General features: G+C 36.6%; 2 protein-coding genes and 4 pseudogenes across 2 annotated transcripts; all 6 read right to left on the reverse strand.

Annotated features, from left to right (window-relative positions):
• Window positions 1-939: 939 nt before the first annotated feature.
• LOC133047049 (olfactory receptor-like protein OLF2) lies at window positions 940-1,878 on the reverse strand. The gene has a single exon (XM_061130082.1). It carries the CDS (start codon window positions 1,876-1,878, stop codon window positions 940-942), a length of 939 nt encoding a protein of 312 aa, XP_060986065.1.
• A 19,844-nt stretch (window positions 1,879-21,722) lies between these two features.
• LOC133047050 (olfactory receptor-like protein OLF2) lies at window positions 21,723-22,697 on the reverse strand (annotated as a pseudogene).
• Window positions 22,698-31,914: 9,217 nt separating this feature from the next.
• Window positions 31,915-32,805, reverse strand: LOC133047051 (olfactory receptor 5W2-like; annotated as a pseudogene).
• Window positions 32,806-37,707: 4,902 nt separating this feature from the next.
• Window positions 37,708-38,624, reverse strand: LOC133047291 (olfactory receptor 5W2-like; annotated as a pseudogene).
• Window positions 38,625-49,620: 10,996 nt separating this feature from the next.
• On the reverse strand, window positions 49,621-50,544 carry LOC133047274 (olfactory receptor 5W2-like). The gene has a single exon (XM_061130443.1). It carries the CDS (start codon window positions 50,542-50,544, stop codon window positions 49,621-49,623), a length of 924 nt encoding a protein of 307 aa, XP_060986426.1.
• A 12,800-nt stretch (window positions 50,545-63,344) lies between these two features.
• Window positions 63,345-64,260, reverse strand: LOC133047052 (olfactory receptor 5W2-like; annotated as a pseudogene).
• Window positions 64,261-72,089: the final 7,829 nt, after the last annotated feature.

Consider the following 72,089-nt stretch of genomic DNA (forward strand, 5'->3'; position numbering starts at 1 on the left):
AGCTGTGTTATGACAGCTTTATGACTGCAACCTCCTTTGTTTACTGATGTGGCAGGAAGTAGTTTTCATTAACAAATTCCTCTCCAGTGACTTCTAGAAAATCAGGGTATGTTTGATGATAATAACTGAAGCAGAATGAAGAGAAACTGAGCAGATTTCTACATCAAATAATTCCTATCCCAGATTCTCATTTTTGATTAAGGCAAAAGAAAACAAATGCAGATGGATTTCACCTAAAGTGAACACACTAGAATGGAATTAAGGAAATGATGATTTTTTTTTAAATAAATTTATAAAGGTTCAATTTTCTATTAGTTTTTCAGGCTAATTCATTCATCTATTCAATAAATATTTGTGAATTGCATCCCGAGGCTAAGCATTGTAACTGAGTAGACAACAGTGAATTAGACAGGAAGGACCAAATTTTTATGGAGAGATTTCTCATTCCATCTCTCATTCCATCTTACTTACAAATTATTTGCTTCTAAGTGTTATGATGGAGCTTTGTTAGGGTGATACAAATACATGAAAAGGATAAAAATAAACCTAATTTGACCCACTAACACTCCTATCCAGCTCAGCAAGATTATTAAGTCTATTGTTAAAAATAAATAAATAAATAGGAGCCTTTAGGAAGGTAAGTCAAATTAACATGGGTGAGGGGTTGCTCTGTGCATGACACCTCAATGAGACTTCTCCAAGAAAAGAAAAAAGAGGTGTAAAAAAATCTTCTCTGCAAAACAGAAAAGTGATCCTATTACTACTCTTCCTTAGTTTGGAGAGTTTAGTGTAATGACTGTTCCCTAAACTGATTTAGGTGACAATGTAAGTAGTGGAAAATATTCAGAAGCTGTACTAGAAAGACTATGAGAATCTATGTCAAAGTTCCTATGCTTCTTCTCTTAGAATCTTTAAATATTTTCAGATGAAAGTACTGTATCACCCAGAACATAATTTAGTGTTGATTGCTTTTTTTAGGGCACCTTTTACATCCTTATTCCTTAAGCTGTAGATGAGTGGGTTTAACATGGGGATGACAACTGTGTAAAAGACAGAGGCCGTTTTGTCTGTGTCCATGGAGTAACTGGAGCTGGGTCTGAAATACATGAACAGGAGTGTGCTGTGAAATATAGCCACAGCAGTTAAGTGGGAGGCACATGTAGAGAAGGCTTTGTGTCTCCCCTCTGTTGAGTTCATCCTAAGGATGGTTGTTATGATGTAACTGTAGGAGAGGAGGACAGTGATAATGCTGGTCCCCACAACACAGCCAATAAAAGTGAACATCACAATCTCATTGATGGATGTATCTGAGGAGGAGAGGGCTAGTAATGGTGGGATGTCACAGAAAAAGTGATTGATGATATTGGATTTGCAGAATGACAACCGAAATGTACAAAAGGTGTGGACTGCCGAATCAACCAAGCCTACGATGTAGGCAATAACCACAAGCTGGGTACAGATTCCCCTGGACATGGCAGTTGTATAAAGAAGTGGATTGCAAATGGCTATGTAACGGTCATAAGCCATGACAGCCAACATGAGACATTCCACATCTGCAAAGGCTCCAAAAAAGTACATCTGGATGGCACATACATCATATGGAATCCTTTTTTGCTCAGATAAGAAATCAGCCAGCATCTTGGGAGAGATAGTAGAAGAATAGCAGATGTCACAGAAGGACAGATTGCTCAGGAAATAATACATGGGTGTGTGCAGTCTGGGGTCCACCTTGATCAGCAGGATCATCCCAACATTGGCAACCACAGTCACACCATAAACCAGCAGGAAGAGCAGGAAGAGCCCCTGCTGCACATCTTGCCTACTGGAAAGTCCTAAGAATATGAAGTCAGTAAACACAGTGCAGTTCTCAGCAGTCATCCCTCACACATGAAAATTCCTGGTTATGAAAAAGGAAATGGAAGTGGAGGGTTAATATCATCTTACTGTCTTAATTGCTAAATTGCTATTTGTTTATACATTTCAGTAATTAGAAGAAGAGATAAATAATGCTAAGATGCCTTGAAGTTAAATTGACCCTTGGGGAAATATTTCCAATTTGATATAACTGATAAAATGATAATAATAATGATACAGTTGTAGTGTTTGCAGCACAAATTCATCTAAGCTAAATCAGGCTATTTCCACATCAATTTGTATAGCATTTATGACCATTTTTGCTACTTCAATCTAATATTAAGAACTTTATGTCCTCAGATTGAAGGCAAGATTCTCACAATTAGTTGGTCCAGGTAACCCAAGTCTTCTGACAAGATCTCTGCTTTGCTTTGTTTCAATGGTGTATGGATGTTGTCATATCCTGTAACAGAGAAATATAGTTGATGAGTGATGTAGATAATGAATATATTGCTTTGCAATTTCTTCATCTGCCATGAGTGTGGAGCAGGAAGAGCTGTGCAAGTTTCTGAACATAACAAGAACTAATTACTAATTTCCCCATTAAACTCTCAGGTCTGTTCAACTTTAGTATATGAGAGATAGATAGTTTGTGAAGACCCACTGGAGCAGAAAGGTGATAGCTTTTGGATAAGAGGGTGGAAGGGTGCCTATGTATTAAATGTTAGAGTGGAGAGGCAGGACTGATATTCTCACCTCTGAGAGCTGCTGTTACATAGGGGGGATGATGAAGAACGTCTGGGACCCACTTGTAGAGATGCTGATAGCACAGATGACAGAAAGGCAGTGTGGTTTGCTGTGTGGATCCTTCTGCCCTAGTCTATTCTACTTAACATGATGTATTCAACACAAGATCAGTTACGTAAGACACATGATACATATACTCATATGTTCACAGTCCCAGAATCCCAGAGACAACCATGCATGAACTGTGTCCCCATCCCAGTCTCTAAAAAATTTTGATAGTTTCATTCTTTTAATTGATCCATGTTTCTCTTGTATATCTCTGAGGCCAGTCATCCTTGATTTAGGAGTCACTTGTCTTGGGGGGGGGGGATTGAATTTTATATCCTCTTGTAATACTTTACCCAAACCAACTGTGTGATCCACCATGTCATACCCAACCTCTTACATTCTGTGAGAATGTACGAAAAGTGGAGTTGGACGTAGGGCTTCCCAGGTGGCTCAGTGACACAGAATCTGCCTGCCAGTGCAGGAGATGCAGAAGACATGAGTGTGACCCCTGGGTCAGGCAGATCCCCTGGAGGAGGAAATGGCAACTCACTCCAGTATTCTTGCCTGGGAAATCCGATGGACAGAGGAACCTGGCAGGCTAGAGTCCATGGGATCGCAAAAGAGTTGGACTATGTATACGTATCTGTGTATATCCGAGAAAATTGATACTTTCAAATTGTGGTGCTGGAGAAGACTCTTGAGAGTCCCTTGGACTGCAATCAGATCAAGCCAGTTAATCCTAAAGGAAATCAACCCTCAATATTTTCTGGAAGGGCTGAAGCTGAAGCTACAATACTTTGGCCACTTGGTGCACAGAACCAACTCATTGGGAAAAAACCCGACACATTGGAAAAGACCCTGATGCTGGGAAAAAAAAGTTAGGAAAAATGAGAAAGGTCCAGCAGAGGATGAAGTGGTTAGCATCACCAACACAAGTTGGTGCAAATAAATTTGAGCGAACTCAAGGAGAGAATGAAGGGCTGGGAAGCCTGGTGTGGTACAATCCATGGGTTTGCAGAGTCAGATATGACTTATCAAACTAAACAGCAATAATAAATACATTGATTTGAAATAAACAGACTGGAAAAAGTAAGTAAAATAAAATTTTGTGTATATTTCATATTTCCCTTTGTTTATATAATATGCTTTCTTTCAAAAAAAAGGCTTAAAAACCTAAAGAAATCTCAAACACATATCAGAGAAATAAGAAAGATATCAGTACCTCTCCCAGAACTCCTGACTTGCTTGTTGCATGCAGTTCTATCTGCTGGAGGATTCAGGATTGTCTCCTGCCTGACCTAGATCATATAACCATCTCTATGTCTTGTCCCTGGGTGGTGAACCCTTGGTCTCTCAGGAATAATTAACAGACATCAAGATGTAGTTTATCATCTGGCAGTTCATACAAGTAAGTTGATTGTAAATGGAATACCAATTAAAGTTAAATGATAACAATTAACAAGCATTCCTTATTTCCAGTCCACAAATCCCGATTCAAGCACTTTATTTCCATTTGATAAATTACAAAACAAATGCACAACCATTCACTCTTACATAATTACACAAACACACAGGCATCCCATTAAATACATCCACAAAGTAAAGATTTTGTAAAAACAGCAAAAATCGGAACATATTTACACTACCTACAGATAATTGTTTTTGTTTTCTACACTACTTGGCTTTTAATTTTTAAGTAAAAATGATGTTACAATGAATTATATAATGAATTATACATATACATATATATAACACCACTTAGTGTATATTCAATCATTAATACCATAAAACCTGTGATGTGAGGCAATTAAATATATATAGTTTATCATCTTTCTGCATTTTCATATTGTGTGGATCACAGCAAACTGTGGAAAATCCTTAAAGAGACGGGAATACCAGACTGCATTACCTGCCTCAAAGGAAACTGTATGCATGTCAAGAAGCAACAGCTAGAACCAAACGTGGAGCAACAGACTACTTCAAAATTGGGAAAGGAGTTATGTCAAGGCTATATATTATCACTCTGCTTATTAAACTTATATACAGAGTACCTCATGTGAAATGCTGGGCTGGATGAAGCACAAGCTGGAATCAAGATTTCTGGTAGAAATATAAACAACCTTAGATATGCAGATGACCCCATCCTTATAGCAGAAAGTGAAGAGGAACTAAAGGGCCTTTTGATGAAGGTGAAAGATCAAAGGGAAAAAGCTGATTTTCAACTTAATATTCAAAACACTAAGATCATGGCATACAGTCCCATAATTTCATGGCAAATAGATGGGGAAACAAAGGAAAAAGTGACAGACTTTATTTTCTTGGGCTCCGAAATCACTGCAGGTGGTGACTGCAGCCATGAAACAAAAGATGCTTTCTCCTTGGGAGAAAAGATATGACCAACCTAGGCAAAATATTAAAAAGCAGAGACATCACTTGGCTGACAAATGTCAATATAGACAAAGCTATAGTTTTCCCAATAGTTACATATGGATGTGAGAGTTGGACCATAAGGAAAGCTGAGCATCAAAGAATTGATGCTTTTGAACTGTGATGTTGAAGACTCTTGAGAGTCCTTTGGACAGCAGGGAAATCAATCAGTCCATCCTAAAGGAAATCAGTCCTGAATATTCATTGAAAGGATTGATGTTGAGCCTGAAGCTCCAATATTTTGGCCACCTGATGGGAAGAGATGACTCATTAGAAATGACCCTGATGCTTAGAAAGATTGAAAGCAGGAGGAGAAGGGGATGACAGAGGATGAGATGATTGGATGGCATCACTGATTCTATGGACATGAGTTTGAGCAAACCCCAGGAGATGGTGAAGGACAGGGAAGCCTGGCATGCTGCAGCCCATGGGGTTGCAAAGAGTTGGACATGACTTAGCAACTGAACAACAATAACATAGTTTATCAAAGTCGGGTATTTTTAATTTTATTTTTTCATTTATTTATATTTATTTATTTTTCCCATTTATTTTTATTAGTTGGAGGCTAATTACTTTACAATATTGTAGTGGTTTTTGCAGTACATTGACATGAATCAGCCATGGGTGTACATGTGTTCCCCATACTGATCCCCCCTCCCACCTCCCTCCCCATCCCATCCCTCTGGGTCTTCCCAGTGCACCAGCCCCGAGCACTTGTCTCATGCATCCAACCTGGACTGGTGATCTGTTTCACACTTAATAATATACATGTTTCGATTCTGTTCTCTCAGATCATCCCACCCTCGCCTTCTCCCATAGAGTCCAAAAGTCTGTTCTATACATCTGTGTCTCTTTTTCTGTCTTGCATAGAAGATTATCGTTACCATCTTTCTAAATTCCGTATATGTGTGTTAGTATACTGTATTGGTGTTTATCTTTCTGGCTTACTTCACTCTGTATAATGGACTCCAGTTTTACTCATCTCATTAGAACTGATTCAAATGTATTCTTTTTAATGGTTGAGTAATATTCCATTGTGTATATGTACCACAGCTTTCTTATCCATTCGTCTGCTGATGGGCATCTAGGTTGCTTCCATGTCCTGGCTATTATAAATGATAACCCTATATTCTTATGATATTTTAAAGTACATGATGTTCAGCACTTCTTATGCCTAATGAGAGATATAGAATTAGAAAAGAAGTTAAATTGAAAACCTTGTATAACTCATTATCCCACCCTCCTGAAATCAGAGAAGAGTGACTCCATGTTCATTTTTGATGATGTAAAGTAAAATGAGTGGTCTTGACAGCCTGATATAATGTTATTTTTTTCATAAATGGATTAACTGATAATTTATTGCTGTGAGAACAACATAAGTACTTAATTTAGTGTTACAAAGTGAGGATTACTTAATATCCCTCTACTTGGCAATCACCACTATTTAAATTGTCAAGAATACAGTTCCTGTTTATTTCACAAATACACAGAGAAAGAATATAAGTACTTACAAATGGGATACTAATGCAAATACTACTTTCTCCCCACTGAACACAAATTTGTTAATAACCATTCCTTTACAACTGCAACTGTATTAACCAGGTTTTTATTCCCTAATTTTAAGAAGAATAATGCTATGAGCACATGAAAAGAGCTGGAGTCTTCTTTTCTAGTGAGTTTTAGAGAAGGTCCTGGTACATCGCCCCCAACTCCCATTCATGTAATTACTATAGAGTTGTTCCCACTGATGTAATCAGGGCAGAATTATGAAGAAGATAAGATTGAGAAATTCTCTTCATCTGATGATCCCTGCCTCTGATACATATTTAACCTATACCAAAAGATAGAAGCATAAGTGAATTTTGCCTAAAATAGATATTCTGGAATAAACTATTAAAAATAGATTTTTTTTTAAATGTCAAAAATTGACAAAGCTCATTTTTGCATCAGTTTTTCAAGGGATTCTTGTTTACTTATTCACTAAATGTTTCTGAATGGCATCATGAAACCAAGCATTTTAAGTAGCAAAGTAGAAGCTTTGTGAACAAGACAGGCTAGGGTCTTGTACTTATGAAATGTTGAGTTAAGGTAGGAAGTTTTTCTTTTATTTATTTATTTATTGTTATTACTTAACTACTACTAAGTGTCATGATGGAACATGTGTAGGGTGTTACTATTACACAGGAAAGGCAAAAACAAACCTTTTAACCCACTAACTCTCACTTTTGAGGGAGAAAATTTATTAATCCCATTGTTTAAAAAAAAAATTGGAATACTTGGACCATAAGATGAATTGGTGTGGGAAGGAGGATTGTTCTGCCCATGATATCTCTCTGAAGCATACACATGAACAGAGAAGAGATATATCTTTTCTAAAAAATAGCAAAGTGAACCCATTACTATTCTTCCTTAGTTTAGAGATACAATGGAGATAAATAATTTCTTACCCTTACATTCAATTTAGGCATAAAGATAAGCGATGGAAAATATCTAGAAGTTGTATTGGTGAAATTACCAGACTTAGTCAAAGTACCTGAACATAAGCTATCAGAATCTTTAAATAAATCATTTTGGGTAAAAATGTAATTTAGTGCCAATTGCTCTTTTCAGTGCAGTTTTCACATCCTGTTTCTTAAACTGTAGATCAGTGAATTTAACACTGGGATTAAAACTGTGTGGAAGACATGGGACATTTTGTCTGTGTCCATAAACTAATGAGCTGGATCTGAGATATACGAGCAGGAGTGTGCCAAACAATGTAGCCACAGTGGCTAGCTGGGAGGCACATGTAGAGAAGGCTTTGCATCTCCCCTTGGCTGAGTTCATTCTAAGGATGGTTGTTACAATGTGGCTGTAGGAGAGGAAGACAATGATGATACTGCAACCCGGAACACAGTTGCTATAAGGGAACATCACAATCTCATTGATGGTTGTATCTGAGGAAAAGAGGGCTAATATGGGTAGGAAGTTACAGAAAAAGTGATTGATGACGCTGGAATTGCAGAATGACAGCTGATTGTGCAATAGGTAAAAACTGCTGGATAGATCAAAGCTTCTAAGTACACAAAAACTACAAGCTGAGTACAGAATCTCCTGGACATGATAACTGTATAAAGAAGTGGATTACAAATGGGTACATAAAGCTCATAAGCCACGATAGTCAACATGAGACATTCCACATCTGCAAAGGTCCCAAAACAATACATCTGAATGGCACACAAATTAAATAAAATCTTCTTTAGCTCAGATGAGAAATCAGCCAGCATACTGGGAGAGACAGTGGAGGAGTAGTGAGCATCACAGAAGGACACATTTCTCAGGAACTAATACACGGGTGTGTGGGGTCTGGGGTCCACCTTGAGCAGCAGGACCATCCCTACACTGACAATCACAGTTACGCTGTGAACCAGCAGGAGAAGAATGAGGAGCGCCTGCTGCACATCCCATCTGCCAGGAAGTCCTGGCATTACGAACTCAGGAAGCAGTGCAGCTCTCAGCAGTCATCACTCACGTCTGGGGATCCCTGGTTATGAAAGAGGAGATGGAAGAGGAAGATAACATCATCTTACTACCTCAGTATTTTAGTTGCTGATCCTTTCTGTATTTCAGTGATTAAGAAAAGAGATAATGCTAGGACTCTGTGATGCAAACTGACTCCCTGTAAATTTATTTAATTTAGTATAACAACAATAATAGTAATGATATCACTTCCATTTGCATAGCACTGGGCTGTTTGTTTCATTGAGTTAAACAATGTTGTGGTCTGTGTGATCACACTGGCTAGTTTTCTGTGATTATGGTTTTAGTATGTCTGCCCTCTGATGCCCTCTTGCAACACCTACTGTCTTACTTCGGTTTCTCTTAACTTGGACGTGGGGTATCTCTTTACAGCTGCTCCAGCAAAGTGAAGCCACTGCTCCTTACCTTGGATGAGGGGTATCTCCTCACGGCCGCCCCTCCTGACCTTGAATGTCGGGAGAGGTGGCCTATCAGCCCTCCTGCACCCATGCAGCTGCCGCACTTGGACGTGGGGTTGCTCCTCTGGGCCGCAGCCCCTGACCTCAGGCATGGGGTAGCTCATCTCGGCATCTGCCCCTGACCTCAGGGGTTGGGTAGCTCCTCTCGGCCACCGCCACTGATCTCGGGTGTGCGGAAGCTCCTCTCGGCCGCTGCCCCGACCTCGGAGATGGGGTAGCTCCTCTCAGCCCAGATCACAGTCTTGTCTAACTCAATGAAACTAAGCCATGTCATGTGGGGCCACCATAGATGGACAGGTCATGGTGGAGCGGTCTGACAGAATGTGGTCCACTGGAGAAGGGAATGGCAAACCACTTCATTATTCTTGCCTTGAGAACCCCATGAACAGGATGTAAAGGCAAAATGATAGGATACTGAAAGAGGAACTCCCCAGGTCAGTAGGTGCCCATTATGCTACTAGAGATCAGTGGAGAAATAACTCCAGAAAGAATGAAGGGATAGAGCCAAAAAAAAAAAAAAAAACAATTCCCAGTTGTGAATGGGACTGGTGATAGAAGCAAGGTCCGATGCTGTAAAGAGCAATATTGCATAGGAACCTGGTATGTTAGGTCAATGAATCAAGGCAAATTGGAAGTGGTCAAACAGGAGATGGCAAGAGTGAATGTTGACATTCTAGGAATCAGCAAACTAAAATGGACTGAAATGGGTGAATTTGACTCAGATGACCATTATATCTACTACTGTGGGGAGGAATCCCTTAGAAGAAATGGAGTAGCCATAATGGCCAACAAAAGAGTCCAAAATGCAGTATTGGATGCAATCTCAAAAACAACAGAATGATCTCTGTTCGTTTTCAAGGCAAACCATTCAATGTCACGGTCATCCAAGCCTATGCCCCAACCAGTAATGCTGAAGAAGCTGAAGTTGAATGGTTCTATGAAGACCTACAAGAGCTTTTAGAACTAACACCCAAAAAAGATGTCCTTTTCATTATAGGGGACTGGAATGCAAAAGTAGGAAGTCAAGAAACACCTGGAGTAACAGGCAAATTTGGCCTTGGAGTTTGGAATGAAGCAGGACAAAGGCTAATAGAATTTTGCCAAGAGAACACACTGGTCATAGAAAACACCATCTTCCAACAACACAAGAGAAGACTCTGCACATGGCCATCACCAGATGGTCAACATGGAAATCAGATTGATTATATTCTTTGCAGCCAAAGATGGAGACACTCTATACAGTCAGCAAAAACAAGACTGGGAGCTGACAGTGGCTCAGATCATGAATTCCTTATTGCAAAATTCAGACTTAAATTGAAGAAAGTAGGGAAAACTACTAGTCCATTCAGGTATGACCTAAATCAAATCCCTTATGACTATACAGTGGAAGTGAGAAATATATTTAAGGGACTAGATCTGATAGACAGAGTGCTTGATGAACTATAGACAGAGGTTCGTGACATTGTACAGGAGACAGGGATCAAGACCATCCCTTGGTCTTGGAAAGAAATGCAAAAAGGCAGAATGGTTGTCTGAGGAGGCCTTACAAATAGCTGTGAAAAGAAGAGAAGTGAAAAGCAAAGGAGAAAGGGAAAGATATTCCCATTTGAATGCAGAGTTCCAAAGAATAGCAAGGAGAGATAAGAAAGCCTTCCTCAGTGATCAGTGCAAAGAAATAGAGGAAAACAACAGAATGGGAAAGACTAGAGATCTCTTCAAGAAAATTAGAGATACCAAGGGAACATTTCATGCAAAGATAGGTTCGATAAAGGACAGAAATGGTATGGACCTAACAGAAGCAGAAGATATTAAGAAGAGGTGGCAAGAATACACAGAAGAACAGTACAAAAAAGATCTTCATGACCCAGATAATCATGATGGTGTGATCACTCACCTAGAGCCAGACATCCTGGAATGTGAATTCAAGTGGGTCTTAGAAAGTATCACTATGAATAAAGCTAGTGGAGGTAATGGAATTCCAGTTGAGCTATTTCAAATCCTAAAAGATGATGCTGTGAAAGTGCCACACTCAGTATGCCAGCAAATTTGGAAAACTCAGCAGTGGCCACAGGACTGGAAAAGGTCCATTTTCATTCCAATCCCTAAGAAAGGCAATCCCAAAGAATGCTCAAACTACTGCACAATTGCACTCATCTCACACGCTAGTAAAGTAATGCTCAAAATTCTCCAAGCCAGGCTTCAGCAATACATGAACCCTGAACTTCCAGATGTTCAAGCTGGTTTTAGAAAAGGCAGAGGAACCAGAGATCAAATTGCCAGCATCCGCTGGATCATCAAAAAAGCAAAAGAGTTCCAGAAAAACATCGATTTCTGCTCTATTGACTACGCCAAATCCTTTGACTGTGTGGGTCACAATAAACTGTGGGAAATTCTGAAAGAGATGGGAATACCAGACCACCTGACCTGCCTCTTGAGAAACCTGTATGCAGGTCAGGAAGCAACAGTTAGAACTGGACATGGAACAACAGATTGGTTCCCAATAGGAAAAGGAGTATATCAAGGCTGTATATTGTCACCCTGCTTATTCATCTTCTATGCAGAGTACATCATGAGAAACACTGGGCTGGAAGAAGCACAAGTTGGACTCAAGATTGCTGGGAGAAATATCAATAACCTCAGATATGCAGATGACACCACCCTTATGGCAGAAAGTGAAGAGGAACTAAAAAGACTCTTGATGAAAATGAAAGAGGAGAGTGAAAAAGTTCACTTAAGGCTCACCATTCAGAAAACCAAGATCATGGCATCTTGTCCCATTACCTGATGGGGAATAAATGGGGAGACAGTGGAAACAGTGTCAGACTTTATTTTTCTGGGCTCCAAAATCACTGCAGATGGTGATTGCAGCCATGAAATTAAAAGACACTTACTCCTTGGAAGGAAAGTTGTGACCAATCTAGATAGAATATTAAAAATCAGAGACATTACTTTGCCAACAAAGATCCGTCTAGTCAAGGCTATGGTTTTTCCAGTGGTCATGTATGGATGTGAGAGTTGGACTGTGAAGCAAGCTGAGCACAGACAAATTGATGCTTTTGAACTGTGGTGTTGGTGAAGACTCTTGAGAGTCCCTTGGACTGCAAGGAGATCCAACCAGTCCATCCTAAAGAAGATCAGTCCTGGCTGTTCATTGCAAAGACTGATGTTGAATCTGAAACTCCAAAACTTTGGCCACCTGATGCGAAGAGTTGACTCATTGGAAAAAATCCTGATGCTGGGAGGGATTATGGGCAGGATGAGAAGGGGATGACAGAGGATGAGATAGCTGGATGGCATCACCGACTCGATGGACATGAGTTTGAGTAAACTCCGGGAGTTGATGGACAGGGAGGCCCGGCCTGCTGCAGATTATGGGGTTGCAAAGAGTCGGACATGACTGAGCCACTGAACTGAACTGTACTATTTGTGGCATTTTGTCATCTAAATTATTGACACATCAACCTTATTAGTATGTATGCCAATTTTTGCTACTTTTACTCATATTAAGAAACTGGTGTCCTCAGGTCTGAGACAGTAATTCTTAAATTAATTGGTCCAGATAACCTACATATTCTGACAAGATAGCGGCTCTTTTCAATATTGCAGAAATATTGTTTTATCCTGAAATAGAGATACATAGCTAATGAGTGGTATAAATAATGGATGTGTCCCTTTGCTATTTCCTCATCATGAACAATTATGGAATAGGCAGACCTATTCAATTTTCCTGGATATACCATGCTCCTGTATCCTGTAGGTCTTTTATTTTCTCCCCACCCAGTATACATTCTTACTGTTGTTGTTTAGTCACTAAGTTATTTCTGACTCTTTTGTGATCCCATGGACTGTAAGCCACCAGGATCCCTGTCCATGGGATTTTCCAGGGAAGAATACTGGAGTGGGCTGCCATTTCCTTCTCAGGGCATCTTCCCTATCCAGGCATTGAAACCCGGTCTCCTGCATTGGCAGGCAGATCCTTCACCACTGAACCACCAGAGAAGTCCAATATCCAGTAATAAGTATCAGTTAATTGGAGCAGGGAGGGAACTGAAGAGGGTGGAACTGTCTCCATAAGTTATATGCTGGAGAGCGCAGGTAGAAATATTCCAGGGCTGACCCCACTCCCCTAAAACTGAGCTGTTGCTCAGGGGACATTATGAAGAATGTTTGGGACTTAACATAGAGCTCCTGATAAGACAGGTGACACTGGGGCAAGAAAGGCAGTATGGTTTCCTGCATGTATCATTCTGCCATAATTAACTAGAATGTATATGATCTACTCACCAATAGATCAGATACGTAAGATGTTTGGTAAAATTACTCCTATGTCTTCAGTCCCACATATGCAAAAAGATTCACATATTAGTGATGCCTCCATCCCAATCCCCCAGACACTGTAATATTGGTTTATTGTTTTCTTTGATCCTTATTCTACCTCTCTCTGGTTTAAAGGAGTTGATGTTTCCTGAATTTCCTGCCCCAGTCTTACATTCTACACAATAAGTTATGTTATATACAATGTCACAAATATTCTCCTCTGTTCTTTTAGAATATTCAAAGAGTAGAGTTGCATGTGTATGCAATGTTGATATATAAAAACTGGGGTGTGGTCTGACTTTTATTCTTTCTAGACTTAAGTATTATGGTGAATTTCCCAGGTGGTGCAGAGGTAAAAAATCTTGGGTGGGCAAGATCCCTTGGAGAAGAAAATGGCAACCCACTCCAGAGTTTTTGCCAGGAAAAGTGCATGGACAGAGGAGTCTGGTGGGCTACAACCCATGGGGTAGCAAAGAGTTGGACATGACTTAGAGACTAAATAACAATAAAGAATTATGGCATGTGGGTATCATAAATATTGTGTTATGGACTTGGATATTTACATATTGGTAGTTGTAATAATGTTATCTCTACTATTATTTAAAAAAGACAAGAGCAAATTGACCTGTACAATGACATGTGCAATGACAATGTGCAACAGTGAAAAATGGCTTGCATATCAACCTTGATTAAAATAAAAAAGCTAAAATATTTAATGTTCTTCTACAAATTATAAATGAGCTTGTCAAATTCACACAGGTTTAACAAGTATCTTTGTTTAGCTATTGCATTTTAGTGTTTATATAACTGAGCAAGCAAGTATAAAATGACTCATTTGAAACTGTTCAGTACTTCTTCACTTTTCTGCAAAAGTCTCTCTGCCACCTTCCATATCCATTTAGAAACCTACCTGCAATGAACAAGTCTTCTGTCTTTTCACTCTGGTACATGTACCAGGGCAGATTGCTTTTTATTTCCGTCTGGCGACTATTGGGACTTAAGTCTCTAAAGCTTCAACTTTTATATTTTTATGTTATAAGAACATGGTCAATTAGATTTCTAGTTCTGTATTTTCCCCTATGGATGTACAACAGCTTTAGAAAGGGTTGAGCCTTTAATACTTCTTTCTTTTCACAAAATTGATTACTGTCAGAAATTTATCAGAATTTATTTTAATACTATGCTTTATGGATAACAAAATCTACATTCTCCTCCCATTAAAAGAGACGCCTAAAAAAAAAAAAAAAAAAGAGACGCCTAATGAAATTAAAATATATTTTTCCGCTAATGATTTTCATGTCTTTCTCATTGCTGATCCAGTTTCTTCCATTTCTAAAGATTGCCTTCATTTCTCATTTATAGATATGGCAATCTTACATGTTGCTTTATTCATTAGTCAGGATCTGAGACCTTTTCCTCAAGGACATGTCAGTCACCCTTATTTCAATTTTTTTTTTTTTTTTTTGATTGTGTGGCTTCAGAATAATTTCCTTTCTTCTAAGTTATGACTAGCATAATAGTTAAATGAACACAAGACAGAGTAATAGGAGAAAAACAAATTTACTTTTCTACATATGGATGTCCCATAAAAAATATTGAGAATCAAAGTGACCAAAGCAGAAAGCTTTTATTCATTTTAGGCAAGAAAGCAGTAATTTGTGAGGAATTGACAGGACAAAAGTGTTTAGGCTTAGGACAGTAATTAGTAAGCATCTGGTCCCACCATTTCATGACAAATAGATGGGAAAAAATGGAAACAGTAGCAGAATATATTTTCTTGGGCTCCAAAATCAGTGCAGACAGTGACTAAAGCATGAAATTAAAATATGCTTGCTTCTTGGAAGAAAAGCTATGACAAACCTAGAAAGTGAAAGAAAAGTGAAGTCGCTCAGTCATGTGTGACTCTGTGTGACCCCATGGACTGTAGCCAACCAAGCTCCTCTGTCCATGGGATTTTCCAGGCAAAAGTACTGGAGTGGGTTGCCATTTCCTTCTCTGGGGGATCTTCCCGACCCAGGGATCAAACGCAGGTCTCCCACATAATAGACAGGTATTCTAGACAGTGTGTTAAAAAGCAGAGACTTCATTTTGTCGACAAAGATCTGTACATTCAAAGCTGTAGTTTTTCCAGAAGCCATGTATGGATGTGACAGTTGGACTATAAAGGTTGAGTACCAAGTTGATGCTTTAGAAATGTGGTGCTCAAGAATATTCTTGAGAGACCCTTGGACAGCAAAGAGATTAAACCAGTCAATCCTAAAGGAAATCAACCTTGAATATTCACTGGAAGGACTTATGTCAAAGCTGAAGCTCCAATATTTTGGCCACCTGATGTGAAGAGCCAACTCACTATAAAAAAAAAAAAAATAAAAAAATAAAAAAAAAACCTGATGCTGGGAAAGATTGAGGGCAGGAGAAGGGGGTGACAGAGGATGAGATGGTTGGATGGCATCACCAACTCTATGGACATGAGTTTGAACAAACTCCGTGAGATGATGAAGGACAGGGATGCCTGGCGTGCTTCCCTCCATGGGGTCGCAAGAAATTAGACAGGACTGAGAGACTGAACAACAGCAACAAGCAGTCAATAAAAAAGTAACAAGGTTTGGTCATGCAGCCTTCTTGGCCCATAAACTCCCTGTTTCTTGTGACATAATTGCCTTCTACCCTCTGGTACAGGGAGGGGAACTTTTACATGAGAGATTTATTTCCTGCATTCAGGGCTACAAAGGAGAATCAGAGTGTCCTTTTTCCACTGCTCTTTCTTAAGTAACTTTAATTCAAAGTATTAATATACCAAGCAGCATATTTTGGGGTGATATAGTCTGCTCTCCTTCAATGGCATAATATCTATCACACATAGTTTACTGTTTATTGAATTTCCTATTCTATTTATATACAGATAGATCTCATTTTATCATTCTTCATTTTGTTGTTTTTTCAGTTAGTTGTATTTTTTTTTTTTTTTTTTTTGTATAAGCTGAAGGTTTGTGGTCAATCTGTATCAACTAAGTCTGTCAGCACAGGTTTTCCAACAGAATTCATTCACTTCATGTCTCCATGTCACACATTAATAATTCTCACAGTTTTTGAACTGTCTCATCATTAATCTATTTGTTCTGTTGATCTGTGATCAGTGATTTTTGACATCACTTTTACAGCTCATTGAAAACTCAGATGATGATTAGCATTTCTTCTTTTTTTTAGTGATCAAGTACTTTTAAATTATGGGATTTGCATTTTTTAAACATAATGCAACTGAACATTTAATAGACTGTGATATTATGTGAATGTAACTTTAACATACACTGGGAAACCAAGCATTTCTTTTGACTCTTTTTACTGTGATACTCACTTTATTGTGGTAGGCTGGAACTCAACCCACAGTATCTCTAAGGTCTGTTTGTAGGTGTACATTCTTACAATGGATAAGAAGATGTCCATAAGTAATTGTTCCATGAATGTGTGTTTTTAAATAGTTTCCTGTTGTTATGCTGGTGAATGTTCTTTATCTCTGGTGATATAAGGCTGGTAGATGTTCAACAACAATTAAAAATAAACAGCATTTGAAGGTTTTTTTCTATCAATACAGTTCATATGAACAAAGATAATATTTTATTAAAAACATGTGTTGGGATACTTCTGTCAAAAAAAAAAAAAAAAAACTAATGTCCATTTGTTTCTAAAATAGCCTTTGTGTGTTATTCGTAGGAACAGAGACAGAATGATGTTTACCAGGAGATGGGAGTGGGGGATTGAGAATATGCTGGTTAAATTGTACACAATTGCATTGTAGGAGAAATTAGTTCTTCATTTTATGTACAACATTGGGATTAAAGCCACAATACTGTATTATATATTGTAAAGTGTCTAGGATACTAGATCATAATTATCCCTCAACAAAAATGAACAATAATTATATGACTGATGCAGGTTTTAGCTAAAGGTATAATGGTAATCCTGTTCTAATACATAGATTACTAGATAAATACTGTACTACACAATTTCATGAAGCAAAGGAAATAACTAAAATATTGTCCCTGAAGTTGTGCAGCATAGCAGCCTTAGAGGATATGCTCTTTATTTTTCATGTTCAGCATGATAATATATGAATCATTTCAGGATGCTGACAAGCATATATTCTTATGTATTCATTAAATTCTTCTCCTGAATGTAACATAAAATAAAGTCTTCTTACTGTGAGTTTTGCTTATCACAATTAATTAATTTCTTTACCACAAAAAAGGCAAATGCAAAATTTTTGTGTATGGAAAGTAATTTATGAAGATAAAGATAAGCCAGTATATGTTTACAAATACTCCAGGGGATTGTCTCCTCTGAAACCTCACTGAGAACTAGATAGAGATCTAGGTTTATTTTAGGGTCCTATAAACCTAGAACCCACTGTAGACTAAAAATCATTAAAATAAAATTATTGATATGTGATAAAGAGTGCCTGAATAATATATTAATTGTTGCCTTATTGTAATTATTAGAGTGATGATGTCTATTTAAATATACTTAACTTACACTACAGGAGATATTGCTGAGGCCAAGCACAAGCAAAGTACTTATAATAATTTGCTACATATTAAACTGAAGGTGTTTGCGTCACTCAAGAGCTTTACTACCATTATCTAGTTACATATTTGAAGGTTGGAGTTTGTCCTTGCTTACTTCATTATGATTCCTTTGCAAAATCACTTTTCCCATCAGGCACTTCTCTATTTCCCAGGATATAAAATCTCTTAGGATTTCACTCTGTTGAGATAGGACTTAAATTTAGCTTCCTAAACATGGCCGTCTCTGCAGACCATTTAGTATAACTTCCTGCCATTATGAGGGAATGAGCTGTTGTGGCTACATTATTATTAAAAATTGGATAATTAGCTTAACAAATGGTTTTACATTTAATTGAAGTTGACTTTCTTACATTACAAAAGAAAATCACAGTTAAAATTTAATATATCAGAAGCAAGCAATTGAGAAAGAAATGAGTCCCCTGTGCCACTATACCTCTATTTGTAATACTCTATAGGAACAGTTTATTTATTAATACAAACACTTGCCTTTAGAAAATAATTGTGTGCCACTAAGTCATGGGCCAATGAGTGTAAGTTCAGTGTACCAAGGAGGGTACCAAGAGGGGTACCAAGGAGTACAAGATTCATTAAGTCTCTTTGTTTCTGGGAAAAGTATTAGAAGTACACATGGGTTTAAAAGGGGGTTAAATAAGACATTTTTGCATTACTAAATAATCTATGAAGATTGTAGTATTTATTTCACAAAAAATATACTGCACTGTTATGTATATCAAGAATTTCTAGGGATACAAATTTATAATAATAATTCTGAAGTTTCTGGTAATGGTAAACAGACTTTACTTTTGGAAAATGTTTTTGATGTGCAATGAATGAATCAGTTCAGTCAGTCGTGTCCGACTCTTTGCAACCCCATGGACTGCAGCATGCCAGGATTCCCTGTCCATCACCAATTCCAGGAGCTTGCTCAAACTCATGCTATATAGAGAACACTTAAATAATAACTATATAGATAAACATTTTTCCAAAAGGTTACCTGTTGACCTAGGTAAGTGTAGACCAAGAAGTAACAATTTCCACAATTAACAAAGCCTTTTATAAACTCCCTCCTAAATGGCTAATCTCTTACCTCCAAAGAGTAGATACTTTCTTGACTTTTACTGCGACAGATCAGTTTTGTATTTTTTTTTGAACCAGACATAACTGGATGTCTATAGCATGCACTATTTTGTTCAATTACATGCAATCCATCCATGCTGTTGCATGCAGTTTCAGTACATTCATTGTCATTGAAATATCTTAATTTTTTGTGCATATGCATCATTTATTTATGTTAATGTTGATGAACAATCATATTTGCCACCAATTGGTAGTGAGTATACTATGAAAGGCATATGAATTAAATATATAGAAAGTGAAGAAAATGGTTAGAATTGGAATTAAATCATGCAAGACAAAGTATTTTGATGCTAGCTTTCTCTTTCTATGGAAAATCAAACCAGAAATCTCTTACAAGTCCTTAGCTCAAGCCCCTATTTGAATCACAAATTCTGTGGGGTGTTCACATTAAGTGACTATTTATCCTCTACATTCTGTTTAGGGCCAGGGATCTCACACATTGTACAAGTCAATCAATTTAAGACACCCTTTATTGAGATTAAAATTCTTCATTTAATATGCAACATTTTATTTTCTTCAGTTCACTCATTAGCCTTAGATTTGCTCATAAGGGCTAAATGCAGATGAAATTTGATTTTAGACACATTAGCATTTTGTGTTTTTTTTCTTTTTTAAGAGAGTAATGTGCTAACTGTAAAATATTTATACTTCTGAGATTGACACCCATCTTTGTGTCAGGCTTCATTCTGAATCAATCTCACTTCTGCCATGCTGCTGTTCAATATAGTATCTAGAAGTTAGAGAAACATTTCAAGAGAAGGAAATGGCAACCCACTCCAGTACTCTTGCCTGGAAAATCCCATGGATGGAGGAGCATGGTAGGCTACAGTCCATGGGGTCACGAAGAGTCAGACACAACTGAATGACTTCACTTTCACTTTTCACTTTCATGCATTGAAGGAAATGGCAACCCACTCCTGAATTCTTGCCTGGAGAATCCCAGGGACAGAGGAGCCCGGTGGGCTGCCATCTATGGGGTCACACAGAGTCAGACATGACTGAAGAGACTTAGCAGCAGCAGCAGATAAATATTTCAAAAGGTAATAACATTAAAAAGGATTGAGAAAATATTATAAATACAAGAAACACCCCCTCATTTTTCTATACATCGGCACATCCCCCTACCTCTCTCAGAATCCTAGAAAAGCTTTTACCCTGGAGTCTACTACCTATTCTCCTACTTGGACTTTAATCTAAAATGTTTTCACTCAAAGGTATCTTACAAAGGCACTTGGATAGACTTAGGTACCAAATTATTTTTGGCTTGTTTTATTGTAGCAAACACTCAAGAATGCACTTGATTCTTATAGGGTCCTTCAAATGAATGCTTATGTCTCTGTCTACTAAATAGGCCACTTTCAGCAATTCAATCACCAGCAAACTAGAGTAGAGATATGTGAAGTTTTCAAATATCTTCTAGCCAGAGGAGAGTTCTTTGGTTTAATTATTTAAAAAAAAATAAAAATCATCTGTATGTCTTTAACTTCCCATTACTTTTAGTATTCACAACCAGTTTATGTACTTAGATATAAGATGTGTGTTATGTGTGTGTGAGTTTGTGCTCAGTCGTGTCTGACTCTTTGTGACCCCCTAGACTATAGCCTGCCAGTTCCTTTGTCCATGGAATTATCCAGGTAGGAATGCTAGAGTGAGCTCCCTTTCCCTTCTCGAGGGGATCTTCCTGACTCAGGGATCAAACCTGCACTTCCCGCATCTCCTGCATTGGCAGGATATTCTTCACCACCATACCATCTGGGAAGCAGATATAACATATAAAACGTGTTTAAGGCACATGCATTTAAAGCTATCAGTAATTGGTTTTTTTTTTTTTTTTTTTGCTTTATTATGAATAAATTTTCAATAAAATTAGCTTCTTTCTTTCTCCTTTTCTCTTTCTCATTTTTTCATTTACCCACTTGCTGTATATCTCCTGGATAATAGTCCTTAAAATCAGAATGTTCATAACCCCATATTGAAAGAAATAATTTAGAAAACAGATACAACAATGATCTAAAGCACAGGCTGGTGTGTGAATCAAGCTCAGAGCTTGCAGGAGAGACATAAAATTCCTGGAGGAGGTGACTGGGTTGTAAATTGCAGCCCTCCAACCTGGACACTCTGAGTTTCCTTAAATGACACGGTGTTGTCCACCTCACGGTCACTCTAACTGTCCAACCATCTTCACAAAACGCTTTCTCTGCTGACTTGCATCTCTCAGTTACTTCCTACTTATCTCTTAGATACCAAACTAGTTGTGTTCATTTTCAGGGAGCAATTTTTAACTTTCTTCACTATATTTGAACAATGTGCTTTGGGTTTATGTTGTCCACTGTTTACATTATTGTGCAAATATAGTTAATTATAAATACTGTGAATAATTATCTAATTAACACCTATCACTTCCATTAGAAAAGATTAATTCGTGTAAAAACTGCTAGATTTACCATTAAATTCAGAGGAAGCAAAAACTTGGCAAACTAACAGTTCAGAACTTTTCCACAAATAGGAAGCCTTAAATATAAGTTCAAGACATAAAATGGAAGTATGGAGTATATAGCAAACAACACATTTTGGAATGACTTGAATATACTTATTGATCAAACCAGAGGAATCAAAACAATTTTGACTTAAATCATAGTGTAAGAGTAGGAGAAAAACATATACCTACAGCTTTACAATGGAGACACTTTCCATTTTTAGGCTTCTTCAGAGCCTCTTTCACATGCTTGTTTCTTAAGTTATAAATCAGGGTGTTTAACATGGGAATCACAAGGGTATAAAACAAGGAGGTCATTTTGTCTTCGTCTAGAAAGTAGGATGAACTTGGCCGGAAATAGATGAAGAGCAGAGTTCCCTGGAAAAATGCCACAGCAGTTAGGTGGGAGGTGCAGGTGGAGAAAGCCTTGAACCTCCCTTCAGCAGAGTGTATCTTTATCGTTGCTAGGATGGTGTAACAGTAAGACACAAAAAGATCTGAAAGCATAATCAGTTCAATGAAGCCCAAAATGATAAATATCACTAACTCATTGTCCTGTGCATGTGAGCAAAATAGCGAAAGTAGAGGAGGGACATCACAGAATAAATGATTAATCTCTTTTGACTCACGGAAACACAGGCAGAATATTAATATTGCGTTAATTAAAGCATCCACAATGCTGGTCATGTAAATCTCAACCATGAGCAGGGAGCACACCCCGCTGGACATGCTGACCGCATAGAGCAAGGGGCTGCTGATGGCCTTGTGCCAGTCACAGGCCATCACTGCCAGCAGGAGACACTCACAATCTACAAAGGTTCAGAAGATCAGTGATTGCAGAGCACAGCCATAAAAGGGGATTGATTTGCTCTTGGCAAGGAGGTCTATCAACATCTTGGGTCCAGTTGCTGTGAATTAGCAGAGGTCACTGAAGGAGAGGTGACCTAGGAGAAAGTACATTGACATGTGAAGCTGGGAGTCCATTTTTATTAAAATGATCATCCCAAGATTTGCAGCAAGAATAATGAGATAAACAACCAGAAACATGGTAAACATCACTTTGATTCTAGGGTCGCTATTAATTCCTAAGAGAATGAATTCATTCAAGGAAGAGCAATTTCCTCCATCCATTCTTCTTTATTCTTCTAAAATGTTCCAGAAATCATAAGATAAAAAAAAAAGAGTGAGATCAAAGGTTTAACTCTTCTTGACATTTGGAAAAATATAATCTGTACATAAGAAAAGATTTATTACAGTGTGTTATATTTTTTATATCCTTTATCCTCATAACGTAGCTTAGAGATGTCTCATTTTATGTTGTTGACAAAAGTTGAAATGTCTAGGATAGGATTTTGACAGCTTGATCCTCAATTTGGATGTCATCTGTGAGGTATTGGAATTGTGTGAAACTTCACTGCTTTATCTCAGCAATCAGTTATGAGATTAGAGATCACTGCAGGTTAATATGATATGAAAGCAACACCCAAATTAAAGAGACAAAACTGGAATATACAACCTTGTATTTATAAAACAAATATCCAATTGAGCATAAAAGTGGTTCTACTTCTTGAGTTATTTAAGAATCATATGCCAGAAACCAACACAACATTGTAAAGCAATTATCTTCCAATGAAAAATAAAACTTAAAAAGGAATCATAATTTGCTTAAGATTGTGTATTAAACTCACACAATGAGCATATCTTGGAATTTAAAATGAACAATGTGACATTACTATTCTCTGTCTAAATTAGTGTTCATATTTTTGAGACATTAGGTATTTCATAAGTTTTTATCTAGACATATTCCACATTATTGTTACTTGCATGCAGGAGTGGTGAGGGGTCAAAAGATCTGTCTCTTGATCAGCCAAACAAATTCTAACAAGTGGGATCAACACAGCCTTTTAGATTTTAGCTTCATTTATTCCAGGTGGCTGCTAAGGTAGGAGGTGCCTGAGACAGGGGTTCCATACCTGGGTTGCAAAGATCCCCTATAGGAGGGAATGACCAGTGGAACTACTCCAGGGTTCTTGCTTGAGAATCCCATGGACAGAGGAGCCTAGCGGGCTACAATCCACAGGGTCACAAAGAGTTGGACACAACTTGAAGCAACTTAGCATGAACACACATCCATTAAAAATAGAGATGGAAAAAGGAGCAATAAACATATCTTTGATATATTGCCTTCTATTTATGTGTACATGTGTGTGTATGTACTTTTGCTTCCCTGTTAATATATGAAAACTGGAATATGAATGATAGTTTCATTTTGCTTTAAACAAGTAAATATATTATGTGGTTTATACCAGGCTGAATTTATACAAATTTGTATTTTTATTGGGATATATCAGTGGTGACTGGGGAAATATTGAAAAAAGTCTTAAGTATACATATACCATTTCACAGTGATTAAAAATATGAAGATTATCTTATTAATTTTGATTATTAACTAAATTAATATAACTTTTACTTATCTAATCAAAATGAATCATTTTTCCCTTGCTCTAAAAGAAACATCATTTTTTGCAAAGAGATTTCAGACTATGACTAAAGAAAATAGATATCTATCTACAAGTTTCTAAATAATTTATTCCTTATTTTTTCAAATATAAAGTATCTTATTTTTCACTCTTATATTTGGTTACTTAGAAACCTACCTGTGATCAGTAAGTCTTTTGGTGCTCGCTCCTGGTAACTGAACAACATACGCAAATCACATTTAATTTTTCATAGTGACATTTGGGAGTAAATCTCTAAAGCTTTTACCCTCATGCTTTTGTATTATGCAAACATATGATTAATTAAATGTCTAGTTCTGTATTTTCCTCTGTGATTGACGCAACCACTTCAGCAATGGCCAAACTTTAGTTCTTTGAACTTGCTTCAAATTGATCAATATTAGAAAGGTAAAATTATTTTAATATTATGATTCATTGTTACTCTAAGTCTACACCATCTTCCACTCAAATTAGACATCTAATGAAAGTGAAACAAACTTTCTACTTAATTATTTTATGTTATCACTCATCCTGTTAAATTCTTAAATTAATACATTAATTAAAATAATTATTTTACTTATTATTGTTTATTCTTAATCATTTTTGATTTTGTGTGTTTATTTCAGTGTCAAACCAAAAACTAATTTACAAGACTGATGTCAAGTTTACCTCCTGTATTTTGTTTAGAATTTTTATGGTTTCCATTCTTATGTTCAAGTCTTTAACTCATTTTAAGTGGACTTTTGTGTATGGAATAAGGAGTACAGGTGGCACTAGTGATAAAGAACCTGCTTTCCAATTTCAGAGACATAAGAGATCCCCGGTTGGATCCCCAGGTAGGGAAGTTCCCCTGGAGAAAGAAATGACAGCCCCCTCCAGTATTGTTGCCTGGAGAATGCCATGGATGGAGGAGCCTGTCAGGTTACAGCCCATGGTGTTGCATGACTGAGCAACGCAACACAATTTCATTATTTCGCCTGCAGCTATCTAGTCGTCCCAGCACCATTTATTAAAGAACACATTTGAATCAGTTCTAATGAGATGGATGAAACTGGAGCCCATTATACAGAGTGAAGTAAGCCAGAAAGATAAACACCAATACAGTATACTAACGCATATATATGGAATTTTAAATGATGGTAAGGATAACCTTATATGCAGGACAGAAAAAGAGACACAGATGTATAGAACAGACTTTTGGACTCTGTGGGAGGAGGCGAGGGTGGGATGATCTGAGAGAATAGCAATGAAACATGTATATTATCTAGGGTGAAACAGATTGCCAGCCCAGGTTGGATACATGAGACAAGTGCTCAGGGCTGGTGCACTGTGAAGACCAGAGGCATGGGATGGGGAGAGAGGTGGGAGGGGGGATCAGGATGGGGAACACATGTAAATCCATGGCTGATTCATGTCAATGTATGGCAAAAACCACTACAATATTGTAAAGTAATTAGCCTTCAACTAATAAAAATAAATGGAAAAAATAAAAATAAAAAAGACTATCTTCCCCATTGTATACTATTGGATCCATAATTGTACATTTAACAACCATGTATAAGGTGGCTTATTTGTTCCATTGATCTATGTGTCTGTTTTATTCCAATACCATACTCTTTTGATTACTATGTCTACATAATATAGTTTTAAATCAGGAAATGTGATGCCTCCAGGTTTGTTTTGCTTTCTCAAGATTGCTTGGCTATTAAGCATCCTTTTTGGTTCCATGTCTCTAGAGGTTTTTTTTTTTTTTCCTTGCAAAATATTGAATATGTAGCTTGCTTCGAGTAATACAGATAATCTATCAATAATAATTAGTTTGATGCATAACAATGAAATACCTTTCCATTTATTTGTGTCTTCTTCAATTTATTTCAGCAGTACAATGTTCCTGTATTGTATCAATACAATTTCAGTGTATAGTTTGTTCACCTCTTGGTTAAATTTATTTTAATTATTTTTATGAGGTTTGTTTTTTTTTTTTTTTTTGCTTAATTTCTCTTTCCAATAAATAATTGTTAAGTGTATAGAGATGCAACTGCTTTTCTATTTATTTTATACCTGAAATTTACTGAATTTATTTATTGTTGTTCTTACACTTTTGCCACCTCATGTGAAGATTTGACTCATTGGAAAAGACCCTGATGCTGGGTGGGATTGGGGGCAGGAGGAGAAGGGGACGACAGAGGATGAGATTGCTGGATGGCATCACCGACTCGACAGACATAAGTTTGAGTAATCTCCAGGAGTTGGTGATGGACAGGGAGGCCTGGCGTGCTGTGATTCAAGCATGGGTCGCAAAGAGTCACACACGACTGAAAGACTGAACTGAACTGATGGTGAAAATTTTAATATTTTCTATAAACTATATGATGCTACCTGCAGAGACTATTTCACTTCTTTTTCCACCTGAATGCCTTTTATTTCTTTTCTTTCCTATTTCTTCTGGCTAGGACTTTCAAGAAAACGTTAAATGCAATTTGCAAGGGTTGGAGTTCTTATCTGTTCCTCATCTTTGAAGGAAATATTTTACCTTTTCACTGTTTAATGTGATATAAGCTGAGTTTGTCATATATGTCCATTATTTTTACTGAGATAGGTTCCCTCTCTAACTGGTTTGCTGATAATTTTATCATGATTTTTTTTTTAATTTTGTCATTCGTTTTCTATATTTATTGAGATGATTATATTATTTTTTCTTATGTTTGTTAATGTATATCACATTGATTGGCTTGCACATTTTAAACTGTCCTTGCATGCTTGGAATAAATAACACTTGATCATAGTGTATGATCTTTATAATACAGTTTTGAATTTTTTTTATATATATATTTTGTTAGAGATTTTTGCATTAATGTTCATCAGGAATATTGACCCTTAATTTTCATTCCTTGTTGTGTTTTGTCTGGTAGTGAGCCAAGGTAATGCTGGGCTCATAAAATGAGTTTGGAGGTACTACTTATGCTTCTATTTTTTTTTTTTCTTGGAAAAGTTTAAAAAGTATTAATTCTTTAAATGTTAGAATTCACCAATGAAGCCATATGGTCCTGAACTTATCTTTTGGGGAAGCTTTGGATAACTGATTAAATCTCCTTACTAGTAATTGGTCTATTCAGATTTTCTGTTTTTTCATCATTCAGGGTTTGTAGATTGTTACGCTCTAGGAATTTAACAATTTCTTCTAAGTCATTTGATTTTTTTTGGGGGGGAGGGGATGTATTTTGTTCATAGTAGCTTCTTATGATCCTTCGTTTTTGTGTAGTATCAAGGGTCATATCCCTAATGCCATTTATAGTATTAGTTATTTGAGACTTCTCTCTTATTCTTGGTAAATTTAGCTATTTTTCCCCCTCCATTTTGTTAATAACAGAAGAACTGTACAAAAAAGATCTTCATGATCCAGTTAAATATGAAGGTGTGATCACTCACCCAGAGCCAGATATCCTGGAATGTGAAGTCAAGTGGGCTTTAGGAAGCATCACTACAACAAAGCTAGTGGAGGTGATGGAATTCCAGTTGAGCTATTTCAAATCCTGAAAGATGATGCTGAGAAAGTGCTGCACTCAATATGCCAGCAAATTTGGAAAACTCAGTAGTGGCCAAAAGACTGGAAAAGGATGCCAAAGACTGCTCAAACTACCACACAATTGCACTCATCTCACACGCTAGTAAAGTAATGCTCAAGATTCTCCAAGCCAGACTTCAGCAATACGTGAACCGTGAACTTCCAGATGTTCAAACTGGTTTTAGAAAAGGCAGAGGAACCAGAGATCAAATTGCCAAAATCCAATGGATCATTGAAGAAGCAAGAGAGTTCCAGGAAAAACTCTATTTCTGCTTTATTGACTATGCCAAAGCCTTTGACTGTGTGGATCACAATAAACTGTGGAAAATTCTGAAAGAGATGGGAATACCAGACCACCTGACCTGCCTCCTGAGAAACCTGTATGCAGGTCAGGAAGCAACAGTTAGAACTGGACATGGAACAACAGACTAGTTCCCAATAGGAAAAGGAGTACATCAAGGCTGTATATTGTCACCCTGCTTATTTAACTTATACTCAGAGTACATCATGAGAAACACTGGGCTGGATGAAGCACAAGCTGGAATCAAGATTGCCATGAGAAACATCAATAACCTCAAATATGCAGATGACACTACCCTTATGGCAGAATGTGAAGAACTAAAGAGCCTCTTGATGAAAGGGAAAGAAGAGAGTGAAAAATTTGGCTTAAAGCTCAACATTCAGAAAAGTAAGATCATGGCATCTGGTCCCATCACTTCATGGGAAATAGATGGGGAAACAGTGGAAATAGTGTCAGATTCTATTTTGGGGGGCTCCAAAATCACTGCAGATAGTGATTGAAGCCATGAAATTAAGAGAGGCTTACTCCTTGGAAGGAAAGTTATGATCAACCTAGATAGCATGTTAAAAAACAGAGACATTACTTTGCCAACAAAGGTCTGTCTAGTCAAGGCTATGGTTTTTCCAGTAGTCATGTATGGATGCGAGTGTTGGACTATAAAGAAAGCTGAGCACAGAAGAATTGATGCTTTTGAACTGTGGTGTTGGAGAAGACTCTTGAGTCCCTTGGACTGCAAGGAGATCCAACCAGTCCATCGTAAAGGAGATCAGTCCTGGGTGTTCATTGGAAGGACTGATGCTGAAGCTGAAACTCCAATATTTTGGCCACCTCATGTGAAGAGCTGACCCATTTGAAAATACCCTCATGCTGGGAAAGATTGAGGGCAGGAGAAGGGGACAACAGAGGATGAGATGGTTGGATGGCATCACCGACTGGATGGACATGGGTTTGGATGGACTCCAGGAGATGGTGATGGACAGGGAGGCCTGGTGTGCTGCCACTCGTGGGTTCACAAAGAGTCGGACACGACTGAGCGACTGAACTGAACTGAACTGAAGTGAAATGTACAGCTTTTATGGTGATTGCCTTTTTTTCTATTTCATATGTTTTAACTCTGATCGTTCTTATTTCTTTTCTGTTACTAACTTTGGACAGCATGTTTTGTTTTCCTAATTCCTTGCGGGTATAAAAGTAGTTCTAGCTTTTTTTTTTTTTTTCCCTTAAAGTAAGAATTTTTTCAACACAAATTTTCCTCTTAAAACTGTGCTTTTTGTAGCTTGTTATTGTCCTCTAATTTTTGGCATGACATTTTTCTATTTCCATTTGTCTCAATATATTTTTTTAAATTATTTTTTTATTTCTTCTCTGAACTTCTGTTTGTTCAGGGATATGTTTAATCTCCATACATTTGCAAATTTTTAAACTTATTTCTCTAATTGAATTCTCATTTTATACTGTTGTGGCTGGAATAATGTTTGATATGGTTTCAAGTTTCTGTGACATTCTTGAATGAAAGTCTTATTGTCTGTCAGAGTAAGATGTTCTGGAGACATGTTGACCCTTAAAGTGTTAGTCACTCAGTCATGTCAGACTCTTTGTGACCTCATGGACTGTAACCCAGAAAGATCTTCTGTCCACAGAATTCTCCAGGCAAGAATACTGAAGTGGGTAGTCATTCTCTTCTCCAGGGGATCTTCCTGATCCAGGGATTGAACCCAAGTCTCCCGTATTCCAGGCAGATTCTCTACCATATCCCTAGGATAGTCATAAAAGCTGAGGTACATCTTTGTGTACAAATTCCTTCCAGGGAGATACTGGTAAATTGGGATGAGAGGCCCACAGACGATTGAATAAGTCTATTTTAATTTTATAATCCCACTTATAGGGGTTAAAATATTCTTGCCTTTATTTCACATCTACTAGATCTCATAATAACAGCCAGTATGTAGATCAAACATATCTTTAGATGCTCTGATACAGGGCGGTCAAAAGGAGGAAGATTACCTAACCACATTACACATGTATATTCTCTAAATTAGCAACAATCCACCAACACTCCATTATTCTTGGACAATATATCTCAAAAAACTATTTCTACCATGTTTCTGCTCATAAATAACAGTTCTAAAATGTTGTGTGTAAATTGAGGAAACAGTACATGTGGAAACCCTGTAGTATTTTAACTCTGTGGAAGACGTCAGTTTCTCACAAATGCCCCTGTGGAAGCCAGAGAATCTGCTTGGGCTTTAATTTCATTCTGAAACGTTTTTGCACAAAGACACTTTACAACGATAGCTAGAAAATCTAAGAAACAGTGGCGTTTAACTGTAATAGACAATAAAACTGTAAACAGTGTAAACAATAAAACAGTGTAAAACAATAAAAACCGTGTAACAACTGTAATAAATAAGTACATGAATTTTACATGCTTCTTCAAAATATCTGTGCTGTTTACACATGCTGATTCAGTGCTTTAGCATCAGATTCTAGAGCAGAAACCAACAAAATATATACATATTAAGAATGTATACAGATGAATGCTCTTTGCTTCTAGTGTGATATGTATTTTCTTTCTAGATCAGCACCCTAGTATTCCAACTATTTTATATTCTTTCTTAAAAAAAAAATATATATATATATATATATATATATGCTGCCCATATATTCAAGCCACACACAATATCTTCAGTTAATTTTGATTTTGTTAATTATTGATGTCTAATAAACACTCACAAATGTTATCTACTCTTGATTCCTTCCTTTTTCTTTACTTCTTCCTCTCTCTCTCTCTCTTTCTCCATTTGTGTCCCAAACATTAGTTAAGTTCTTTGGATAATACATATGGAATGCAGAATCCTTGGGCAAAGATTGCTCACAATCTCATACTGTAGGCCATGGTTTCACAAGCAAGATGATATTAAATAGAATGACTAAAGAAAATGGTTGTCTGTGAACTATGAAAAGGAACATTTAATCAGAGACTAGAAGGGGAGGAGTTGATAGCTAATTATTAAAGAAAACTATGTAATTTACCAAGGCACTTTAAATTGCTTTCAATTTTGGATTTCTTAATTCTAAAAAGGTTTGTGTATGTGTGTGTCTGTGTATTCAGTCGCATCTGACTCTTTGTGACCCCAGGGACCACAGTCTACCAGGCTCCTCTGTACATGAAATTTTCCAAACAAGAATACTGGAGCAAGCTGCCATTTCCTACTCCATCAGCTCTACCTGACCCAAGGTCTGAATCCGAGCCTCCCGCATCTCTTGCATTGGCAGGCAGATTCTTTACCACTGAGCCACTGGCAATCCCCTAAAAAGGTATACAGCTGCTCTACTCATGACCTCTGCAAGTATCAAATCATCTTCCTAGAATCTTTTCCTTTTCCAAATTATTTTTGAATCTGACAATTAATATCTCCATTCAAGAAAACATTTCTTCTGCACACTGTGTTTTGACATTTGTTCCTAGATTTTTCACCCTAAGTTTTTACTTTTTTTTTAATTAATGAAAATCTTAAACTTTACTATGAATTGTATGTGTGGTTAGTTAATAAATGTTTCTTTATTCATCTAGATTATAAGGTCCATTTTTATACAAACTAATGGATTTTTTAAGAAATGTAAAGCACTTAGAGGCAGGCAAAGAAACAGTAAATAGTTGATAAATATTAACATACTTGAAATAATAATGCTTGAATGAATGGATACACCCAAAAAATATGACAGAATTTGAAGAGCCAGGAAGTTTTGCACAGAAAGAATTTCAGAGATAAGGTCAAGACATATAATGAAGCATGGCAAGTTTTGAAAACTGCAACAATTTCTTATGGCTGGACTTTAGTATAGATACTCACTTATTAAATAATTTGATAAAATTATATTTCTCACATATCATACCATATAATTTTGCAAAAATAATAACTACTATATGTGTATGTATATGTGTGATATAAATATTTGAAACCATCTTTTATTTTTTAGTTTTTCTAGGGCATTTTTCACAACCTTGTTCCGTAGGCTATATAAATCAGAGGACTTAACATAGGAATCATAAGGATGTAAAACAATGATGTCATTTTGTCTTGCTCTAAAGAGTAGATTGAACTTGGTCTGAAGTACATAAAAAGAAGAGTTCCCTGGAAAATTGCCACAGCAGTTAGGTGGGAGGTGCAGGTGGAGAAAGCTTTGAACTGCCCCTCAGCAGAATGAATCTTTGAGACTGCTAGGATGATATAACAGTAAGAGACAAGAACTCCTGAAATCGAGCTCAATTCAATAACTCCAAAAACAATAAATACTGTCAATTCATTGACCTGGGTATCAGAGCAAGAAAGAAGGTAGAGTGGAGGTAAGTCACAGAAGTGATTAATCTCATTTGACCCACAGAAACATAAGCAGAATGCTAATGTCATGTGTATCAGAGCATCTGTAAACCCCAGCCATGAGCAGGGAGCACAACCTGCTGGACATGGTGACCGCATAGAGCAAGGGGCTGCTGACGGCCTTGTACTGGTCATAGGCCATCACTGCCAGCAGGAGACACTCAGAATCTGCAAAGGTACAGGCAATCAAGAATTGTAGGGCACAGCCATAGAAGGGGATTGGTTTGTTCTTGGCTGAAAGGTCAACCAGCATCTTGGGTCTGATTGCTGTCGAATAGCAGAGGTCACAGAAGGAGAGGTGGCTGAGGAAAAGATACATTGGTGTTTGCAGCTGGGGATCCATTCTAATCAAAATTATCATTCCAAGGTTTCCCAGAAGATTAATAAGATAAACAAGTAGTAACATGGCAAATAAGGTCACTTTCCCTCCCAGATTACTGGTAATCCCCAAGAAAATGAATTCAGTCACAGAGGAGCAATTTTATTTTTCCATTCTTTAATTTTTCTCATCTAAATTTTTGACAAGTGATCAGGAAAACTATAGATGAGCGTATGGACATCTGCAAAATATCTGTAAAGAAGAACACTGTCTCTTTGTGTAAATGTCATTTTATACTCAGAAAATTACCCAATCATGTAATTACTTTTTGAAGGAACATTGTTACCTACCTGGAAAAATAAAAACAAACAAACAAACAAAAAAACAGTAATACACATTGAAAAAGTTTTATCTAAGTCTGAATGTCATCATGATGTATATAAAATTTTATGAGTTTTTCATTTTCCTAGATTTTTGCTTTCTTATCTATGGACATATAATTGGATGAATGTTTCATTCTATGTTCAAAATACCATAGAAGAGACACCAATGTTTGAGAGACCTGGCTGTCAGTTACAGGATTAGGCATTTTCCATCTCTAGAAGTAGTTATTTGGACTCAAAAAATTGTTACCATTGTTATGTTTCTCAAAAACAGCTCAGATGATGTTGGTTTAAAACGATTGTCTATTCATTCTAGAGCATATCAGCAACTATTCATAATGAAAATCACTATGTTACTGTCCTAGTCTGTTTCCTTCAGCATTCGGTAGACATGAAATAAGTATTATTGACCTTTACCATAGAAATATGTTGTTGCTTTGCCACAGTACTCATTACCGATCTCTGCAGCGCCCTGGTGCCAGGTGATGAATCCCTTGACCAGTCAAAGAAAAATGATACAAAGAAGTGAAAACATCGAAGTTAACACACACATTTGCATTTCTTTGATTTTAAATTGGCTTTCATATTAAAAAAAAGAAAATGGGATGAGGTATAATAAACACCTCTGATAAATACAGTCTTCTCCTTGTGTGTATGTATTTGCATGTGTTATGTCTACATGTATGCACGTCTCTGTTGATATAACAATTAGAATATTGGTGACAGATTTTCTTTAAGTATATATTAGCATATGATTTACATAGAATTGTTTGCACTTATTGCTATTTATAGTGTGGTACCTAAATTATTAAAAAACAAAACAAAACTAAAAGGTATGTATATACTTCCTCAATGACAAAGAGTAAAGGCTTTCCTGTGAATCTAAATTAAAAGAAAATAATTAAACAATCATTTTATAGATACTAGAGACAGATTCTTCCAGTTCCGAGAAGAAAATATTTTTTGACCATTAAGTTTATAAATCTCTCATTTTTTTAATGGTAAGTTTTTCTCCTATATTCTTAAATCTAGAGATTCAAGAACATACCTAGAAGGAGCAGGTCTTTCTGCCCTTGCTACTGATGCCTAAAAAAATAAACAGCTAATGTTTTATTTTGCCTGGTAGCATTTGGGACTTAAATCTCTGAAGTTTCCATCCCCTGGCTCATTGTTTTCTAACATTTGGTTAATTATATTTTCTGCTCTTCATTTTCCCCTGTGAAAACAGTAAAAAAAAAAATTTGCAAATTTTGAGCTTTATTTCTTCACTACTGTCAACATATTTATCTGACAGGAAGAAACATACAGATTATGTTTATTTTAAGCTGCACATTTACACTGTGCATCTTACACTTTGACTAGTAAAGTAGAGATCCAGTGAATTACAAGATTTCCCCACTTAGTAATTTATATCTTCCTATCATTCATTTTGTTTCTACCTTTTTGAAATGTTCACCTTTCCCATGTCATTTAGGAATATTTCCAGTAATAAAAGGATATGAAGAAATGTCAAAGCAATGCATGAAAGGCCAAAAGATTTTTAAAAAATCAGTACGTAAAATCAATTCTGTCTAATTAATGCAAAGATTTGATTCAGTTTGTGGGGATACTTGGATTCTACTAACAACCATTAGAAATGAAAACTGGGGGAAATGCACTTATTTTATACCTGCACTATATCTTTTTAGAACAATGATTGACTCAGGTGGTAAAGACTTATTATGACTCATAATTTTCTCTCTTTTTAGAGAGGTAAAAACAAGATATGTGTATTATAGAGAACTGATGATGCATTTTAGTCCCCTTAGGCTCCCAAATCACTGCAGATGGTGACTACAGCCATGAAATTAAAAGATGCTTGCTCTTTGGAAGAAAAGTTATGACTAACCTGGACAGCATATTAAAAAGCAGAGACATTACTTTGCCAACAAAGGTCCATCTGGTCAAGGCTATGGTTTTTCCAGTAGTCATGTGTGGATGTGAGAGTTGGATATAAAGAACGTTGAACACTGAAGAATTGATGCTTTTGAACTGTGGTGTTGGAGAAGGCTCTTGAGAATCCTTTGGACTGCAAGGAGATCCAACCACTCCATCCTAAAGGAAATCAGTCCTGAATATCCATTGGAACGACTGACGCTGAAACTGGAACCAGTATTTTGGCCACCTGATGCGAAGAACTGACTCATTGAAAAAGACTTTGATGATGGGAAAGACTGAAGGCCGGAGGAGAAGGTGACAACAGAGGATGAGATGGTTGGATGGCATCACTGATTCTATGGACTTGAGTTTGAGAAAGCTCTGGGAGTTGGTGATGAACAGGGAGTCCTGGCGTGGTGCAGTCCATGGGGTAGCAAAGTGTCAGACATGACTGAGCGACTGAACTTAACCCCCCTTAACAATCATTTGATTAACTCTATAGCTAATGAGTGGTGTTACCATTGCAGTTCAGACACATTATTCAAGTAGTTAACTACCAGCTTGTGGAAATGCTGAAGAGGGTGGATTTTTTACCCAGTCGGCTCAGTGGGTAAGTATCGACCCTCAGTTGAGGAGATGCAGGAGACACGGGTTCAATCCCTGGATCAGGAAGATGTCCTGGAGAAAGAAATGACAACCAACTCTATTATTCTTACCTGGGAAATCACAAGAACAGGGAAACCTGGTGGGCTACAGTCTACAGGGTCATAAAAGAGTTGGACACAATTTAGGGACTAACCAACAACAGCAAACCTCACGTAGTTTTCATTTTTCTATTGTGTTGGGAAAATTTAGGATATATTTTCTGAGTAAATTTCAAGTGTACAACACAGCATTGGCAATTATAGTCATCACTTTGTGCCTTAGATCCCCAGACACTATTCATGTTATAACAGAAAATCTGAACCATTTGAGCAACATCAATATCCCCTTCCCCCGACTCCTCTAGCCCATGGAGGGTTCTTTGAGTTCTACTTAGGTTCTTTGAATTTGACTTTTTTAGATTCCATATAAAGGAGATTATATAGCATTTGTTTTTACTTTGTCTGACTTATTTCACTTAACATAATGCCTTCGAGGTTAACCCATGTTTTCAAAACTGTGAATCTAAAACAGCAAAATTTGCCACCCCAAAATATGGCTGTTTAGTATGACAAGTATATTGAGCTGAGTAATTTTTATTGTGCCAAATACTTCTATTTTAATCAATTTACATATATTTTCTTATTAAACTCTACAAGAATCCTGTGACATTATGGGTATACCCATTTTATGGTTATTCATTCATTCATTCCATGCATATTTCTTGAATGCTGACATTATATACAAGAGATCATTCTAGGTAATACCTAAGTGAAAAAAGGAGCAGTGTGGAGGCCATGATAGGAGTCTACACGGTTTGATTGGAGGTCATCAGGGAAGGAGCTGGTACTGGCTGCAGGGAAAGGGAACCAGGTAGGGGTGGGGGTCAGAAAGGTAGTGGGCAGCAGTTCCTGTGGGCAGATGCAAATGACACAGAAAAGTTTTTTTTCTTTTTAACTTGCCCTTAGCTGTCTAAAATAATTTAGATAGATCTCATGTTTCAAAGAAGGAACTACTATCATAGATGGGGACTGCAGAATAATATAAACTAGGTCTCCTAGACAGGGAGGAACCTAAAATATTCTGTTATAATTTCTCTCTATGATTCATTGTTTCTGTTTCTCAGGAAACATTTGTCTACCAAACATTTGCTCTTTTCACTTCCTAGTGAAAGGCTTTCCATTCCTTATTATTTTCAGACTCTGACCACTTTCTCCTTTGTCAGTTATATATGGTTAAAACGTAAAGATAACATGAGATTATGTATACCTCCTTTTACTTGTCTTTGGAACTTCTCATGTTATGTGGATTCCACCTATTTATGTAATTAAACATTTTCTTCCTCTTGTTAATCTCTTTCATGTAAATTTAGTTATTAGATCTGCCAACATTCACTAGGAGGGCAAAATTAAATTGTTTCCTTCCTTAAAAATTCTTTACTTCTAAAAAGTCATGGAATTGTCCACCTTAAAACCTCTATAATTGTCAGGTCTCTGCCTGCTATCTTCCCATATCACTACATGCATCATTTCTATTTTACACTCTAATCTCCACTTGATGAAGCCTTTATTAAAAACAATAGATATAGGATTTTCTTTATATTTATTACCTATTGTTTTTACTTCATGATGATATTGAGGTTAGTATGAATTATTTGGTATTTATGTAATTAATGTTAGTTACTTCAAAAAGATAATAAGATTTATTAGTATAGAAGCTATTCAAAGTGCCATGGAACACAAAACACTTAAATGCTCAGACTTCATTTGGTAAACACATAATGCACTATAAGAACAGTGAACTGATATTTGAATGAAAAAATGGACAAAAATTTAGCAAAACTAGAAAGGTTGAAAACTTTCTAAATAGAGGGGATATTATTTATAAATTTTAGACATATAATGAAGTATGCAACATTTCTTAAAATTGAGCTTTAGCATGAATACTCATTTTATCAATTAAATTATTGGAGACATCTTTGTTTCTCTTGTAATGTTCAAAATAATTTTACAGTAAATAATTTATCTATGCTATAAATAAAATGCATGGGTGCACATATATCAAATATAAATATTTAAAACATTTTAAATAAATTAATAAAATAAATAAATAATATAAATATTTTATATTTTAGCTTTTCTAGGACATCTTTCACATCCTTGTTCCATAGGCTATAGATCAGAGGGTTTAACCTGGGAATCACAAAGGTATAAAACAATGAGATAATTTTGTCTTGATCTAGAGTGTGGGAAGAACTGGGTCTGAAATATATGAAGAGTACAGTTCCCTGGAAAGTTGCCACAGCAGTTAAATGGGAGGTGCAGGTGGAGAAAGCTTTGAACCGCCCTTCGGTACAGTGGGTCTTCAAGACTGCTAGAGTGATATCACAATAAGAAACAAGGACTCCTGAAATGGAGCTTAATTCAACAAAGCCAAAAATAGTGAATAATGTCAACTCATTGACCCATGTATCAGAGCAGAAGAGAAGGTAAAGTGGGGGTGAGTCACAGCATAAATGGATAATCTCATTTGACTCACAAAAGCATAAGTGGAATGCTAATGTCATGTGCATCAGAGCATCTGTCATCATGTAAACCCATCATGTAAACCCCAGCCACGAGCAGGGAGCACACCCCGCTGGACATGCTGACTGCATAGAGCAAGGGGCTGCTGATGGCCTTGTACCGGTCACAGGTCATCACTGCCATCAGGAGACACTCACAATCTGCAAAGGTACAGAAGACCAAGAATTGCAGAGCACAACCATAGAAGGGGATTGATTTGTTTTTGACTAAAAGGTCTACCAACATCTTGGGACCAATTGTTGTTGAATAGCAGAGGTCACAGAAAGAAAAATGGCTGAGGAAAAAGTACATGGGTGTGTGCAGCCTGGGACCCAACCTAATTAAAATAATCATTCCAAGATTTTCCAGAAAGTTAATGAGATAAACAAGAAAAAACAGGATAAATAGGATTACTTTAATCCCAGGGTTATCAGTAATTCTGGCAAGTATGAATTCAGTTAAGGGATGAGCAACTTCCTCTTTCCATTCTTCTATGCTCTTCTCTAAATTCTTGAGGAAATGATCAAGAAAACGATACAGACATGTGTATCACTTCTGGATGTTTACAGTATATTTGTAAGGAAGAACACAATTTATTTCTGCAATTTTCATTTTGTACTCAGAAAATGACTTGGTCAATAGTCACTCTTTAAAGAGGCATTGCTATCTACCTGATAATAATATAAATATGTGAGATAGGTAGTTGAGGAATTTGTTCTAAATCTACATGCTGTTCCCAAAGTATGTTACAATCTGCAAACTAATTACTCTGAGCATAACCTTTCTTGTTTCAAGAATATTTGGATGAATTAATGTCTCATTACATCATCAAAACAATGTGGAAAAAACAACAATGTTAGAAACACCAGGCTATAAGAGAGACTAGTATTTTCTATGCTTGAAAAATTTCCATGCATACAAAAAGTGTTTACATTTTTTATGTCATTCAAAGAACAATTTAAAACATTTGTGTATTAGTATTAGAATAAATTATTACAACACACACTAATAACAATGAAGATAACTATGTTATTGATACTAGTCTCTAGTACTTGGTGAGGCACGCAATAATTAATATCACCTTTTCCCTTGAGATTTATTACTGCTTTACCACACGACTTGTTACCTGTTTTTGGAGTGTCTGGTGCCAAAGATGGAGTCTATAGAACAGTCAAAGCAAAGAGCTAAAAGGAAATGTAAACAGCAGAATTTAAAACACAGTGCTGTATCTCTTTGGATTTTGAATGGACTTTTATAGCATCCAAGTGGAAACAGGTTTAGTGAAAATAAATTCTTCTGAGATACACTGGTTTCTCTGTCTAGAGTGTGTATAATGTGTGTCATGTAGAATGTCTATTACATGTCTCTAATGTGCATAAGAATAAAATATAAGTGAGGAGCTTTTCTTTATACCTTATGACACGGGATTCACATGAAGACGAATTTGCACATTTTAATTTTTAAAGTGCCACCTACATTAGTTTTTAAATAAGGTAAAACTAACAACAACAACAAAATCCTTAAATTTATCGACATACCATTCTGATGATAAAAGAAGAGAAGGTTTTCCTGTGAATCAACATCAAAATTAATTAATAGTCATATTATGGATGCTAATAAGTACAAACAGATTCTGACAGTTCTGAGAAGAAAATATTATTTCTGGACATTAAATTATATAATTTATTTAACTGAGTATGCAGGCATAAAATGTTTTACAAACAAATTTATTTTCCCAAAACTGTAGCTATTTGTTCTAGAGTCTTGAAATCATTACCTGGAAAAATACCTGAGATGAGCAGGTCTTGGGTAGCTGAATAAAGAGATAGGCTTTTATTTTACCAAGCACAGTTCAGTTCAGTTCCATTCAGTAGCTCAGTCGTGTCCGACTCTTTGCAACCCCATGAATAGAAGCCATGGCCTCCCTGTCCATCACCAACTCCCTGGGTTTACTCAAACTCATGTCCATCGAGTCGGTGATGCCATCCAGCCATCTCATCCTCTGTCATCCCCTTCTTCTCATGCCCCCAATCTCTCCCGGCATTAGGGTCTTTTCCAATGAGTCAACTCCCCGCAAGAGGTGGCCAAAGTATTGGAGTTTCAGCTTCAGCATCAGTCCCTCCAATGAACACCCAGGACTGATTTTCTTTAGGATGGACTGGTTGGATCTCCTTGCAGTTCAAGGGACTCTCAAGAGTCTTCTCCAACACATAGTTCAACAGCATGAGTTTTTCCGCTCAGCTTTCCTCACAGTCCAACTCTCACATCCATACATGACCACTGGAAAAGCCATAGCCTTTACTAGGTGGACCTTTGTTGGCAAAGTAATGTCTCTGCTTTCTAATATGCTATCTAGGTTGGTCATAACTTTCCTTCCAAGGAGTGTCTTTTAATTTCATAGCTACAATCACTATCTGCAGTGATTTGGAGCCCAAAAAAGTAAAGTTTGACACTGTTTCCCCATCTATTTCCCATGAAGTGATGGGACCAGATACCATGATCTTACTTTTCTGAATGTTGAGCTTTAAGCCAAATTTTTCACTCTCCTCTTTTACTTTCATCAAGAGGCTTTTTAGTCCCTCTTCACATTTTTTTCCCATAAGGGTGGTGTCATCTGCATATCTGAGGTTATTGATATTTCTCCCAGCAATCTTGATTCCAGCTTGTGCTTCTTCCAGCCCAGTGTTTCTCATGATGTACTCTGCATATAAGTTAAATAAGCAGGGTGACAATATACAGCCTTGACATACTACTTTTCCTATTTGGAACTAGTCTGTTATTCCATGTCCAGTTCTAACTGTTGCTTCCTGACCTGTATATAGGTTTCTCAAGAGGCAGGTCAGGTGGTCTGGTATCCCCATCTCTTTCAGAATTTTCCACAGTTTATTGTGATCAACACAGTCAAATGCTTTGGCATAGTCAATAAAGCAGAAATAGATGTTTTTTGGAACTCTCTTGCTTTTTCAATGATCCAGTGGATATTGGTAATTTGTTCTCTGGTTCCTCTGCCTTTTCTAAAACCAGCTTGAACATTTGGAAGTTCATGGTCCACGTATTGCTGAAGCCTGGCTTGGAGAATTTTGAGCATTACTTTACTAGCGTGTGAGATGAGTGCAATCGTGCAGTAGTTTGAGCAGTCTTTGGCATTGCCTTTCTTTGAGATTGGAATGAAAACCGACATTTTCCAGTCCTGTGGCCACTGCTGAATTTCCCAAATTTGCTGGCATATTGAGTTCAGCACTTTCACAGCATGATCTTTCAGAATTTGAAATAGCTCAACAGAAATTCCATCATCTCCACTAGCTTTGTTCTTAGAGATGCTTTCTAAGGCCCACTTGAATTCACATTCCAGGATGTCTGGCTCTAGGTGAGTGATAACACCATCATGATTATCTGGGTCGTGAAGACTTTTTGCACAGTTCTTCTGTGTATTCTTCCCACCTCTTCTTAATATCTTCTGCTTCTCTTAGGTCCATCCCATTTCTGTCCTTTAACGTGCCCATCTTTGCATGAAATGTTCCCTTGGTATCTCTGATTTTCTTAAAAAGATCTCTAATCTTTCATATTCTATTGTTTTCCTCTAGTTCTTTGCACTGGTCACTGAGGAAGTCGTTCTTATCTCTCCTTGCTCTTCTTTGGAACTCTGCATTCAAATGGGAATATCTTTCCCTTTCTCCTTTGCTTTTCACATCTCTTCTTTTCACAGCTATTTGTAAAGTATTCTCAGACAACCATTTTGCCCTTTTGCATTTCTTTCCTACGGGGATGGTCTTAATCCCTGTCTCCTGTATAATGTCATGAACCTCCGTCCATAGTTCATCAGGCATTCTGTCATCAGATCTAATCCCTTAAATCTATTTCTCACTTCCACTGTATATAGTCATAAGGGATTTGATTTAGGTCATACCTAAATGGACTAGTGGTTTTCCCTACTTTCTTCAATTTAAGTCTGAATTTTGCAATAAGGTGTTCATGATCCGAGCCACTGTCAGCTCCCGGTCTTGTTTTTGCTGACTGTATAGAGTTTCTCCATCTTTGGCTGCAAAGAATATAATCAATCTGATTTCCATGTTGACCATCTGGTGATGGCCATGTGCAGAGTCTTCTCTTGTGTTGTTGGAAGAGGGCGTTTTCTATGACTAGTGCGTTCTCTTGGCAAAACTCTATTAGCCTTTGCCCTGCTTCATTCCGTACTCCAAGGCCAAATTTGCCTGTTACTCCAGGTGTTTCTTGACTTCCTACTTTTGCATTCCAGTCCCCTATAATGAAAAGGACATCTTTTTTGGGTGTTAGTTCTAAAAGCTCTTGTAGGTCTTCATAGAACCGTTCAACTTCAGCTTCTTCAGCATTACTGTTTGGGGCATAGGCTTGGATTACCATGATATTGAATGGTTTGCCTTGGAAACGAACAGACATCATCCAGTCATTTTTGAGACTGCATCCAAGTACTGCATTTCAGACTCTTTTGTTGATCATGATGGCTACTCCATTTCTTCTAAGGGATTCCTGTCCACAGTAGTAGATATAATGGTCATCTGAGTCAAATTCACCCATTCCAGTCCATTTTAGTTCAGTGATTCCTAGAATGTCTATGTTCACTCTTGCCATCTCCTGTTTGACCACTTCCAACTTGCCTTGATTCATTGACCTAACATACCAGGTTCCTATGCAATATTGCTCTTTACAGCATCAGACCTTGCTTCTATCACCAGGCACACTGGGACTTAAATCACTATGCTAGTGTGTCTAGGTTTTGACAATATGCAAACACAACATTAATTTTTTTTCTGCTTCTGTGTATCCCCCTGTGAATTCAGAAACAGCTTAGCAAAGTCTGAACTTTTATGTTTCAATATTGTCACCAAATTAATATGGTCTGAAGAAAACTGCAGAAGCTATTTACGGTGTTCCTAACAGTTATCCTCTATCTGCTCAAAAAGATGCACAACTTGAGAGTTGTGAGTTAAAATTTACTTGGTGTAAAATGAGGACTGCAGCCTGGGAGACAACATCTCAGGTAGTTCTGAGAGATTTCTCCAAAGAGGCACTGGGGGAAAGTCAATACAAAAAAATTTGATGAAGGGGGAGCTCAGTGTAATCAAGTGTTATTTTACAAAAGGTTTTCTGCTAATCATAATGAGCTAATGCCCCCGTGAAGGGATTTGGCAATTTTATAGATATGAAGAGATGCAAGGATTAGGATCATAAAATCAGTTCCTGAAAATTTCTAGCTATCTAAAGACCTGTTCCACCATTTTCCCTAGGGCACAGAGTGCCTCACTCTCCACCCTGAATTCCCCTCAGGGAGTGTCAGCAGCTGCAGCAACACAGGGGTTAGTCTCCACAAAGGCCGATGGCAAATGCCCTTGTTGTTGTTCAGTTGTTGGCAAAGATTTTGGCAAGTGCAAAGAGATCCAACCAGACCATCCTAAAGGAGATCAGTCCTGGGTGTTCACTGGAAGGACTGATGCTGAAGCTGAAACTCCAGTACTTTGGCCACCTCATGTGAAGAGTTGACTCATTGGAGAAAACCCTGATGCTGGGAGGGATTAGGGGCAGGAGGAGAAGGGGACGACAGAAGATGAGATGGCTAGATGGCATCACCGACTCAATGGGCATGGGTTTGAGTAAACTCCGGGAGTCGGTGATGGACAGGGAGGCCTGGCGTGCTGCAATTCATGGGGTCGCAAAGAGTAGGACACGACTGAGCGACTGAACTGAACTGAACTGAATGAATTTGTAGTTGACACCTCCATCAATATTCTCCTTCTCTAGTCAGAGGAAATCTAACAAAAATCAAATAGACCCCTCTTTTCCAAATTCTTTGGATTGTTCATTGTGTTTTAGATGTATTCTCTGTAACTACCTCATGTGGGATATTACTACACTTTGATCATATTTATTTTTATTGAAATGTAATATATATATATATATATATATATACATATATATATATGTATATATACACATATACACACACACACAATCAAGAAACTGATTATGTTTCAAAAGTTTTGTTATCATTATTTACTTCTTTGTTACACATATGGTGTATGTAGAATTGTTCTCAGTCCCCTAATTCCACTTCTATCCAAATTAATATTTCCCTCAGGTACATCCCTATCTTCAGGAATGCAAAAATCCCTTGGGTTACATTTTGTTCAGCCGGAAGCAAGTGTTAACTTTTTAACAGACCTGCTCCTCAAAAACATGTGGACTAACATCATTTCTATCTTCCCCCACATAACAATTTTAACCTGAGTTTGGGCAGCTACATTGTTAATTGCAAGGTGGGTAACCTAAAATGTCTCCCAATAGGATTTGTGCTTCACTAAAAATGGAGATTTTAAGTAATCAAAAAACATCTTAAGGAGAAAATGTATGCTTCAGATAGAAATGAGAAAAAACAAAAGTCATTTTGTAGGTTTTTCCTGGTGCCTCTGCTGACATAAAGACAATTCTATGTTGGCAAATACTACCCAGAAGATTACTTTCTTAGGACTATAATGGCCTGTTCCTCAAACGTAGAGTAGTATGACACAGAGCTCATTGCATGGTCCAGTACTGAAGTACATTAGCGCTCCCCGCTGCTGTGAGAGTGACCAGGAGAGTCAATGGGTGGACGAATGCAGTGCTCTTCTACAAGTGAGGGAGCGCTTTCAGTGATACAAAGATCAATAATGTACTAAGATACTCTGGTAATTATGCTGTACATCAATTTCATAAATCTATATGAATAACCACTTTGTATAAGAAAATTTTAGACTTAAAAATAAATATTAACATTTTTTACAATCTCATCAAGAAAAAAATTTAAATATACATATAGAAAAAATTTTTCATCTAAAAATGTATACCGCAAAAACACTTTCAAAAATGGAAAGATTCCTGCACTCAGAATCAGACCAAAAAAAAGAACATTACTAGATTCTCAGAAATTGTCCCTACATCCATCAGAAATTGATTTTCTGTATGATATGTGAGTTTGTATATTTTTAAGGTACAAAGTAGTGACATCATATAGCTTTTACACTTCTATGTCCAGCTTTTTTCACTCAAGATTATGTTTGTGAAGTTTCCCCATGCTCTTGTATGAGGATGTAGTTGCTCATTCTCACTGCTCTGTGTACTTTTCCAGCATACAAACTTATCATAAAGTCATTTGTCTAATCTGAAGCAGGAGTCAGTAAACTTGACCTGTAAAGTTTTATTGGAGCTGTGACACACCATTTATTCATGTAAGAAAGGCAGATTTCCAAGCAAATACACAGTTTCATTAACACAGCTTAAGAGAACATTTCCATGAGTAAGACATACGGATTTGTTGAGCCATTATTGGTTCAAGGTTTGAGAAAAGTTAAGTCCAGGCTGAACCAGGTGTCATTCTGACAACACAGAATTTAAAAGAAACCTCCTTTTAATTTTGTATAGAGAAGGAACAAACAAAACAAAAAAGCAAACAAGCAAAATGTCTGCCACTTGCAGTCCATTTCCTCTGCTTGGGGATTTCTAGCCTTCCTGCCTGTTACCCTCTCATAAGGAGTCCATGAGATTTTGAACTCGGATAACAGGGCATGTAAAACAGCTGTTTTTAAAAGTTTTTGGCCTACTGAAGCTCACTCTGTCCTGATGGCTTCATGTAACTGACATTTCAGGGAAAGTGAGTGAGTGAAAGTCACTCAGTCATGTCCAACTCTTTGCAACCCCACAGACTATACAGTCCATGGAATTCTCAAGGCCAGAATACTGGGATGGGTAGCCTTTCCCTTCTCTAGGGGATCTTCCCAACCCAGAGAATGAACCCAGGTTTCCCACATTTCAGATGGATTCTTTACCAGCTGAACCACAAGGGAAGCCCTAGAATACTGGAGTGGGTAGCCTATCCCTTCTCCAGGGGATCTTCCCAACCCAGGAATCGAACTAGAGTCTCCTGCACTGCAAGTGGATTTTTTTTTTTTTTTACCAGCTGAGATAACCAACCTATATATTCAGATCAATTCTTTGATTGAATGTGAAGTGACTCTTTTTTTTTTTCATATTGTTTCCAATGATATGGATGGATTTACACAACAGTAAAGTTATATTTTATAGAAGCAGATCATATCACCTGAAAAGAACCTTAGAGGTAATCTAGCTTAAATCCCTTTTCTACACAGGGTGATCTGAGGAATAGAAAGCAAGAGTGTGGTATTTAGAGTGGTGTTCCTGCCTGGTTCATAGCATCGTTCTAACTAATGAGAAAGCCATCCAGGGAAGCTAAAGATTTCTGCCTCTAGCTTTAACCCAGATCCTCCTACTTACTGGTGTCATGAACATTACTGCTGTTCTATTTGTAAGTAGTTTACTTGTGCAGCTTACAACAAGTATGAGTGTGTCTGTCCTTTGCATTAGACATCTACCAAATCTAACACTGCCTTGCCATGTTTCAGTCCAGGTCAGTCACTCAGTCATGGCTGACTCTTTACGACCCCATGGACTGCAGCACGCCAGGCTTCCCTGTCCATAACCAACTCCCGGAGCTTGCTCAAACTCATGCCATTGAGTCAGTGGTTGCCACGTTTATGCCAAAGTATTTCAGTGGCAAGGATGAAAAAAGAGGTCAAGATATAGGAATTTGACTGTAATATTAAAACCTTACATCTAGCATTGATAAATTGCATTTGCACAATGATATTTTCCATGAGTCATTGGTGCATGTATGAGGAGAATATGATGTGAAGACGTTAGAATGGTAAAGAATGAAGAATACTGAAATTGACAGGCTAGAATAAATGTTGTGTTGTATTGTTCCTTTTGTTCAGATTATTATCAGGAAAGAAGAATCATTTTGCCCAAATTCCTATCTGACTAAGAAATTATCTTGAACAATTTCCATAATTTCTAGTTAATTTCTTCAATTCAAGGAGAGGAAGCCTACAATCAACTGAATCAGTTCTATTTTTTGGAAGTCCACTTAATGGGCTTAAAATTTTCTTCTCTTTATATATTAGTTACTAGGTACAATAAAATGGGCTAGTATTCATATTGAATCAGTCTTTAGAGGCTGATATTAAAACTGATCATATATATAAAGATGGATTAATTAGATCCATGTTTATTAACCTCTGAATTAATGGTATCCATTGACACCCATTTTGATTAGCTATATTTCTGACCATGTTTGCCGCCATGTTGTTGCCTTATTGTTGCAACAAGTCAAAAGAAGTTTGAGTGAATTGATAAAGTATGCCAGGAGCACACATTTAAGTCTTTTATATTATACAAGAATTTAGAGTTTTCCTTAACATGTCATAGTGTTTTACAAATAACACCTTGAACAACAGAGGAATTATGCAGGCTTTATTTTTCCATTCTGAAATATTGTCACATAAGGACATTTTACAGTGGCAGCTAGAAAATTGAAGACCATCAGAGGTTTTTAATTTTATAATTGTAATGAATAAATATCAGTCTTTCAGTACATTATGGTATTTAAAATACATTGTCACATCCTAGCTTTCTCAACAAACTAATTTAGTGCTTTAGCCTTCAGGAAGCCAGATCAAAGGCAGATGAAATAGTCAAATAGCAAGAACTCAGAGCTTATTCTTTCTAGTGAATGTCTTTATAGTATATGTATAGTATATGTCTTTATAGTGAATGCTTTTATAGTATATTATCTTAATGTCCAAAACCATTCTATGCACCTTCCAAACAAACTTGTGTACATGTGTTCGATATATTAACTGTACTCTGATATACATTTTTAAGCTACTTATTAAACCCTCATTTAATTTTGTATTAAGGAAAGTGAAAGTGAAATCTCTCAGTCCTGTCTAACTCTTTGCGACCCCATGGACTGTAGCCTACCAGGCTCCTCAGTCCATGGAATTTTCCAGGCAAGAATACTGAAGTGGATTGCCATTTCCTTCTCCAGGGTATCTTTCTGACCCAGGGATCAAACCTGTGTCTCCTGCATTGCAGGCAGACACTTTATCATCTTGAACCATCAGGGATGCCCAGTTTTGTATTGACTATAATTGACATACAGTTGTATTGACATATAATTGACATATGATTAGCAGTGAAAAAGTGTTGCCTTCTATTTTTAGTTTATTACATATTTGTTTATTTGACCTTCCAGGAAACATGTAGTGTTTTTGGTTTTTTTTTACATAATGCAATGCTCATTCTTTAGCAAAGAACTCTGATAAACAGGATAATATAATCTTTTAATTAGGTGGTTTATTTTGTGAACCACAAGAGACAAAGAGGGGTATTTAACCGGAGCTAAGAATAAGGAAAAAGGGAAGGAAATTGGTGTGCAGAGAGTCACAGAAGAATTGATAGTTGATAATGAAGCACAATTATGTACTTTACTATGATTCTGTCCACTGTCCCTTACATTTTTTTACTGTGTGTGTGTGTGTGTGTGTGTTTAGCTGTATTCAGATAAAATTGACAAATAGCATGCATATGGTACAGGGCATGAAGATTTAATATATGTGTACATTGTGAAATAATTACTACAATAAAGTTAGTTAACACATTCATCAATTTACATAGCTATCATTTTGAGTGTGCATACCATGAAAACCCTTAAGATCTACTCTCTCAGCAAATTTCAGTCTTACAATACACAATTGTTAACTAGAGTCACAACGCGGATGTGACTAATTCATGACTAGTTCATCAAGTAGCAGAAAGTTTGTAAACTTTGACCAATATCAACCATTGTTCCCACCTTTCAGCCTGTAGCAACAGCCAATCTATTCTCTATTTCTATGTGTTTGACCAATTGGATTCTACATGCATGTGAGACTGTATAGCACTTGTCTTCCTCTGTATGAATTATTTCATTTAGCATATGCCCCCAATGGTTTTTCCATGTTGTATCCAATATGACTTCTTCTAACATGTGTGGGTTCATACACTTCAAGATCTGAGTAACTGTCAGATCTTTTGCCTGCTATTTTTTCATCTTCCAAATTGAATCCTTTTCTCATTTGACTGAATATCCAAAGATGCCTTTCCTTTAGACTGGTTTTAGATACTTTTACTTTTGAATAATAGACCACTATGTGTTAGCTCATGATGAATTTCAGGCTTATTATGAATTACTTGACTGTTTAGTTAATACATTATTAATACTAGCTTATATTTGGTAGTATTTAAACTTCAAGATATATTGTAGTACATAAAGAACCAAAAAGCTCAAAGATCAATGAATAAGATGCACTATAAATATTAGCGTAATTTAAATAGTGCTCGACTACAAACTGAGCAAAAACTAACATATTGAAAAAGTCAGAAAAAATTATCCCAGAAGCTAATGCCATATACAAATTCTGGAAATATAAAGAAGCATGACAGGTGGGGGAAATAGCAATATACTTCAAACAGAAATTATGTTTATCATGTAACCTACCATTTAATTTTAATAAATCATCAATCACCATATATGTTTGGATGTGTATGTGTGCACGTATACAAAATATAAATTTTTAAAACCATTTATTCTTTACTTTTTTCAGGGTCTGTTTCACATCGTTATTCCTTAGGCTATAAATCAGAGGGTTTAACATGGGAATCACAAGGGTGTAAAACAAACAGGTCATTTTGTCTTGATCTAGAGAATAGGAAGAACTCGGCCTGAAATACATGAGAAGCATTATTCCCTGGAAAACTGCCACAGAAGTTAGATGAGAGATGCAGGTAGAGAAAGCTTTGAACCCCCCTTTGGCAGAGTGGATCTTCAAGGTCAATAGGATAATATAACAATAAGAGACAAGAACTCCTGAAATGGTACTCAGTTCAATGAAGCCAAAAGCAGTAAATATCAGTAACTCATTGACCTGTGTATCTGAGCAAGATAGCAATAGAAGAGGAGCAACATCACAAAAAAAGCGATTAATCTCATTTGACCCACAGAAACATAAGTGGGATGCTAATGTTGTGTGTATCAAAGTCTCTGCTATACTCACCAGGTAAACCCCAGCCATGAGCAGGGAGCACAGCCTGCTGGACATGCTGACCGCATAGAGCAAGGGGCTGCTGACAGCCTTGTACCGGTCATAGGCCATCACTGCCAGCCTATCACAATCTATAGAGGTATAGAGCACCAATAATTGCAGGGCACAGCCATAGAAGGGAATTGATTTGTTCTTAGCAAATAGGTCCACCAGCATCTTGGGGCCAACTGCTGTGGAAATGCTGAGGTCACTGAAGGAGAGGTGGCTGAGGAAAAAGTACATGGGTGTGTGCAGCTGGGGATCCATTCTGATCAGGGTTATCATTCCAAGATTGGCCAGAAGATTGATGAGATAAATAAGGAGAAATATGGTAAATAAGATCATTTGGTTCACAGCATTATCAGTAATTCCCAAGAAAATGAATTCAGTTATGGAGGAACAATTCCCTCTATCCATTCTTGTTAGTTCTTATGTAAACTTTTGAGAAAATGATCAAGAAAAGGACACTTGCATGTGTAACACTTTTCGGCATCTACAAAATGTCCAAAGACAGAATGTATTTTTCTATAAATGTCTTTTTATACTTAGAAAAGTATTCAGTCATGCACCCATTCTTTAAAGAGGCATAGCCATCAATTCTTCAATAATAAAAAAGTATCTGAGAAAGACCTTTGAGAAATTGGATGTAAATCTTAGATGTCATTCATGAGATTTGTTACTTTCTACAAGCTCTTCTCTGAGTGTTAGTTTCTTCATCCCAGGGAGTAGATTTAGAGAAATTTAACTCTTTACCTCTTGAGAAAAACCTAGAAGAGACACCTGTGTTAGACACAGACTGTAAGACACAGGACTGAGCATTTATGATGACTGAAAATAGTCACTTATACACAAAAAATGAAAGCAATTTTTATGTTTCTCAAAAAAGCATGATTGGTTTCAGAGAATTTGACTTTGTTCCAGAAACAGTCATGCCTTCCTACTGTCATCAAATTGACCTATGGTAAAAAGAAAACTGCAATTTGTGTGTGTGTGTGTGTGATGTGCTTCACAGTTATCTTGAAATGGTTTTCTCCTTCTTTAGTTAAAGAGTAAACCTACTGAAACTCGAAAAAGATCCTCCCTCCATTATTTCCATTTCCTTAGATTTGTTCATAGTGTTTTAGAGTCTCCTTCACATCTCATTTAAGGATATTACCACACTTTGTTCATGTTTTCTTTTTCACTGAAATGTAATGTGTACATCATAGAATTCACCCTTCTAATGTATACAGTTGTTTGTTTTTACTATATTTTTAAGGTTCTTAGGCTATCAACAGTATTTACTTCCACATTTTCATCACTATGATAAGAAATCCTTTATTCTTATTTATTAGATATATATTAGCTGTTGCTTTCCCTTCCTTCCTTCCTTCCTGAGCCCTGGTAACTACTAATTTACTTTCTGATTCTTTGTGCTTTCCAGTTCTTGGTCTCCTTTTAAATAGAATTATGAAACATACTATTTTGTTTGTTTGGTTGGTTGGTTGGTTGCTACTGTTATTTTTTTCATCAGCCTTGTCTTCATTGAAATATTTTCAAGGTTCATCTATATTGCATGCATTGCATATTCATCCTTCTTTGAATTTTTGCCATACTTCATCTGTTTTGACAAACAAAATTAGCAGAAATACTGTGAGTCATTTCTGGGTCTTGTCTTGAAGAAGACAGTATGTGAAAGCCATGAATTACCATGTAGAAATTCCAACTAGCCATCTGAATTTACAATGTGGCAAATTCTGAGATTACATGAAATGAAAGCAGAGAATTTGGGTCCATCTTTCTAGACATTCTCATCTAGTGTCAATTATTAAAGAACTTGCAACCTAGCCCACCTTTCCACTGAATATTTCATGCAATCTCAGTAAACACGAGAAAGAACAAAATAAGGAGTCAGTTGTCATTCTCTTAAGTTATCTAGTTTTGAAATACAGTTTATGTAGGAAGAGATAACTAGAACAGTGTGCAAAAACGAATCAGAGAAACAAGCTTTTGAGTATATATGAATGCATGTATATTCAAGGGTTTCCCAGGTGGCTCAGTAGAAAAGAATCGGATTGTCTAGCAGGAGATGTGAGTTCGATCCCTGGGTAGGGAAGAGCCCCTGGAGTAGAAAATGGCAACCCACTCCAGTATTCTTGCCTGGAAAATTTCTTGGAGAGAGGAGCTTGGCAGGTTACAGTCCATGAGGTCGCAAAGAGTCAGACATTACTGAGCACACATGGTCAGTGGTCATTCTCTTAAGTTATCTAGTTTTGAAATGCACTTTATGTAGCAAAAGGTAAGTGGAACAGTGTGCAAAAATAAATCAGAGAAGCAAGTTTTTGAATATATATATGTGTGTATATATATATATATATATGTATATATATGTATGTATATATATAAATACATGTATATTCAAAGACTGAGGAAAAATGTTTGAAAACCATATAGATAGATAGATGGATAAATAGATAGATATAGATAAGACAAAAAACTTGTAGCCAAAGTAAATGAAGAATCCTCACAGACAGTAAGACAACAAACAACGTAATAAAAATTGAACAAAGAATTTGAACAAATTAAGTCTCATCAAGAAGATATATACAAAGAAACCCACTTCAGACCTAGAGACACATACAGACTGAAAATGAGGGGATATAAGAAGATATTCCATGCAAATGAAAATCAAAAGAAAGCTGGAAAAACAATACTCATATCAGACAAGATAGACTTAAAAATAACGAATGTTAAAAGAGACAAGGAAAGACACTACACAATGACTAAGGGATCAGTCCATGAAGAAGACATAACAATTGTAAATATATATGGACCCAACACAGGAACACTTCAATATATAAGGCAAGTGCTAATATCTATAAAAGGGGAAATCGGCAGTAACACAATAGTGGGGAACTTTAACACTCAAATTACACCAATGGATGGCTCACCCAGACAGAAAATTAATAAGTAAACCAATTCTTAAATGACACAATAGACCAGATAGATTTGATATTTGTAGGACATTCCATCTGAAAGAAGCAGAATACGCTTTCATTTCAAGTAAACGTGGAATATTTTCCACAACAGATCATATCATGGGTCACAAACCAAGACCTGGTAAATTTTTAAAAGTTGAAATAGTAACAAGCATCTGTTTCCAATGACAATATGAGAAATCCATGACAAGATAAAGCTGTAAAAAACACAAACATGTGGAGGCTAAGCAATATGTGACTAAACAACCAGTATCACTGAAGAAAAGAAAGAGGAAATTAAAAAAGAAAATACCTAGAGACAAACGACAACCAAAACATGACAATTCAACGCCTAAGGTGCTCAGCAAAACAGCTCTAAGAAGGAAGCTGCTTGCAATAAACCTTACCTCGGGAAACAAGAAAAATCACAAAGAAACAACTTTACATTACACCTAGAGCAGCCAGAGAAAGAATAAACAAAGCCCGAAGTTAATAGAAGGAACCAAAACATAAAGGTCAGAGCATAAATAAATGAAAAATATAAAGAAAATAATAACACAGGCCAATGAAACTAAAAGCTGGTTCTTTGAGAATGTAAAGTTGATAAGCCTTCAGCCAGACTCATCAAGAGAAGCAAAGAGAAGATTCAAGTCAATAAAATGAGAAATGAAAGATGAGAAGTAACAACTGACATTACAGATATTTTCCATCAGTCATCAGTGATGTGTAAGAAGGATGTGCTATGGAAAGAAGGAAAGTTAGTGATGAGGACTGAAGTAGACAACCTAGAACACATCAGAGTCTTTTGATATGCTGTTCCTTATTTTTGTGGAATTTCAAGAATTTTCGTGGAATAGAAGAGTATCTTCATGCCATTGCTACAGCATTGATTTGAATTGTGAATTTCCTAAAAAACACTCAGTTCTTCTTTAAGTTATCCAATTCCAGATGAAGCCTATTTTAATCAAATGTTGTCTGCTGCAGCACTATTTTTGACTTCCATTTAATGGGCTTAATTTTTTCTTCTTTTTTTTCATATCATATTTATTAAATCCAATAAAATGGAGTGATATGTAGGTCAAATCAGTCTTTAGATGCTGTAATATACATCGGACACTTGAATGGAGACAAATTAACTAGATTACATGTTTATTTACTGCACAATACCTGCCAATCCACTGATGCCCTGTTTGTCTTAGACTTTAATTTTCAGACAATATTTTCAGTTAGGCTACCTTTTATGAGCAACAGTTCCAAAAGAGTTTGGTAAATTGATAAAATATGGTAGAGATAGAAACCTATACATGTTTTATAAAATAAGAATTTTATAAGTTTGTAGCTTTTTCCACAATGAAAACTTTTCCAACATGCCATAATGTCTCACAAATGTCCTTAAATTTTTTATCCCATGATGATTGTGTGGCTCATTTATTACTAAACTGCTTAGTTCATTAATGTCTACTAGTAGTACCAGCTTAAATTCATTAGTATAGAATCTATAAGATGTACTATAAAGTTTACAAAACCTGAGTTCTGAAAGATTGCTCAGTAAATCTTTGATTTACTTTAAGTCAAAACCTTTAAGACATTGTATAATGTTTTAGTGAGACTGAAATAGTGTTTGAATGACAAATGAACCAAAAATTAGCATAAGTAGAGAAGTGAAAAGGTTTTTCAAAAACAGTAAGTGCCATATATAAATCCAGCCCACATACTAAGCATGATATCTGCAGCAACCTGCATTATTTCTTAACAGTGAAGCTGTGCTTAGTCACTCAGTCATGTCTGACTCTTTGTGACCCCATGGATTGTAGCCCACCAGGCTCTTCTCTCTATAGGGATTCTCCAGCAAGAATACTGGAATGGGTAGCCATTTCCTCTTCCAGTCTTTACAGTGGAGTTTAATACAAATAATTATTCACTTAGGAACTTGAGAAAATTGTTTCTCCTGTGTCGTGCCATAAAATTTTAATCACACAATTACTATATGTGTGTGGTTGTGTGCATATATGCATAATACAGATATTTAAAAATATAGTTTAGCTTTCAATTTTACTAATGCCCCTTTTACATCCTTGTTCCATAGGCTAAATATTAGAGGATTTAGCAGGGGAATCACAAGAGTGTAAAACAAAGAAATAATTTTGTCTTCATCTAGAGAGTAGGATGAACTTGGCCTGAAATACATAAGGAGCATAACTCCCTGGAAAATTGACACTGCAGTTAAGTGGAAGGTGCAGGCGGTAAAATCTTTGACTTTCCCCTCAGCAAAGTGGATCTTCAAGATTGAAAGGATGGTATAAAAATAAGAGCAAGGACTCCTGAAATAGTGCTCAGTTCAATAAAGTCCAAAGCAGTGAATGTCACTAACTCAATGACCTGTGTTTCTGAGCAGGACAGGGAAAAAAAAAAAAAAACAGGTGTAAATCACAGAAAAAATGGTTAATCACATTTGACCCACAGAAGAATAAATGGAATGCTAATGCCGTGTGTATCTGAGAAATGTTATCCCACCAGGAAAACCCCAGCCATGAGCAAGGAGCACACCCCGCTGGACATGCTGACCGCATAGAGCAAGGGGCTGCTGACGGCCTTGTACCGGTCACAGGCCATCACTGCCAGCAGGAGACACTCACAATCTGCAAAGATAAAGAAGACCAAGAATTGCAGAGCACAACCATAGATAGAAATTGACTTGGTCTTGGCAAATAGGGAGAAATATCAATAACCTCAGATACGCAGATGACACCACCCTTATGGCAGAAAGTGAATTAGAAATAAAGAGCCTCCTGAGGAAAGTGAAAAAGTTGGCTTAAAGCTCAACATTCAGAAAACTAAGATCATGGCATCCGGCCCCATCACTTCATGGCAAATAGGTGGGGAAACAGTGGAAAGTGACTGACTTTATTTTCTTGGGCTCCAAAGTCACTGCAGATGGTGATTGCAGCCAAGAAATTAAAAGACCCTTGCTCCTTGGAAGAAAAGCTATGATCAACCTAGACAGCATATTAAAAAGCAGAGACATTACTTTGCCAACAAAGGTCCATCTAACCAAGGTTATGGTTTTTCCGGTGGTCATGTATGGATGTGAGATTTGGACTGTAAAGGAAGCTGAGCACCAAAGCATTGATGCTTTTAATGGTGTTGGAGAAGACTCTTGAGAGTCCCCTGGCCTGCATGGAGATCCAACCAGTCCATCCTAAAGTAAATCAATGCTGAGTGTTCACTGGAAGGACTGATGCTGAAGCTGAAACTCCAGTACTTTGGCCACATGACATGAAGAACTGACTCATTAGAAAAGACTCATGCTGGGAAAGATTGAAGGCAGGAGAAGAGATGACAAAGGATGAGATGGTTGGATGGTACCACTGACTCAATGGACATGTGTTTGGGTAAACTCTGGGTGATGGATAGGGAGGTCTGGCGTGTTGCAGTTCATGGGGTTTCAAAGAGTTGGGCACAACTGAGTGACTGAACTGAACTGAACTGGCAAATAGGTCCACCAGCATCTTGGGGCCAATGGCTTTGGAATAGCAGAGGTCAGAGAAGGAGAGGTGACTGAGGAAAAAGTACAAGGGTATATGCAGCTAGGGATCCATCCTATTAAAATAATCTTTTCAAGATTTGCCAGAATGTTAATGAGATAAACAGCAAAAAACATGATAAATAGGATCACTTTAATCCCAGACTTATCAGTAATTCCCCTAAATATGAATTCAATAAAGAATGAGCAATTTTCTTTTTCCAACCTTTGATGTTCTTGTCTAAAGTTTTGAAGAAATGACGGAGAAAACGATACATATATGTGAACCACTCCTGGACATTCACAACATATTTATAAGAAAGCATAATTTATTTGTGCTATTTTCTTTTTACATTCCAAAAAGTCTCCATTAAAAGGCACTCTTTGAAGAGATATTGCTATTTAACTGATAATAATAAAAATATCTGAGATAGGCAGTTGAAAAACATCTGTCTGAATCTACACGCCATTCCTGAAGTATAATACTATCTATAAACTCTTTCCCAATAACCTTAGATATGCAGATAACACCACCCTTATGGCAGAAAGCGAAGAAGAACTAAAGAGCCTCTTGATGAAAATGAAAGAGGAGAGTAAAAAATTTGGCTTAAAATTCAACATTCAAAAAACTAAGATCATGGCATCCTATCCCAACACTTCATGGCAAATAGATGTGGAAACAATGGAAACGTGTTGACAGGCATTACTTTCCTGGGCTCCAAAATCACTGTGGACAGTGACTGCAGTCATGAAATTAAAAGACACTTGCTCCTTGGAAGAAAAGCTATGACCAACCTAGACAGCATATTGAAAAGCAGAGACATTACTTTGTCTGCTGCTGCTGCTGCTAAGTCACTTCAGTCGTGTCCAACTCTGTGCGACCCCATAGATGGCAGCCCAACAAGCTCCCCCATCCCTGGGATTCTCCAGGCAAGAACACTGGAGTGGGTTGCCATTTCCTTCTCCAATGCATGAAAGTGAAGAGTGAAAGTGAAGTCGCTCAGTCATGTCCAACTCTTAGTGACCTGATGGACTGCAGCCTACCAGGCTCCTCCGCCCGTGGGATTCTCCAGGCAAGAGTACTGGAGTGGGGTGCCATGGACTTCTCCGCTACTTTGTCTACAAAGGTCCATCTAGCCAAAGCTATGGTTTTTCCAGTAGTCATGTATGGATATGAGAGTTGGACAAAAAGAACGCTGAGCACCGAAGAGTTGATGCTTTTGAACTATGGTGTTGGGGAAGATTCTTGAGAGTTCCTTGGACAGCAAGAGATCCAACCAGTCAGTCCTAAAGGAAATCAGTCCTGAATATTCATTGGAAGAACTTATGCTGAAGTGAAGCTCCAATAGTTTGGCCACCTGATGCAAAGAACTGACTCATTGGAAAAGACTCTGATGCTGTGAAAGATTAAAGGCAGGAGGAGAAGGGGACTATAGAGGATGAAATGGTTGGATGACATCACCAACTCGATGGACATGAGTTTGAGCAAGCTTTGGGAGTTGGTGATGGACAGGGAAGCCTGGTGTGCTGCAGTCCATGGAGTCCCAAAGAGTCAGATGCCTTTGAGCAACTGAACTGAACTGAATTTTGGACTAGTGTTTATGTAGCAAAAGATTGTCCTTCCCTGGTGACATAGATGGTAAAGAATTCTGCAATGCAAGAGAGCTAGGTTCAATATCTGGGTCTGGAAGATCCCCTGTAGAAGGGAAGGGCAATCCACTCCAGTGTACTGGCTTGGGAAATCTCATGGATAGAGGAGCTTGGGGGGCTACAGTTATGGGTCACAAAGATTCAGACATGACTGAGCAACTTTCACTCACTCACAACAAAAAATAAACATAATCAGAGAGAAATATTTCCATAAAATAGAAAATATTTCAAAACCATTTATCCATATATATGACAAAGAACTTGTATCCACAATATACTAATAGCTTTCCTCATTGAAGAAAAAAAAAGACTTAAAAAATGCCCCCCCAAAAAATAAAAATTAACAGAAATGTTCAAAAAGAAAATACATAAGCAAGAAGTTAATGCATGAGAGCTTGCTCAGAACCATTAGTTATTAAAGCAATGAGGATAAAGTCACAACACAATAACATAACACAAATGTCAAATGGACTGAAATTAATATACTCAGTATAACAAATTTCCTAATTCACCAGAAATCTCATCTGGGAACTATCAGAGACAGGCTTTCTTATCTGTTTGGGTGTTTTTCTTTGTTCTTTTCATTTGTTTGTTTTTCTACTTTTATTTTCTACAAATCCGGGAAATCATTTAGCTTAAATCCATATAACTATTTCATATTTAATTTTGGAAATGTGATTTTTTTTTTTTAATGAGATTCTTAATGGCAGCTTTTGATGCCTTTTTATGTCATTGTTATTCTTGGTTGTGAGGATCTCAACACTGAAATACCAATTGTACTACTGTGGAGCTATCAGTGAGGCAAAGTTCAAACCAAAACTAATTGCTAATATTTTCCCAGTAAAATCAAGAAATTGATGGATTTGTGTTTCAGAAGAATTTTATTGTCATTCCACTTCTCTGTTGCACATATGGTGTACGTAGAATTGGTTTTGGTCGCATAATTATGGTGGTTAGTCACTCAGTTCTGTCCGACTCTTTGCTGTCCATGGGATTCTCTAGGCAAGAATACTTGAGTGAGTCGCCATTCCCTTCTCCAGGGATCTTCCTGATTCAGGGATCAAACCCGGGTCTCCTGTATTACAGGAAAATTCTTTAATGTCTGAGCCACCAAGGAAGCTCTAATTATACTCCAATCCAAATTAATTTTTACCTCAGGAATCCCTGTTTTCTGGGATGCAACTATTTGTTGCAACAACTAGTTTGTTCAGCCAGAACCCAGCTTTAGCTTTTTAACAGGACTGCTCCTCAAACACATGTAGATTAACTTCCTTTCAATATTCCCCCACCTAACAATTTAACTGAGCGTGGGTAACTACATTGTTATTGCAAGCTGGGTAACCTAAGGGGGGAAAAAATCTTCCAATGGGGTTTGTGTTTCATTAAAAACGGAGATCTTAAATAACTGTAAAACATCTCTTAAAGAGAAAGTGTATTCCTCAGATATAAGCAAGTGAGAGAAAGGCTCTATATTTAGAGTTTTCCTGGTGCTTTTCAAACACTAAAACAATTTTAGGCAGACCATATCACCCAGACGATCTTCTTCAAAATACAGTTGTCTGTTCTTCAAGCCTATTATGACATGGAGTTCATTGCGTGGTATGGTACTGAAGTATTTTATAGCTCACAGGTTCTGTGAAAATGAGGGGAGATCCAGTGGGTGGATAAAGACAGTGTTGTTCTACAGGCAAGGTGGCACTTTTAGTAACATAAAGATTAATAATGTACTGAGATACTGAGAGGGTAACAGGCAGGAAGGCCAGGGGTCTCCAAACGGAGGAAAGAGGGGGCAAGTGCCAGACAATTTCATCTCTCTTAAGCGGCAGGAGGAAACAAGCCAGCAATATATTTTTTTCTTCTCTATACAAATTTAAAAGGAGGTTTCTCTTAAAATACTGTGTTGCCATGACACCTGGTTTCACCTGAAGCTAACTACTCTCAAACCTTGAGTTAACCAATACATTTCTTTTTCTTATGGAAATGTTGTCTCAAGCTATGTTAATGTACCCCAGACTCTATCTTCAAGTTGGTTCCGCCAAACGGCCTAAACTACTTACTCAGATATTGTTCCCTAATCTATGTAAATGAAACTCTTTGTTGGTAATCTGCCCTTCTACAAGATTCAAGTCAATCGTTTTATGGCCGGGGATGAATTATCTGGTTCCATTCTAAATTCTAAGACATTCCTTTCTTTTCATTAACAGACTGTGAGTGACTATATAATTTACAGCTAAAGACTGGGAGGTGGGTACTCTTTTGCCCCCTTCTGATGCCTATGTCGGAAGCTTTCTCTATCTCCTTTATGCTTTAATAAAACTTTATTACACAAAAGCTCTGAGCGATCCAGCCTTGTCTCTGGTCCCGGATTGAATTCATCTCCTCCGGAGGCCAAGAATCCTGGCGTCTTATCGTTCAGCAACAACCTTTCAATACTCTAGAAAGTATGCACTATATCCATTACATAAACGTATAATAAACCCTTTACCAGAGACTTTTAGAATTAAAAGTCAATACTTTCCTACAATCTCATAGTGAAGGTACTGTGTTTATGGAATGTCATTTTAGATTTGTAATATACACATAGAAATTTTTCATCTAAATCAGTACTATTTTTGGAATTACATTTAATGAGCTTAAAATTCCCTTCTTTTTACATCATTCCCACTAGATCTAATAAAATGAGCCGATATTTGCAATGCAGCCTTTAGTTGCTGAAATAAATATATACAATAAGCATGAAGAATGGTTAGTTAATGTGTTTGTTAACTCTTAATTAATGGAAATCCATCAACTTCCTATTTTGCTTGACTTTAATATATTCCAGTCAATTTTTTCTGCCATGTTTCTCCTCATAAGCAACAATTCAAGACATTTGGCTGAGTTGATAAAATATACCAGGAGTGGAAAATTTCAACCTTTATATTATACAATTATTCTAAGGTTTTTCCACCATGAAAACTCTTTTCAACATGCTATAGTGTTTCACAAATACCACTCTGAATAACAAAAGAATTTTGTAGGCTTTATTTTTCCATTCTGAAATATTTTCACATAAGGATATTTTACAATGACATCTAGAAAATTTAAGACTATCAGAGGTCTTTTAACCTTACACTTTTAATGGATAAATAAGAGTGATCTTCAGCACTTTATGGTATTTCAAATATATGTTTGTATCCTCACTTTCTGTTCTTTAGCCTTCAGGAAACAGATTCAAGGTATACGAAGCATCAAATATCAAGAACTTATAATTTCTTACATCTAATTCAATTAATAAATATGTATGTCTTTATAAAAGTCTGTTATTTTTTTTTTCCACAATCACTTCTGCACCTTCCCAAAGCTGTTGTTATATGCATACAATAGTTATAGTATATTGTGATATATAGGGCTTCCCTGGGGGCTCAGCTGATAAAGAATCCACCTGCATATTGTGATATATATATATGGCACTTAGCAAACTCTCAGTTAATTTTGTGTTTCTGAGATATAAGTAATAGCCAAAAAAGGTTGTCTAGTATTTTTAGGTTAATATATATTTGCTTATTTTATGCTTCAGGCAACTTTCAGTGCTTTGGTTAACAAGGATGGAATTCTTTGTTCTTTACCAAAGAATGAGCACAAACTGTGATATAAAACAATGCTTTAAGTAAGTGGTTGTTTGTGAACCACAAAGAGACAAAAAAGGGGCACTTAGGGCTGAGAAGGAAGGAAGGAAAAGTATCTTGGGAGAAGTGCAGAAGAATTGATAGTTGATAACAAAAACACAATATTGTATTTTAACAAGTCACTTTCTATACTTTCCATAGGGCTTTATAATCTAATATTTAGACTTCTTTCCTTCTCATTTTTAACATAGCTACTTCAAATATAATTGATAGATACCACATATAGTTATTAGGTATACAATGTGATGGAGTGATATATGTATACTTTGTGAAATGATTATCACAGTAAGGTTAATTAATACATGCATAACCTCACATAGTTACCATTTTGAGTGTGTGTATGGTGAGGACAGTTAAAATCTACTCTTTTAGCAAATTTCAAGTTTATACTACAGTATTGTTAACTGGGGTATCATGTAGATTAAATCCCCTAAACTTATTCAATAAATAATAGAAAATGTGTGCACTTTGACCAACATCACCCTTTTCTCCTGTCTTTCAGCTCCTAGCAACAACCAATCTATTCTCTACTTCTATGAAATTTATTTTTTACTTAGGCTGCACCCCAAGGCTTGCAAGGATCTTAGTTCCCTGATCAGGGGTCAAACCCAGGCCTGGGCATTGAAAGCACCAATTCCTGTTCACTGGACTGCCAGGGAACTCCTGAGTTTTACATTTTAGACTCTATCTGTATGTGAGATCACGCAGTACCTATCTTCCTCTGTATGGATTATTTCACTTAGTATGTTGCCTTCACGGTTCTTCCATGTTATAGCAAATATGACTTCTTCTAACAAACATGGACTTCTATATTCCACAACCTGAATAACTGTCAAATCCTTTATCTACTATCCTTTATTCTCTTAAATTGAGTCTTATTTAGATTTGACTGAATATCTCTATTCAAAGATGATTTTATTTTGGACTGGATTTAGATATTTTTGCTTTGGAATTATAGCCCTGTATGTATTATTTCATGATGAAGTTGAAGTTATAATGAGTTACTTGACCATTTAGTTAATATGTTATTTGTTTGAGCTTATATTTAGTAGTATTTAAACTGCAAGATGCACTATAGTATATAAAGAATCTACATGCTCAAAGATCACTGAGTAAATGCACAGTAAGTCTCAGCATAATTGAAACAATGTTTGAATAAAAACTAAACAAAATTAGCATAATGGAAAAGTCAGAAATGTTTTCATTTAAACTAAATGCCATGTACAAATTCAGGAAAAATAATTAAACATGACATGTGGGAGGAACAATAATAGATTTAAGATTGAGATTTAGTGTAATACTACCTTAAGAAATTGAAAAATTATGTTTGTCATGTATTCTACCATATAATTTTAATAAATCATTTGTCACTATATGTGTGTGGATGCATGTTTATTCACATATGCCTAACATAAATATTTAAAGCCATTTATTTTTCAATTTTTCTAGGGCCTCTTTCACATCCTTGTTTCATAGACTGTAAATCAGAGGGTTTAACATGGGAATCACAAGGGTGTAAAACAGCGAGGTCATTTTGCTTGATCTAGATAATAGGAAGAACTTGGTCTGAAATACATAAAGAGCATAGTTCCCTGGAAAATTGCCACAACAGTTAGGTAGAGAGAGCTTTGAATCTCCCCTCAGGAGAGTGGATCTTTAAGACTGATAGGATGATATAACAATAAGAGACAAGGACTCCTGAAATGGTATTCAGTTCAATGAGGCCAAAAATCATGAATATCACTAACTCATTGACCTGTGTGTCTGAGCAAGATATCAACAAGAGAGGAGGAACATCACAAAAACAGTGGTTAATCTCATTTGACCCACAGAAACATAAGCAGAAGGCTAATGTCGTGTATATCAGAGTATCTGCCATTCCCACCAGGTAAACCCCAGCCATGAGCAGGGAGCACGCCCTGCTGGACATGCTGACCGCATAGACCAAGGGGCTGCTGATGGCCTTGTACCGGTCACAGGCTATCACTGCCAGCAGGAGACACTCACAATCAGCAAAGATACAGAAGACCAAGAATTACAGAGCACAACCATGGATAGAGATTGACTTGTTCTTGGCAAATAGGTCCACTAGCATCTTGGGGCCAATGGCTGTGGAATAGCAGAGGTCACAGAAGGAGAGGTGGCTGAGGAAAAAGGACATGGGTGTGTGCAGCTGGGGGTCCAACCTAATCAGGGTTATCATTCCAAGGTTTGCCAGAAGATTGATGAGATAAGCAAGGAGAACCATGGTAAATAGGGTCACTTTGTTCACAGTGATATTAATAATTCCCAAGAAAATGAATCCAGTCACAGAGGAGCAATTCTCTCCTTCCATTCTTTTTATTTATTTTTTTTCACCTTTTTTGTTAATTTATTTATTTTTAACTGGAGGATAATTGCTTTACAATATTGTGTTGGTTTTTGCCATACCTTCTTTTTAGATCTTGTATCAAACTCTTGAGAAATTGATCAAAAAAATAAATGACACATTCATGTGTAACACTTCTACACATCTGTGAAAAATCATAAGGCAGAACATGTTTTATTTTTGTTTGGCAATTCTGTTTTTATATTCAGAAAAGTATCCAGTCATGCACACAAATTAAGGAGGCATAGCCCTCTATTCTGAAAGAATAAAATGAATTTGAGAAAAACCTTTTTGAAAGATTGATATAAATCTAGATGCCATCCACAGGGTTTGTCACTTTCTACCAGCTCTTTTCTGAGCCTTACTTTTTCTTTTTTTAACCTCAGAGAGTAGATCTGGAGAAATATACCTTTTTTTCACCTCTTGAAAACCATGTGAAAGAGACTCCAATGATAGAGAGGCTAGTCTCTAACACTTAGGATTAAATATTTGCAATGCTTGAAAATATTCACTTGAGTAAAAAACATAAGATTACAATTTTTGTGTTTCTCAAAAAAGCATGATTGGTTAAAGAGTTTTTGACTTAGTTCCCTACATGGTGAGTATATCAATGACTAGTAATAACAACAGCAACAAAAGAATTGTGTTACTTATTTTAATTCATGTTGTGTTTAGTCTTTGGTGAGACATGAAATAATCATTACTGACTTGTTTTCTAGAAATTTGCTATTGTTTTCCCACAATGCTCATTATCTCTTTGTGGTGTGGTTGTTGTCCAGGGATGAATTTTTTTACCAGTGGGAAAAAAGAGCTAAGAGGAAGTGAAAGCAACAAAATTAATCACATACATTTGCATCACTTTAGATTCTAAATGTCTTTTTTATATAATAAAATGGAAATGGTAGGAGGGACAATGTTGTTCATTGCTTAGTTGCCACATCATGTCTGACTCTTCATGACCCTGTGGACTGCAGCAAGCCATGCTTCCCTGTCCCTCACCATCTCCTGGAGTTTGCTTAAACACGTGTTCAGGATGCCATCCAGCCATCTCATCCTCTATTGCCCTCTTCTCCTTCTGCCTTCAATCTCTGCCAATGTCAGGGTTTTTCCCCATGAGTTGTCTGTTTGCATCAGGTGGCCAAAGTATTGGAGCTTCAGCTTCAACAACAGTCCTTCCAGTGTGTATTCAGGGTTGATTTCCTTTAAGACTGACTGGTTTGATCTCCTTGCTGTCCAAGAGACTTTCAATAGTCTTCTCCAACACCACAGTTCAAAAGCATCAATTCTTTGGCACTTTGCCTTCTACATGGTCCAGATCGGACAACTGTATGTGACTGCTGGAAAAACCATAACTTTGACTATACAGACCTTTGTCAGTGAAGTGATGAGTTTGCTTCTTAACACACTGTCTAGGTTTGTCATAGTAACAGAATTTATCACACGTATTTGTGCCACTTTAGATTCTAAATGGCTTTTTATATAATAAAATGGAAATGAGATTAGGGACGATACATATTTCTAAAATACATAGACTTCTCTCTCTGTTATACATTTGTATTTATGTGTGAACATACGTATATATTTAGGTGTATGGAGAAAGAGTATAAGTTATGGACTTTGTCTTTAGACCTAAGTTAACATGGCATGTGTTCACATTGGGATATATTTGTACATATTTTTATTTTTATTGTGGCACCTACACTATTTTTCAATACAACAAAACATATCTTAAGCTCATATATACATGCCCAATGCTATAGGGAGTAAAGGCTTTTGTGTAAACCAACAGTAAAATAAGATAAAATGTTGTATTGTGGATATTAACAAGCTCAGACAGATCCTTTCAATTATGAGAAGAAAACACTATTTCTAGCCATTAGATGCAGATTTTAGTGAGTAACCAAGCATAAAATGCTTCATTTACATATTTTTTTCTTTTTTTATCAAAAAGTTAAATATTTTCTCTTACATTTCTTAAGATAGGATCTAGGAACATACCTGAAACAAGCAGGTATTGGTTAGCTGAACAATAGACAGATGGCTTTTTATTTAACCAGATTCATTGGGATTTAAATCCCTGTGCTACTGTCCTTTGGCTTTGATGTTGTTCAAATATTTCCTTAACTACATTTCTGCTTCTGTATATTCCCACATGCATTCAGGAACAATTTAGCAAAGGCTAAGCTTTTTTGCTTCACTATTGTCAGCAAATTGATTCATGGTAGAGTGAAAACTGCAAATTGTCTTTGTGGTGTGCCTCACAGTTAGCCTGAAACTATCTCCTTCTCTAGTCAAAGAGGAAACCTAATGAAACTGAAAAATATTCTCCCTCCATCATTTCCAGCTCCTTTTGATTGTTCGTTTTGTTTCTGAAACACTATCCTTTACTATCTCTTTTTGGAGTATTATTACACTTTGCATTACCTTTTTTATTAAATTATAATGCATATAAAATAAAGTTCACCCTTTTAATGTATACTGTTCTTTAGCTTTTAGTATATTTTCAAGATTGTTCAGTTGTCACTTAAGTAGATACCACTGTCTACTTCAGAACACTTTCATCACTCCAATAAGAAACACAAGCTTATTAGCTGTCATTCCCCGTTCTTCCCTCCCTGAGCCCTGGAAACCACTCCTTTCTGATACGGCATGGCTTCCTATTCTTGGCCTTGTGTATAAACAGAATCATGTAGTATGTGTTTTTATTCTGTCAGGCTTCTTTTCTTCAGTATGCTGTTTTCAATGTTCATCTATGTTCTTGAACATATAAGTTTGTTTCATTCAGTGACAGAATAATAATTCATTTTCAGGCTATAACACATTTTATTGACCCATTTTTCAGTTAGATGATCGTTGGGTTATTTCTATTTAGTAATGAATAATGACACTATAAACTTTCCTTCCAATGCTAACTTTCTTTTTTTTTTTTCCATTATTTTTATTAGTTGGAGGCTAATTACTTTACAATATTGTAGTGGTTTTTGCCATACATTGACATGAATCAGCCATGGATTTACATGTATTCCCCATCCCGATACCCCCTCCCACCTCCCTCTCCACCTGATCCCTCTGGGTCTTAACTTTCAAGGCAGCTCTCATCACCAATTATCATCTTATTCCCATCCTCCAACCACATATCATCCAAGGATATTTCACTGATTTTGTGACTCTCTCACATTCTCTAAATTGTGCAGTCTTTTTTGAGTTATGTTTATTTTGTTCATTTGAGAATCTACTACAATTAAGGCCTCAGAGATATGATCAATGCTTATTTTGCATTTCCTAAGCTCCCTGGTACAAGAAGATGAAAAGTAGGACTTTCTAAACACTTATTATTAAGTATTTCTTGTTATCAAAGTGATATAAAATAAATAAAATATAGCTGGATGGGAAATTTTAATATAGATATGGCTCATATGTGCAAAGATGACCCATTTAGAAAATTGCACAGGTATGACAATTTTTTCTAAATCATCAGAGTCCCATTTTATTCCTAAAATAATGTGTTCCCTGGGGACTCAGATGGTAAAGAATCTAAAATTTGATCTAACATCTTGGTATCTCTGATATGACTGGGCTATTTCCCAGCATCCCAGAACTAGTCCTCTTCACAATGAGCTGAATGACCAAAATGTCAGTCCCTCTCCCTCTATATGTGTGTTGTTTCAGAAGTGCTTCATAAAGGCACTTTGTGTACATGTATGCACAACAAAATTAGGAAGAGACTGCACACCTGCTCACAGACTTAATAACAATAACATTAAAAATCATTAATAACCAAATCAGCACTTAGAAATTAAAAGAGTTCTACAATGAGCTCATTGATAGTTTGGGAAAAATAAAGCAAATTGTACACTTTTCCCATATTTTCCTCAGTACCTCTTTACCTTTTTTTTTTTAATTTTTGCCACACTCTAACTGCTTTGATGAACAAAAATTGTCAGAAATATTGTAAGTCACTTCTGAGTCAAGCCTTTAAGAAGGCAGTGTCTAAAAGTCATGACTTACAGTACAGAAAGTCCGACAAATCATCTGAATAACAGATTTGACAAGTTCTGAGATAACATGGACTGGGAAGAGAAGAATTTGAGTCCATTTTGCTAGTCACTTACATCCTGTGCAGTTAGGAAAGACCTTGCAGTCTAACCCATCTTTCCATGAATATTTCATGTATCCTCAGTTAACATGAGAAAAAAACAAGATAATGAATCAATGGTCATTATTTTAAGTTATTTAGGTTTGAAATACAGTTTTATGTGGTAAGGGATAACAGGAACTGTGTGGGGAAATAAATCAGAGAGAAACAAATTTTAAATGTATTATGCTGTGCTTAGTCACTCGGTCATGTCTGACTCTCTGTGACCCCATGGACTGTAGGCTGCCAGGCTCCTCTGTCCATGGAATTCTCCAGGTAAGAATGTGGGAGTGGGTAGTCATTTCCTTCTCCAGGGGATCTTCCCACGCGGGAATTGAACCAGGATATCCTGCAAAGCAGGCAGATTCTTTACCATCTGAGCCTCCAGGGAAAAAGTGTATATATATACATGAAAACCATATATTTATCTGACAGAGAGATAATGTCTTTTGCAGCATAGGTCCATGAATGGACCCAAAGATTTTCATATTGAGAGAAGAGAGAAGTCAGACAGAGAAAGATATATATCATAAGATAGCACTTATATGTGAAATCTAGAATATGTGTAAAAAAGCAACTTTTTTACAAAACAGAAACAGAGTCACAGTTGTTTGGGTTCCTTTTCTGATTGCTTCTTTTATTTGTTTCTTGCTCTCATCTACGTTATTTTCTCTAAAACTACGAAATTCAGCAAGTTAAAGTTCATTTAATTAGTCCATTTTTAATTTGGAGGAAAAGATACCTAGTGAAAAATTGTGTTGCTTTTTAAATTGTTATTCCCATTCTTGGTATAATAATCCCAACTGTTGTTTATTATTTTAGTCATTGTGTCATGTCTGAGTCTTTCGTGACCCCATGGACTGAAGCCCACCAGGCTCCTCTGTCCTTGGGATTTCCCAAGCAAGAATACTGAAGTGGATAGCATTTTTCTTCTCCAGGGGATCTTCTCCCAGATATCAAGCCTGTGTCTCCTGCATTAGCAGACAGATTCTTTACCACTGAGCCACTGGGGAAGCCAAATCACACCAATACTAAGGTATCAAGTATAGTATTCTATGGAGATATTTTTGAGGCAAAGATCAAACCACATAACTGTTAATAATTTCTCACTAAAATCAAGAAAGTGATCCATTTGTATTACAAAATAGTCTTATTATCATTATTTACTTCACTCTCACACATATGGTATACATAGAATTGTTTTAGTCAAGTTATTCTATTCCTATGCATTTGAATTTTCCCCTCAGCTACATACTTGTCTTCTGGGAAAAATCCCTTCTGTTGCATTTCATTCATCCAGAACCCAGCTTTAGCTTTTTAACAGTGCTGTTATCAAGACCATGTTGACTAACACTTTTCAATCTACTCTCACCCAACAATTTAAACCTGAGTTTGGGTAGATAAAATTATTATTTTAAATTGAATAACATAAAATATCTCACAATGGGATTTGTGTTTCATTAAAAATGGAGATCTTACATAATTGAAAAACAAGTCTTTAGAAGAAAATGTCTTCCTCATATATAAGCAAGTGGGGAAAAAAAATCTCTAGGATTTTCCTGGTACTCGTGGTAACATTAAGACAGTCCTCTATTGGTAAATATGTACTGAGGAAGAAATTACTTTTTTCAGGATATACTTTCTGTTCCTCAAACCTAGAGTACTATGACACACAGTTCATTGGATGATACTATACAAAATACATTATGTCTCACTGCAGCTAAGAGAATGACTGGGAGAGCCAGTGTGTGAATAAAGGCACTGTTTTTCTATGAGTAAGGCAGCATTTCTAACAACATAAAATTAAATACTGCACTGAGATACTCTGTGGAATTATGCATTACACTAAAATCACATATATACACTGCGCATTCATTCTGTACAATAGGCCTTTAGATTAAAAAATACAAACAAGATTTCTTACCATTTCTCATTGAATCTACTTTGCTTAATGAAAATCAGAGTCCAATATGCATACAGAAATTTTCACCTACAAAAGTACACTGCAAGAACATTTTAAGAAATGAAACTATAACCAGAACCCCCCCCAAAAAAAATAATTTGTTATTTCTTGGCAATTTTACTCATACCCATCACAAATTAATGTTCAATACCATATATCACTTAGCTTGTTTATTTTTGAGGTATATACCAAAGAAATCATATTGCCTTTACACTATTATGTCTGGCTTCTTTCACTCAGTATTGTTTGTGAAATTTCTCTATATGTTGTTGTATGCAGAGGTAGTTCGTTCATCTACATTTCAGTCTACTTTTTCAACATAGAAACTTGCCATAAAGTAATTTATCTAATCCAGAGCAGGAGTCAGTAAACTTGATCCATGACATTTTACCTAAACTGAGACATACCATTTCTATGTGTATTACAGATGGTTCCTTTTGTCATATAGCAAAAAACTGTTTAGGTGTGGCTAAGATTTTATGGCCTACAAGCCCTAAAATATACATTAAAGAAAAGCTTATCAAGTCCTGTACTAATGTACTGGGAAAAATTGAGTTATTTTAAATGTTATAGTATTTCAAATACTACTATGGTGGATATTTCTGTACATGTCTTTTAGTGAAGATATTCATTCTTCCCTCTTGGGCTTAATTCCAGGCATGGTATTTTTGGTCCTAGGACATTTGTATAGCCAGCTATAGAAGACTCAGCCATGGAGTTTTACCAAGCACTGTGACAATTTTCCATCTACTGTCAATGTGTGAAGGCCATGGTGTTTCACAACTTCACCAGTAGTTGACATTTCAATTGCTTATATTCTGCCATTCTGTAGGTGATAAAATATGACTTTACTTTTTGTTTCAATTTTATTTACCTGAGCACTAGTAAGGTTGAATATCTACTTCTATGAGGAATCTATGAGATTCCGAATTTGAGTAACAGGCCACACAATTCTTTGTTTAAATATGAAATGCTCTTTTTTCTTTCATTTTTCAAATCTGTTCTAATTATAGGGATGGCTTTACATAGAAGTAGAGTCATATTTTATAGGGGCAGGTTGTATCATCTGGAAAGGACCTTACAGGTAATCTGGCTGAAATCCCCACTTTACACAGGGGGATCTGAGGGATAGAAAAGAAGAGTGATGAGTTCCCTTTAGAGTGGCATCGCTACCTGGTCTGGAGCATGTTTCTAACTAGGGAGAGAGATTTCCAGTGAGGATAAAAGTCATTCCCTCCAGCTTAAACAGAAACCCTCTTATGTATTGGTTTATTGAACATTACCACTGCTCTCTTTCTATCAAATGTAGTTACACAGCCTATGACCACTATACATCCCTCTCTTCTCTGTCTTAGATAGATAACTGAGTCTACTATTATGCCACATTTACAGATAAGAATTCAAATTCAAGGATGAAGAAAGGGATTATAGAATGGAAATTTGACCACTGTCACTGATAATACTGCACTTGAACAAATACATTTTCCATCAAGATCTGCGATATGTCAGAGGGATGTAATGTGGAGTAAAGGAAAGACAGTGATGAAGACTGAAGTAGACTGGCTAGAATACATCAGAGCCTTTTGATATGTTGCTCCCTATTTCTGTAAAATTCCATTATAGGAGAGTCTTTACACACCATGCCCAAGCTTCTATTTGAATTATATATTCCCTAAAAAATATTCCCATAATTTCATC

Source organism: Dama dama, chromosome 26, assembly GCF_033118175.1.
Source record: "Dama dama isolate Ldn47 chromosome 26, ASM3311817v1, whole genome shotgun sequence".
In the NCBI taxonomy this organism is placed as follows: domain Eukaryota; kingdom Metazoa; phylum Chordata; class Mammalia; order Artiodactyla; family Cervidae; genus Dama; species Dama dama.

Coding starts and splice junctions, on each gene's coding strand:
- LOC133047274 (XM_061130443.1), bottom strand. CDS start 50,544: ATGGATAGAGGGAATTGTTCCTCCATAACTGAATTCATTTTCTTGGGA.
- LOC133047049 (XM_061130082.1), bottom strand. CDS start 1,878: ATGACTGCTGAGAACTGCACTGTGTTTACTGACTTCATATTCTTAGGA.